The sequence below is a fragment of the Malus domestica genome, chromosome 10, assembly GCF_042453785.1.
Source record: "Malus domestica chromosome 10, GDT2T_hap1".
NCBI lineage: Eukaryota > Viridiplantae > Streptophyta > Magnoliopsida > Rosales > Rosaceae > Malus > Malus domestica.
Window position 1 is genome coordinate 39,500,334 of NC_091670.1, and position 54,968 is coordinate 39,555,301.

A 54,968-nucleotide genomic window follows, 5' to 3' on the forward strand; every position below is an offset into this window, starting at 1 on the left:
TTGTTTTTTGGTCATTTTGAAGAATGTACCCATGTTTTGGTACAATAATTTTTTGGTTAATTTTGATGAATGTACCCATGTTTATATATGACACACACACAATAGTATATTTATATTTTAATATTTTTATTCCCACAAATTATGGTTTTTATTTAAAATCTCATTAATATAAACAACTATAAATTTAAAATTTTAATTTAAAAAATATTGTAACATACATATAAATAATTATCACATTAATTTCGGGGACTTCGATCAAAAATTGAAAACCAACAAAATTTCAGTCAAAGAATATTCATAGTTATGGACCGCATCCAAAGTCTCCCTTCGATTTATTTGTCATTCTGTAAAGACTTTAAAGAAGAGAGGATACCCTTAATTACGTAAGCTATATGTCTATTACAAACTATGTGTGATTAGCTCAACAATATTTCCTTCCCTTTATGTAGGAGAAAATCTTCGGTGCAGTTATCTAGCAATGACAACTCTCATATCGGATGCTCAACAATATTTCCTTGCCTTTATGTAAGAGAAAAACTTCGGTGCAGTTACCTAACAATGACAACTCCCACGTCGGATTAGACCAACAAGGGATCAAGTAGAACTAAAGTTCAGGAGGTTACTTATTTTTTACAAAAATGACTTACAGATAACATGGTTGGACAGTTCTATCCAAAATTTTCTCCTTAAGACCGTAAAATCACCATTTATGACAACTTCCTTTAGAAAGAAGACTAAAGCAAATATTAATCGTGAGAAACATTCTTATAAATCACGATCATCCAAACAATGGAAATAATGCAAAACTTTCTTTTCTTTTCTTTTCCTCTTTATTTCTCCGTCTCTGTCAAATTGTTATTGCTATTTCTAGTTTCTACTACAATTTATCTGTTCAACCCGTTGCTACAGAATATCCCGAAGCATTGGGACTTTGTGTTCAATGCATCTGTTCAGCCCATTACTTGTGTTGGTACAGGTTTTTATTTGATTTCTTTTTTAGAAGAAAAAAGGGAAAAACTACTCCTTCCACATCCAAAAGAGTTTAAGTACTGGTTTGGTACTGAGATGCTATTATAAAAGGTGGGTATCAAAAAAAAGTTGAGCTCAAAAAGGTGTTTGGTAAACACTTAAAAACAACTTATTTTCACAGTTTTAGGTGAAAAAAAGCTGAAAACGTGAAGCAGCAAAAATGAGTTTATTCTCACAGCACAGCAGAAGCAGTTTTTTTTTCAAAGCATAACAATACCAAACCAGCTCTAAACCCCATACCTAGCCATTGTTCAAAGCTACAAATTAAGTGTTTTTTTTTTAAATTCACTTGCATTTTTACTAATAAAATTAGTTTCAAAAACAATTTTATCGAAAGCGTTTTCAATCATTTTAAAAGTATTTCCAAACGAGCTCTAAACACTTGTTCATTTGATTTCTTTTTTAGACTGTTCTAGTAAAACCTTAGGAAATGTGAATGTATTGGCAGAATGTTCTGCCCACCATCCTTGTCGGAGGTCGAAATTTCCACCAGGGATGTTGACATTCATTGTGAAAACAGATATTTGTGAATATGGAAATAATTTTTGGACATTGTTTTCAGCACATTCCTGTTTTTTTTTTTTTTTATCATTTTTTTACTTTATATGATTTAAAGATTAAAAATGAATAAGAATACATGAAGAGAAAAATATTTGTGAAAATCATTCCTGCGTGAACAAACCCATATAACAAAGATTTTTTTCCCATTACTATAAGCTTTTAATCACCTAAGATTCGGGATTCAAATATTTCTAATCAGGACTTTATAAAAGTAAATATCACGTTCCACGTGTCACAAGATATAGAGGGTTCTATATCGAAGGGTCATACCTCTCGTCTTCTTTTCTTCCACCAATTTAGCTTATGTATAGGAGTCACAAGCAGGAGATCGATGAAAAGGTTTTCATCTCTCCCTATCTTAAATTACAAACTCATTGAATTATAGACATCTCTCTTATTTTCACCCCTTAGATAGTGCCAAAACCAGGAGAATAATTCTAACAACAATATATGTCGTAGATTATACAATGTTTATGTCCACCATGACAGGTTGGAACACTCAACCACCATCCGTGAACATATAAACAATATGAATCTCCGGTAGATTGGATTAGATAGTATGCAACCAATTGATAATAAATCAATTTGTAATTTATTTACACGAATTTTTTAGTCAAATAGATGAGCAATAACAATCAAACAAAAGAATCAACAGAAAGAGAAATTGATTGAAACAAACAAACAAAATATTGGGTCCCTTTGGGCACCAAAAGATCAATCAACACAAAAGCAAGATGAAATTCACTGCTCAGAAGACAAAGCCACCGCCCACATTTCAATTTATCATTCCTCAAAACACCTCTTCAAATCAACACTGTTTAATTACAGTTTATACTGTTTAATTGCGAATTACAATCTAATACATATAAAAAAATTTAAATTACAAAAACTATCTTATACACACGTCTAATTCTCATTTGCCTGTAAAAAGATATAACCGAGCCAAATATTTTCTTTAGAAATATACTACAACGTACTCGCACGTGTACTTGTTACAACGCAATTACAATAAAAAACCCTAAATTTCCAAATCGTGCTTGGTACCCAATTCTCATCATATACTAATAACAGCAACTTTTTTTGAACAAAAAGTCGTGGCATTAATTCCACTTTGAATTTAAAGAAAAAAAGAAACCAAATAGTTTTCATGTCATACTTTCCAATTCAATCCATCTCCAAACTGCTCAAAATAGTTGCCACTTGACCAATTGAAGGCCTGCTTTTTCTGGAATTACCAACACAAGCGGTAGCAACTTTAGCCAATCTAACAAGAGGCAAAATCTCAGAAGGGATCGCAAGACGGGGGTCCAAAAACTCACTAAACCTCTTTTCCTTGATCAATGGCAATGACCAATTCACAAGCCTCCCCTCGTCACACAACCTACCACTCAAAAGCTCCAACAAAACCACACCAAATCCGTACACGTCGCTTTCCTTGCAAGCGCCGCCTCCTCCTCCTAGCCCGCCATCCCAATACTCGTCGTCCACGTGTCCCAACAGGCCTCTCTTCTCTTGGGGAGCCAAAAACGATAGCCCATAATCACACAACCTAGCACAAAAGTTGACATCTATCAAAATATTTGAAGCCTTGACACACCCATGTATTATGTTTGGAGCCACCCCTTCATGCAAATACTCAAGCCCTTTGGCTGCCCCTGCTGCAATCTTCAGCCTGTGGTTCCAGTCCAACGACGCGCCATCTGAATTTTGATGCAAATAGTAGTCTAAGCACACCATGCCTACAAACTCCATCACTATAATCCTCTCACCTGGGCCTTCTGAGTACCCAATAATCGGCACTATATTGGGGTGCTGAGCTAGAGATATTGACCTAAGTATTCTAGAAAACCCAAAACCTGCATTGCTCAAAACATGCCTAGAGTGAATTCTTTTCACCGCTGCTATTTGCCCCTTCTCGAATATGGCGGCATAGACGGTCCCGAAACGGCCTTCTCCGACAATTCTCCGATGATTGAAACCGTCTGTGGCAACATCTATGTTGGTCAAGGGATACACTTGAGCACTAGGCTTGGTTGGTGGTGGTGTTTCTTGGGTTTGGACTGGTTTTTTCTTGCAGAGGAGGATGAGAGTGAGGACAGCACCAAGAATAACAGTGGATGTGCAAAGTAAGGATATGATAATAAGATAGGCAACATGTTTACTGTGGTTCATCATGTTTTGATCTGGTCTGATCAGATTGATTGGAAAACAAGGGAAGAGAAGAAGATGGATATAATATATATATATATATATGTGTGTGTGTGTGTGTACGTATATATAAATATTGGTTTCAAATATGGTGAGCTTACAAACTAACAAAGAGTTAGACTAGATGAAATTTGAAAGAGAAAGTAAGAAAAAGTTAGACTAGGGTGGATTGGTAAGAAACTTGGAAGTCTCTGGGTCATAGTTTAGTTATATGTTGGTTCATAGTTGGCCTCCTCCTCATCATCATTTTGAAAGTGATCTTTAATTTCCAAGTCCATGTCAGAGAAAACTTTTGGAAAACGCAAGGACTATGGCTTGGTTTGGTACCGAGGTAATTCTGAAAAAAGTTGGTATCAAAAAAAGTTGGGAGTTTTTTGGTGTTTGGTAAACATTCAGCTTCAGCTTTTTTTTCACAATTTTGGGTGAAAAAAAAGAAGTCAAAAACACAAAGCTGCAAAACCCAGCTTTGAAAAACCAGATTTTTCACATTTGTTTTACATAAAAGTTTACCAAACACTATAATACTGTTTTTTTTTTCATAAGCACTTTTACAAAAAAGTTTACCAAACACTTTGCTGCTTTATTTCACAGCTGCTTATTCTCACAGCACAGTAGAAGCAGTTTTTTTTCAAATCATAGCAATACCAAACCAGCCCTTAATCTTAGAAAATTTTGTGCTTTGATCATGCTTAGGTATGATTTGGGTTCCTTAATTTCTCCTAAAATAGAAAAAGCAATAAAAAATAGTATTAAGATTAAAATGTGACTTCAAGGAGCTTAATATCTCTAAAATATCCTAAGTTAATGTGAATATAGTAATTTTTTCAGTCAGAAATACGAATAGGAGAACTTAAATAGTTTGTAATTAAACTCAGTATTGTCTCTAAGCTCTTGCTTATTTCTTTCTAACCACATTTTTTCATGTTTTAATCTAACAGTTCGTAAACTCCTTCCTTAAATAGGACAACTTAAAACCAGTAAACGTCTTTTCTAAGTTAATTCAAGACTAATAATTATATGTCTAGTTAGGCAGCAGCAATATAAACAAGTCAAAACAAACGACTACAAACAAAACACAATTCTCAACTATTTGTTTATTTTTATCAATAATTTTAAAGATTATTTTTCTTGATTGATAATAAGTCAATTATAAAGATACGTTGCACCAATAAATATCGAACTCTCTACAAATACGTATAGTCTTTGCATGTTAATTGCCATTTTATTTTGGTTATGTTGAGTTATAAACTTTCCTGGTATGAGAAGGAGCATTGAACTATGTTCTTACCAATTTCAGATTCTCATTTCGATAAGGCCCAATAGATTACAATTTATCTGTTAAATGGGCTCCATAAGGCCCATGTTTTGTATTGGATTTCTTTTTAACAATTTTCTGACGCTCGGGTGAAATAGCCATTGAGGGCCAGTGGTAGGAATTAGGATATAACCTTATTTAAATGTATGGGAGGAGAGAAATTTGTAGGAAAAAGTGTTGGACAAGCTTAAGATCCAAACTGTTAATGTTATGAATCACTCTCTAAAAATCATCTTTGCAAAAATTCATTAAAATATGAGATCATTTGGTCATCAAACTAGGATTTGGATCCTCTTTTTAATCCCTTCCCCTGGATCTTCGAGATCCTCTAATCCGGAGCATTCAAAACACAATGAACAGTTAAAATCAAGTCGGAAAAAAAAATATCTGTCATAGTGTATTGAAAGCTTAGGATTAGAGGATTCCGAGGATCCCAATCCATCAAACTATACAAAAACAAATTGACGAATTTGTTAAATACATTATAAATCGTCTATCTATTATTATAATTGATTGATTAAACGACTTTTGTTTTAATTAAATTTTTATAAAAATAATTTTTACATACTAATTTATAATATAAACAATTGTGATAAACGGGAAAGCCAGCTGCAGCGTGAAGTAACTAATTATAACCAAAGAGGTAAATGCACCGACCTAAATCTGCAGTCACAGCATTGAATCCATTGGAAAGGATGTAGACTGTATGGACCATGGTGGAGAATGGATTTGGATTTTAATCACGGGATGGAACAACTCGGAATTAACTGGTACCAAATTTGTTCACACATTTGGGTGGGTCATTAATTTAGCCTTTTATAGCTCACTGTAGCAGCAGCGTACGGTCCCTGACCTTTCCTCTTCGGCTTCCATTTGCATGATTCCCCTCTCACCCAGAGCTTGTTTCGATTCAGCAACTTTTCCAAAGTTTTAACTAAATTTCCTCTGCTGGACAATCAATCCCACCAACCAGACAACCACCCTCTCTCTCTCTCTCTCTCTCTCTCTCTCTCTCTCCCTCTCTCATGTTGTCCTTGTTGAGAGTTGTCCCCACATCGGTGAGTGTAAGGTTTGCTATGTGTTTATATGGTATTGAGCTACTCCACATCTTGCCAATTGGTTTTATGGTAAAACCTCAATTTCATTATAATATCAGAGCGAGTTGTCCTCGTGTGAAGTCAGACGGCCACACACGCTCCACGTCACCCAGTCGTTGTCCACGTGTAGGCTTGAAAATCCGCCACACGTGCGGGGGCGTGTTAAGAGTTGTCCCACATCGGTGAGGGACAAGGTTTGCTATGTGCTTATATGGTATTGGGCTACTCCCCATCTTGCCAATTGATTTTATGGTAGAATCTCAATTTCATTAGTCTTGGCTGGTCATTTTCGATACGAGGCAGCTCAAACAAGGGTCACTTTTCACTCAGTTTTTTATGGTGGAATTTCAATTTCATTAGTCCTGGCTGGTCATTTTCCTTAGGAGGCAGCTCAAACAAGGGTCACTTTTCACTCAGGAAAGGACCCAGTGAGGGCCAAACCTTACCTGTCTTATTTATGGAAGATGAGCTTACTTACACATGGGATTGTCACTCTTCTTTTAAACGTGTTATCTAATTAGGTATTGTTTTGATATTTGAAGTTAATCACGCACTATCATGTGTAACTAAACCCCGCATTGTATAAATATTCAGGCTAATCACGCATTGTCTTTACGTTTGTTATGCGCTGTACTTTACAATGCATAAATGCCGCTCATGTGACGTTCCAAGTGCAGAGTGAAGTTCTCTCAATAGGGTTCTTCTAAGGGGGTAAAGACCACTGTACAAATCTCACAACAACATTAAAACCTGGAACAGGTATAATTGCAGAATATTGTCTTAGCAATTCCCATTTCATATAAATCACCTGACTGATTTCACACAAAGAATCACAATCACTAAACAGTGTTTACATCACTTTCACTGGGGAAGGAGGGCAAGTTACTGCTTAAGCTTACTTTTACAGTATGGAATAATTTAACCCCCTCGTAACTTTTACTCCTCTAATCTACTTCCTCTTCAACTTCTTCCCCTCCCCTGCTCTCTGAGACCAAAACCCTAGAGGAGGGTGGGATATTTGGGAAGTTGGATTTTAGAAAGCTTCAAAAACTGGAAATATAAAGCTTACATAAAAAACTTCCCCCACACTCATTGCTTTGTTTGCAAGAAAACTATATGAACTTCATATGTCTCAAGCTACGCTTCCATGATCCGAGGCATCTTCGTAGTAATAGGGTGACAATTTCCCCTCCTTTTTAGCAGCCTGGGGATGTTTCTCTGTGCCAACTTCTTGCAACAATTTCACTACTCGTCTCATGGACGGACGATTAATTGGGAGAGGGCTGGTGCAGAGGAGGCCAATGTTGAGGACCTTGCCGACTTCTTCCTTGTAACAAGATTCAAGTTTTGGGTCAACCACACTGTCTACTCCTTTCTGATCCAATGCGGTGCAGACCCACTTCACCAAGTCCTTTTCTCCGAACTCTGGGTCGACTGGGAGTCTCCCGGTCACCAGCTCCAGAATAACCACGCCGAAACTGTATATATCGCTCTTCTCATTCACTCTGAGAGTGTATGCATATTCTGCAACAAGATTACATTTACATTATTAGAATGGCGGGGTAAAAATTTAACTAATGTAAGTAGACAACGTGAAATGTCAGTTTCAAAATCTAAAATCTCAACAAGAAGATCAACATACAATACGAATTCAACTAAACTTAATCGGAAATTTGTTCAGTAAGAAAATTTTCTGACTAACCTGGAGCAATGTAACCACAAGAACCTGTAATGCCCGACATGGATTGAGGCCCTTTACCAGTCACATCAACCACCTTGGCTACTCCAAAATCCGCCACTCGCGCTCCAAAATCGCCGTCCAACAATATGTTGTTGGATTTCACATCTCTATGAACAATCGCAGGAACGCAATCATGGTGCAGATAAGAAAGACCCTCTGCTGCATCCAGAGCTATCTTAAACCTTGTAGGCCAATCCAGCAACCCTCCTTTGATGCTATGCAACATATCACCGAGACTGCCATTTTGCATATACTCATAAACCAAGAGCTTGCAGTCCCTAGTAGTGCAACAACACCAAAGCTTCACAATGTTCTTGTGCCTAATCCTCCCCAAAGTCTCCACCTCCGCCTCAAAGCCGTCGTCTTGGACCCAACCTTTCTCAACATCGCCAGCTTCGCACTCCTGCACTTTCCCTCCCCAAAGCTTCTTCACTGCAACAACCTCTCCACTGCTCAGCATAACCTTGTACACCTTCCCGGACGCCCCGCTACCAATCACATTATCTTCATCAAGGCAATCCAAGATCTCATACTCACTAAAACCCAGTTTGTGAAACGACATCAGCGTCCATTTGGATTTGTCTATCGTTCGGTTCGCCTTCTTGAAGTTCTTGTACTTCAAGTAAAACCAGACCACCCCCACAACAAATACTAAACCAGATAGAATGAAGATGCACCTAAGCAACCATAGGTACCCCTGACTTTTAACCTCAGCTTTGCCATCACATAAGCCATCCAAATCTCCACAAAGACCAGGATTTCCCAGAAAGCTACTCCTATAAATTTCCTTAGCAAATAAGGGTGGAAGCTCACCTGAGAGCCGATTGTTGGACAAATTAAACACATTGAGCTTCATATTCTGCAACCCAAATGGGATTTTCCCGGAAAATCGATTCCCGGAAAGATCAAGGTAATTAAGCACGGATAAGTTCCCAATCCCATCTGGGATTTTCCCGGAAAGTTGGTTACTTGCTAGATTGAGCTCGTTGAGTTTCGTCCAAGACTGGATCCCAATTGGAAGCTCACCCGAGATTTCGTTACTGTGGAGGTCCAGAGTCCCGAGCTGCCCGAGTCTCACAATGCTCTCCGGCAACGGCCCATTGAACTTATTTTCGCCACCGGAAAACTCCATAAGATTCTCCACCCACCCAATCTCCTCCGGTATCTGACCCGAAAACTTGTTCTTCGCTACGATTAATAGCGAGAGGTTCGTGGCTCCGGCAATGGTCTTCGATATCGCCCCAGAAAGCTCATTCTCAACGAGCTCCATCAAGTACACGCGCGGCAGCCCCCAGAAGCCCGCCGGAACTTCCCCACTTAACCGGTTGTGACCCAATCGAACCCGGGTCAAGCTCTGGCACTCACCCAACCTCACCGGGATCCCACCGGAAAACTCATTGTGTATCATCAAGAGCTCTTCCATTTGTCGCTTCTCGCAAAGACTCGCCGGAATGGTGCCAGTGAACTGGTTGCTAGACACGTCGAGCCACTTGAGAGGGGAGTTCTTCCCGAGATTTTGGGGAAGCTCGCCGGAGAGCTTGTTTCGGAAGAGCCTGAGCTCGTACAAGTTAGGCGAGTTCGCAATGCTCGCCGGCACGCTCCCCTCGAAGTTGTTCTCGTAAAGGTTGAGGCTTTCGAGCGGCAACCGGCAGAGCTCGTCAGGAATTGGCCCGCTCAGCTGGTTCATGGACGCGTCGAGGAGTCTCAGCCGGGTCAATTTAGACATTCCGGGCGGCAGCTTGCCGGTTAATGAGTTGTTGTAGAGCTCAATCTGAACGACGCTGGTCAGCTCGCTGAGCGACGGCGGAATCCGGCCGGTTAAGCCGTTGATGGCGAGGTCCAAATCCTTGAGGTTTTTGAGACGACCCAGCGAGTCGGGAATCTCGCCAACTATGTTGCACTCGGTGAGCCAGAGCACCTCGAGGTTCGTCAGATTGCCGAGCTCCGCCGGGATCCGACCCGGGAGAAACGGGTTGTAGGAAAGGTTGAGCATTTTCAGGGTGGAAATGTTGCCGAGAAACGGGGGTATGGTGCCTTCAATGAGATTGTAGACGAGAGAGAGGACCTCGAGTTTCTGGAAGCGGCCGAAGGAGTCGGGAATTGGTCCGGAGAAGTTGTTTCCGGTGAGGTCGAGGTATTTGAGGTTGGGGAGGTCAGGGAGGGTGGCGGGGAGGGCGCCGGTGAGAAGGTTCTGGGAGAGGTCAAGGTGCTCGAGATTTTGACAAGTGGAGAGTGAGGGAGGGAGGGTGGAGTTGATGGAGTTGTTGTAGAGGGAGAGGTGGGTGAGGTTGGGGAGGCGGCAGAGGACGGTGGGGAAAGGGCCGGCGAGGTTGGCGCTGGGGAGGTCGAGGGAGCGGACGACGGGGGAGGAGGAGGAGGCGTCGTCGCATTTGACCCCAAGCCAATTGCAGGGGGTGGAGTCGGCGTCGTTCCAGGAGTCGAGGGCGGAGTCAGGATCGTCGAGGGAGAGCTTGAAGTGTTGGAGGTAGAGGCCTTCTTGGTTGAGGGAGAGGGTGGTGGGGAGCGGTGGGAGGAGGAGGAGGAGGGGGAGGAGGAAGAGAAGCATTGTTGTTATTTTTTTGGTCAAATGTTGTGTTTGTCTTGTGATTTTGCTTCCTAGAAAGAAGGGGGAGTGAGGTGTGTTTGGGGTGTTGATATTTGGGGGTATTATATATGTGAGGATTTTAGGGAGGGAGTGGGAGGGAAATAGTAAATGAGTGTGTTGGGAACTTAGTAGAACAAATTATGAGGGAAAGGGTACATGATTTGAATGAATGCAATTTTACTTTCTTTGTCTCTTGAGACATTCAACAAAAATGTTTGTGTGTAGTAAAAGATAAATAAACCAACGTTGTTTGGAGACAAATATACTCGATATCGTTTGTATGAAGAAAAAAAAAGTCAAATATTTATGGGATGCTTATATTTGGACCATTATTGCTAGAAATGTTTATCTGTTTGATTATACTGGAAACAGTTGTACTAGAAGTTTCTCTCTTTAACTAATTTTATTTTTCTATTAAAAAAACATTTACAACATAATTAGTAAATTTGTGTATAATAAGCTATAGATGTTAGTAAATCGTGAAAAATATGCTACAAATGTTAGTAAATTCGCGTATAATATGCATCTAATACACTTACATGTGTATATATATATATATATATATTTTTTTTTAAATTTATTTTTCATACACGTCTTAAACTCTAACATATGATATACATATTATACACATCCATACGTAATTTTCAAGTTTAATATACATTTTTTGGACATATTTGTTTTTAAAATACACATCAAATTCACATATCATAAATGTATTTTGACATATTAAAGAAATTAAGTAAATTTAAAATGTAAAAATAAAATGGCCGAAATTTTCAAAGTATCGTATTTGATAAGTTACCGAATAATAAAAGTACGTATTTTACCATCTTTTATAGACAAAAAAAATTCAAATAGATAAATAACTCGTTTGGATATGCTTTTAAAATGACTTAAAAGCGTTTTTGGTGAAAATATTTTTAGAAACATGTGAGTTTGGCCAGTAAGCCGTTGCGACGGGGACTGAGATGGGCGGTGCAAAACAGCAAAATCAGGAGGAGGAACTGGCGTTAGACGGAGGCCTGCGATTAATCGTGTTTAATTACCAGAATACGACAGTTACGAGTTGGATCAGTTCTGACTGCGTCTGCGCCTGGAAGCTCGAATGCAAGATTAGCATGACCAAATGTGTGAGTCACGCTTGGGGTTTGTTGGGGCGAGAGGGGGGGGGGGGGGGTGGATAGCAAGTGAGATTGTTGTCAGACGGATACGATTGGTGGCAGCGACAGTGGGTGGAGGCTGAGCTAACTTTGCAGTTTTAGATAAAAGCAAAGGAAAAAAGGCAACGGTCAACTGCCATTTGGCAGTCTCATTATTTTATCATATGTGAACATAATTTCTTTATTTGTTTACCCAGAGGATGCATTTGGCTAATCAATAACAGCAAATGTAATTGTACATTATCCAATTGTGGAGTCAATACGGATCAACGGCTGCTCATGACCTCAATAGCTTCATGACTTTACACTACTAGAATTTGCCTCATAGGCCACCAATTTTTTCCCACCCTTTGCAATTGGTGGCCATATATGTAAAGTTGCTACTCTTACAATTTTTTGGTGGCTTTACCATGGGATGCCACTGATGTTGGTCGCCTTCAAGATTCAACCACCAATCATTGGTGGCTGTTAAATATTTTTATTTCTTAAATTGTATTTCCTTCTACTTTTTAATTTCATATGTATTTTTTAATTTATTTTGTGTGGCAGGGCAGGTTAATATTTCTGTTTATAAAGCTGGGATATATCTTTGCTTATCAGGACCTACGGATGCACATCTAATACAAAAGGGAGATAGAGCCAAAACCCGTAGAAGGACAGAGCCTTCGACCCTACTCGCATGTATCGGCCATTATTGCATCAGTGATGAAGTCGACCGGTTCTGCGAACCAGTCCCAGTCGGGCAATGCGGACAGGGCGTAGCGGACAAGAAGCTTAGTGGCCTCGTTTAGTTGGCGACTCGAGGGGTCAACGGAAGTCCGCTCCCACGCGGCTGGGTATTTGCTTCGCATACCTTGCCCTGTCAATTTCTCAGCAAATTAAGCTCCTCAGTTCATTATTTATTATCAGCTGGGTTTCTTGCAATCAATTTGGGGTTACAACCAACTGGATTGATTTTGGGGAGTCTAAACAGGTAATTTTGTGTTCCACAAATTCAATATTCAGCATTTTTTAGACTAAACATTTCAATTTGTTTATTATGTCTGCGATTCGGTTGGAGTTTTTTGTTAGTTCAGTTTGAAGTGCTTCTTCTATCTGTTCAAGTTGGAACAATCTGGAAACCATACAGGGTTTAAGCCTATTATTGTTATCTATCTGTTGCTAGTCCTACTTGTGAGTTATGTTGTGCATTGCAGTAGTTTAGGACCACTTTACGATGTAATCTAGCGGATGATAGTTATTACCGGGGGTGGGGGAATAAATTCATAACTGAGGTGAATGCTAAATATTGTCATCGAGCAAGTTGAATGGCAGTGTTGTTATAAGCCATTTAGTGTACGATTTAGGCAACAGATGTCTTGTGGTTCTGTAATTTGGAAGATGGGTACACAACGAGAGTTTCGCAAGTGTGGTGACTGCTAAATATTGGGATTGAGTGAGTTGATCCGTTAATTGACACAACTAATGGTGGTGCTTTCTTGTAAGCCATTTGGTGTCAACGGCAACATTTATCTTGTGGTTCTGTATTTTGAAGATGGGCTATGGACAAGTGTTTTCCTCTACATGATCTTGTGTGATGTTATCAATTTCCACATAATTAGGATCTTCTTTGGTCTGGTTATAGAAAGGGTGAAACCTTTTGTTTTGCTCCTTCTAGTTTCTATATTTACCAATCCGCTTTGACTTGCGTCATATTATTGTAGTGAATATTGGGTTTTCTGAGTTCTGTACTTTCTGCTATGATACCATTTTACTCGTTTGTTTTTCTTCTTAAGCAAAAAGTAGCTCTAATGATACAAGCTTACCGTACATATTACACGTCTTGACAACTGCTATACTTCTTAAGCAAAAAGTAGCTCTAATGATACAAGCTTACCGTACATATTACACGTCTTGACAACTGCTATACTTGAATTTTGTAAGGCGAATGAGTTGGTTTAGTAGCTAGGATGTCGACTCGGGTCCATCTGCCTGGTTTAGAAAGTGTTCAGCACGAAGTTACTGTTTGTTTCAGTGTTGACAAGTTTTATTGTTTTCTGTTTTTAGAGTAATTGAGTCTGTTATTTTGGGCTTGGCTTTTTTTCCTTTTGAATTGGGACTTTTTTATCGAACAGGATGTTGGTCTCAATTTCATTTTTCCTGTGGCTGTTCAATTTATCCTGGGAAGAAAAAAATTTACTATAAATTTTTACAATGTCTTGGATTGTGAAAGTGATGATATACCTTCATTATTTGCAGGGACAAAGTTCTTTGTTGTCTCTGAGCCTGGGACACAGCACATGGAAGGTCTCTTGAAACATATCTATGAGCTGTACACGGATTACGTCTTGAAGAATCCCTTCAACTCCACTTCAAGGTTCCTGCATCTCTTCCTGTCCCTAACTTCTTCCGCACCTAATTTTATAAGCTTCAGGGAAATATTTGCAATCTAGTGCTTAAGCCTATCTATCTGTTTATTTATTTTAACTTGTGTTTCAGTTGTTTTTAGAATGAATACAATTCAAATGCTTGCCTGATTATTTGGTAAAAGTGTTTTTCTGTGAATAATCATTTCTTAACTGTGCTTTTCTGTGAATAATCATTTGGTAAATATATCTTCCTTCAATTCGTGCCTTTTTATCAAATGGTGCAAATCAAGATATGTGAGGTTTTGAACAATGGACTTTTAACCATTCTAATGGAACACTTAAACCTCTATACATAGATACAAATTTGGAATGAAACACGATTCACATTCCTACAAATACTATACAAATGTTGTATACAAAACATACTAAATACCTCTACATTTTAAACTAATGACTGCCTGACCGACATTACTCAGTATATGAACTTTTTCCTTAACTTCTTTTGGTGACTTTTATGACCTTCTTACTATCCCCTGCACCCTAAAATCCTGTGCAAGACTCATATATACAATGTCACTCATAAATGCGATTGGAGTTGTTTTCCCACTTACAAAAATTGATTTCTAAAATAATATACTCTCCCTTGCAGTTGCTTATGTAAATTTTGTCCATATAGTATTCACATACTATATTTACTTAATTTGTTTACGTTACATATTTTACTTGCCTTTTTCATCTTTAGGCACCTTGTTGTTCCAATTCTAGAAACTATTGATTATACTCAGTGATGATGGACAAAAGTTGGGCCTCTTTCAATCCGTTTACAGAGGATTACAGAACAGGGCTAGCAAAATTTATCTCAAACTCATTGGAAGTTGCTTCTCATGAGGGGAACATCAAATGTCCGTGTGCTAAATGCTTGAATAGGTTCTGGTTGAGTAATAAAGAAGTCGAAGCGCATCTAATTGTTGAAGGTATGGACCGTTCATACTTGCAAGGCTCGTGGGTATGGCATGGAGAGACATTTGGTGACCCTCTTCCAAGTAGCGAAGCTGCACAACAACTTGCTGCTATTAATACTCCTCATTCTGAACTACGCCCCTTGCTTGAAGATATTTTCTCTGGTCCCAGTGTGATGGGTGGCATGCCTATTAATAATCACAGCGAGCAGGAAGCTTCAATACCTGCATATGCACGTAAGTTTGAAGCCATGGTGCAAGATGCAAATACGGAATTATATCCGGGATGTGGTATGAAGAAAATGGATTTCCTAATACGAGTATTTCAAAACAAGTGCTTATATGGGTGCAGCGAAAGTGCAGTACAAGCTAATCTTCAGCTTCTCAAACATATACTCCCAAATGGTCATTCTTTACCGAAGAAGGTGATGAGTACAAAGGGATTGCTGAAAAAATTCATGTTGCCTCACCAAAAGATCCATGCATGTGAAAATGACTGCATTTTGTATTGGAAACATAACAGTGGTTTAGATGTTTGTCCTACATGTGGTGTGTCTAGATATACAACCGAGGTAGATGACACAGCGCCAAGCAGTAAAAAGAGAATACCTCGGAAGGTGCTAACATATTTTCCTATTACACCCCGCTTGCAACGGCTTTACATGTCTCGACACACCAGTAAAGATATGTGTTGGCATGGTCTTTCTCGGCCCGAGGATGGCTACTTAAGACATCCAGCTGATTCCTTTGCATGGAAGCAATTAGATTTGAAATTTCCAACATTTGGTGAGGAAATGCGCAATGTACGTCTTGGGTTGGCAAGTGATGGATTCAACCCCTTTGGAAAATGCAGCACCGACTATAGCACATGGCCAGTATTGTTGACCATATACAATTTACCACCTTGGTTGTGTATGAAATCACCTTTCATATTGATGGCTTTGTTAATACCGGGCAAAGAATCTCCGGGAAATGATATTGATGTATACCTTCAACCATTAATAGACGAGCTGAAGGTATTGTGGACCTCCGGGGTTCCCACTTATGATACGTTTAGGCAAGAGACCTTCACCTTACGAGCAGCTGTTTTGTGGACTATTAGCGACTTCCCCGCCTATGGGAACTTGTCTGGTTGGAGCACACATGGGAAATTAGCATGTCCTCATTGCAACTACAACACCGAGTCGACATATCTCAAAAAGGGTAGGAAATATTGTTATAGGGGTCACCGTCGTTTCTTGCCCATGTCACATGTTTTTCGTCGACAAAGGAAAGCCTTTAATCTTTCTGACGAAAGAGAGCAAGCACCTTCCCCTATGACCGGACGTGAATGCCTTCGGCGGTTGTCCACTTTACGGTTCAAATATGGTAAGACGCCACGGAAACTGGTTGGAGACAAAAGACCACCACCTACACCAACGGTTGGGCCATGGAAGAAACATAGTATTTTCTTCCAATTGCCGTATTGGGAACATCTTGTCCTTCGACACTGCCTTGATGTCATGCACATTGAAAAAAATGTAACTGAAAGTTTGGTTGCAATGCTGCTGGGTATTGTTGGGAAAAGCAAGGATAACATGAATGCAAGGTTGGACTTGGAATTGATGGGCATGAAACCGGAGTTGCAGATCAAATTTGTCAATGGAAAGCCAAAGATGCCTCCCGGTGCATATACTATGAAAACATTAGAGAAGGAATTGTTTTGCAAGGTCTTAGCCTCAATAAAAGTGCCTGACAATTACTCGTCCAATATTTCACGTCTTGTGCATGTAAGGGAAAAGATCATAAGGGGACTTAAAAGTCATGATTGGCACGTTTTAATGCAGCATTTCCTTCCAATTGCCATACGCAAAAGCCTCCCATCTGGGACTGCACAGATAGTATTAGAACTAAGTGCATTCTTCAGACATTTGTGTACTAAAAAAGGGTCAGTGGAAGGCTTTCGCAAACTTACACCCAAAATAGTGATGATCCTATGCCAATTGGAAAGGATATTACCCCCTGCGTTCTTTGTCGTCAGTCTTCACCTCACAATACATCTTGCCGAGGAAGCTGCACTTACAGGTCCGGTGCACTACAGATGGATGTACCCAATTGAGAGGTATTCCTTAACTTTTAGTATGTTTCTATGGATATTACATCTGTGCATCATACTATTTAGAACATCAATTTTGATGTTGTACTATTTAAATTAGGTTCCTGCTTACGTTGAAGAAGTATGTTCGAAATAAAAATCGACCAGAGGGAAGCATGACCCAAGGATATCTGGCTGAGGAGTGCTTGTCTTTTTGTGCGATGTACTTGGAAGGCGTGGAGACACGTTTGAACCGTCCAAGCCGAAATGCAGATATATTACGGCCTGACCATGAGGGCGACTTTGACATATTTTGTGCCACCGGCCATTCACTTGGTATACGGGAAGATTATCATCTTGACAACCACGATTGGGAGATTGCACGATCGTATGTTTTAGCCAATTGTGATAAGTCAATGGCATATAGGAGGTGATTAAACTTAAATGTTATAAACTGCAGTTCAATGGCACCAACTTCTGAAACTCTACTGTTGGTTCTACAGAGTGACATTGACTTTATTTTCACCTACAGAAGTTACGTGGAAAATGCTCAAAAAACTCGAGGAAGACGTGTAACCATGCTAGAAGCAGAGAAAGAAGCTATTAAATCCTTCCCAGATTGGTTCGAAAACCATGTTAGTACGGAATAAGTTAATTCTGTGTGTACTGGTTTCCTATTTAGCTTCCAATTCTTAACTATGCATATGAACCTGGGTGTAAATTGTGTAGGTTAATCAATTGCAACAATCAGGTGATCCAAGTGCAACTGACGACTTGGTGGCGCTTGCTAATGGACCTAGTAAGTGGTGTCGGAGATATAAGACTTTTGTATGTAATGGGTTCAGGTTCAAAGTAAGAGGCACACAATCCAATGGGAACTACCAAAACTATGGTGTTTTCCTACAGTCTGATGTTCCAAGTTATGCTGGCCCACGTGACCGGAACCCTGTTACCAGTTTGGTAGACTACTATGGGGTTCTGACTGATGTATTTGAAATCAAGTACCATATGGAACGCACGGTGGTTTTATTCAAGTGCAACTGGTTTAATGGCACTTCCAGAAATACTGGTGAGGGAGTAAAAACAGACAGATATGGCTTTAGATTGGTTAACTTCAATAAGATGTCGTCTACGAGTGACCCCTTCATTCTCGCATCACAAGCACTACAAGTGTTCTATGTACAAGACCCAACAGATATAGAATGGCATGTTGCAATCAAAACGAGACCACGCGATTTCTTTGATATGTCCTCAACACATGATGATGATCCGTGCGATGGACAGGATGTGGAACATGCAACAGGTGATAATGATGAGGTTCGAGTTAGAATCGATGTAGATGCCCAAGACTTTGAAGAATGCCTGTAAAAGCATCTAACTTTTGATGAAGGTAATAGTTATAGGAAGTATTGATTCGATGTAGAAGCTCATCCATGTTCTCTCAAATTATATAGTTGAACTGTCTTTCGATCTGACCCTTGTTATGGTATGTTGTTACTTATTGTTTCAGGTCATTCAAAAAACGATGAGGTCTGTTTTGATCAACGATTTGTATTCTGAGATTCATCGACTCAAGCAAGGTTGTTAACTGATTCCAGCGTTGATGTGCTCTCTATCTCTCTCTCTCCATATAATTTTTTTGTTTGACAGGTTATTTAATTATTCCTTATTGTTACTTTGCTGCAGGCTAAAATGTATGACATGTTTCTTATGTTCATTCAGAGGTATATGCTGCCACAGAGAAGAATGGAATATATATACCACGACATCGTTATGTTAGTGAAGAAGCAGAGAAGAAGGTCTTATTCTTGTCATTCAACTGAATTATGGACTGGTTTTCCTACGTTCACAACTGACTGGTTACTAACTTCATTAACTCTTTATGTACTGTAGGCAATGTTTGAAAAGATAGAGCGGATGAAACTTGATTATGATTCAAAACACAAGGTATCTCCATCAACATTTCATTCCTTTCTTTTTTAATAATATTGACTACAGGGTGAGAACTAATATGAACGTTAACATTGGCCTGAGAGTAGAAATTGCTGGAGCTTTAGGAACTTTACAGTTGTGAGCAACTTTTGGCTGTACAATTGAATGCTTAACTTGTGAAAACTGAGGTAATACATTTGTAATATCGACTTACAGAGTTTCCTTTATTCTTTCTGCTCTCGTTCTGGGATAATTAAACACTTTATACTTCAGAAAAAGCTTGAGGAAACTGGACATGCACTGTATGGTCTTGAGGACAAGCATTTGAAGCAAATGCGTCCATCAAAGAGCAGGAATTTGTGATAGTTAATCTCCTCAAATCGGGTGAGCAAAGTTGTTTGCTAAAACAACTTGTCGTGTCACCATCTGCATTTTCAGACCATAGATAGATTCTCTCCATTTCATCTTACTTTGAAGTTATACAGTCGACATTCATGATTATTGTACAATAGTTCATGTTAAATGTTTGGCATATATTAACTTTCATGCTGGAAGGTACATTTAAATGACTCTTGCTTACTATTATTGCATTGTTAACTTTGAAAGAAATCACTCGATGGGCGTGCAATTGAGCTAAGAGCAGAGCTAGATAATGCTGCATCAGATGTGTCCAGTTTATTTGCAAAAATTGGTTTGTATTATTATTTTTTTTGTTCTTCTTTGATCTCCCTCAAAACTGTAGGTTATTTATTTTCTGACCATGGATGGTGTTGTACAGCGCAAGGACAAAATTTAAGATGGAAACCGGATACTAGTCCAGAAATTTCAGTCCCAATTAACTCAGCAGCTTGAAGTCTTGCATAAGACTCTGGCAGGGAAGCATAACACAACAGGAGCAACAATTAAAAGATATGGAAGAGGACATGCAGTCCTTTGTATCAACAAAGGCGGAGGTAAGGCCTAGACAAGAAGATGATTGTATTTGCATGCATTCCTGAGATTGAATTGTCAGTCTATACACAACTTCATTTTTTGGCTTAATTTTGAAGGATACTAAAGAACAACGACGAAGATTAGGAAAGCTTAAAAACATGTATGGTTCTGGTAATAAAGCTTTAGATGGTATAGCTGGGGATCTTGAAGGAAATTCACAATCAATGTTTTCTCATCTAAACTCTGAAGTGTCAAACCATTCTTCTGCTCTGGAAGATGTAAGCATAAGTTCAATATATATTTTGTCTTCAGATTTCTTTGTTTTTCTGTCATGATATTTAATTAGCGCAACTGTTGCTGAATACATATAAATCAAACTGGTACACATTAGTAAATGTGCAAAATACACAGCGTAGTCATACATGATATTGATTCCATAAACCATCCATACAAAAACTTAGATAACATAGCAGTCTATATAGTTACCAAATGCCTAGGTTCAAAATATAAACATCCCTATCTTCTGCGGTGGTACAAACTGAGCAGGAATGTTTACATAGAGCAAAAGCCTAGAGAATTGTTTTTAAACGTTGACAACTTGAACTGCAATGGACATACGTGCATACTAATACTAGAATATAACATCCATTCCCAGCTAGGTTCAACTCTTCTTACCATAAGCGTCATCGGATGGTGATTTTGCATTCTGAATATCTTTGGGGATGGCTTCCTGTTTTGTTTGACCTATAGCACGATTCATCCAATCACAACGTTCTTGACCTCCCACATATTCGCACGCAGCACACTCCTTAACAGCCTTGTACCTTTTTTGAGGATGACGAGTCCTTGCAGTACTGGTACAATCAGAATCAGAATCGAAGTGTACAGCATTGCAAATCTCAATAGGATTAAAGCGGTATGAATCACCGGGGAAAAAAGATGAAATTATTTTCACTGTGTCACCACTGATGGAAGGTTGCTTTCCACTGGTCATTAATTTCTCAGTATCAGCACTGATGCAAGGTTGTTTGCCACGGCTACCATGCTTCACGTAGCCGATTTCGTTGAACCAGGGTGGAACCACGTTCACACCAAAACCTGGAAGATCAGATGGAAAGTGCTCATCTTTTAAGATCACAATTTTCGCTGCCTCATCATAACGAGGACAATAAATATTGATCAAGGGATTGGGTGATGGATGAGGGTAAACGGGCATGTTAGAGCCATGCGAAAAGTCTTTCCATTCACCCCAGGCAGTAGTTGTCTTTGCAGGGGATTCGAACTGCTGGTTGGCACCTGAGTCGAATGTGGGGTTTTGCTCGAACTCGAATTCGACGTGAAAGTTAGCCTGTAGGTAACGCCAAAAATCAGGATCTTCATGATTGGCAGTGAGCACAGGGAGAAGGTTTTCTTGGGTAGGAACCGGGGTTGCAGTGTTATTGGTTGGGGCAGGCATCATGGGACCAAGCACTTCATAATCCACTGCAGGAAGAAGGGGTTCAGTCGTGTTACAAAATAACTGTCTGCGAACATTTGGGAATAAATGGGACATTGGTGATTTGGTGTAAATTTGAGATGAAGTTGAAACTGCTGTAAGTTCAACAACCTCTTCAACGTTGATATTTATAAATGAGATTAGAATGGAAGCCAAGGCACTTGTAAGTTCACACCCACTGAGTTGAAAAAATAATTAATTAGGGTGTCAACAATTAAGTCCCGGGATTCTCCTTACAAAAGCAGGGATATTTGACCGCACATGGCATATGCCAATCTCATCAACCATGAATTCCAAATCTGCCACCTCACAGACTGATAAATTATTTAATGGGTTCCTATATTTTTTTATTCGTTAATAGCAACAGCTGGCCATTATGTGTGGCTAGGGGCGAACTCCATCAGTGTATATCAATTAAATAATGGTTTTACTATTGTTAGTAGGCGGGAGGAGTTGCCGCTCGACTTAAATGTGTCTGCAAATATTTGAAGTTTGTATTTCAAATACGGAACGTGTCTGGCTTCATAGATATCACTTGACTTGTTTAATTGCATCAAGCTATCAACGCAAAGACGAAAATATCAGGAGGGCATAGAGGTTACATTGAAGCCATTTCAGGAGGTATGTACTATTGTTCTCTGCTTACCAGATAATTAATTGAGGTGTTAAATGTAAATGCTTTTGTGTACTGCTGTTCATTGGACGCACTTGTGTTCTGTTTACATGAAATGTAATTTTGAAGGTACTGTGGGTCAGCATCAATAACTCAGTTGCATCAATGTTGATTGACGAAGGCATCGAAATTGAACCACCAGCATTCAACCTGATGGAACACAACCATATACATCATTTCCCGATTCCAAATAATGTCGAAGGTAGCGTGGATGAACGTCCACGTATGACTTGTAGAGCACAGGCACCTAGGGGCATAAATAGGCCACATTGGGCACCCAATGGTACGAAGGAGGTGATGCAATTTAATGAGAAAGGGCAGCCGGTAGAGCCTCCTCACACTGTTGCTAGATTTTCTAGGTTTTTAGGAATGCTATCTCAGGAAGCATCATATTTTCCGATTAACGTAGTTGATTGGAGGCATTTCTACAGGGGTTCAAACATGGATCGTGCTTGGCAGAGGATTAAGGTAAATCAACATAAGGATATTGGTTATATGGTTGGTTGGTTTTGCTGTATGGATAGATAGTTATGTCACTGTCAATTAGATTTAAACCTGGAAAAAATAAAACCCACAAAATGCCATCACATAGCCTTTTGTTTGCTTACTCAACACACACGTTGAAGCCATAAGTATGCCATCAATACATTACATTAACTGCTGTTATACATGCATAAGTATGTCATCAATACACAAGTTTAACTGCTGTTAGCCATAAGTATGCCATCAATACAGAGTATGCCTTCATTCCAAAACTAATTGACCTTAACTACTGTTATCCATACACCGGTTAATACTCGTCATTGGTTATGTCAAATATTCTGCAGGTGGTCAGTTACAAAGTAGAACTAGAATAAATTATGCTTGAATGTGATATATTTGAAATAAGACGCACCAATTACGTCGTAATAGGCACCATTTACGATTACAATAGGGTCCACTGCACATAATGCAGCACTAAAAGGCAGCATCCTTGTAGATTGGTGATGTGTAATGAGCCTGCTTTTAACTGTTTCATGTAAGGCTAAAATGTACGATTATAAAAAAAAATTGAAACCTACTGCAGGGGTATTACAAAGTAAATGTTTTGTTTCATATTTCATATATTACGTAATGGAGCATAATTAACAACAACATATATATATATATCTAAATGGGCAGGGGACTCTTGATTGGACAGATGAGATCACATTAGAATTGGAGCCAAAAATTCGGCGGGTTTGTGAGATGAAGATGAATGATAGATGGAAGGATTACAAGGCAAACCTCAAGAAGGCATACTATACTCCATGCCTGCACTCACCATCAGCGGAGAGGTTCCATTGTCAAGATGGCCGGGTCAACCAAGGGCAATGGAAATTGTTAGTACAACTATGGGACACCGGACATGCTCAGGTACCACACACAGTGATCAAATGTTCTTGCTTGTTTATACACCATATATGGTTGATTTAGTTGGGAAATTATGTGAATGATAAATGTATGGATTGTATGTATTGGAAATTAGGATGAATTATGTTTTCACATAGCCCCACTAATGCATGATACAATTGACATATGTAGAAGCGTGCTACGACATCTAGAAAGAACAGGAAGGCACTACAAATATATCACACGACTGGAACCAAGTCGTTTGCGCAAATCAGACACGAACATGTAAGGATTTTCCTTCAGTTTTGTGTTATGCTAACTTAAGTACAGTTTAGTGCACATGGAATGAAGGTGCTGGATGAAAACAATCTCATGAAATATCTGGTCTATTGGTTATTTGACATTTTATGTTAACAGGAACAAGTGAATGGAAGCAAACCGGACTGCATTACATTCTTTACACTAACACATACTCGGAAAAATGGGGAACCAGTGGATGCTCGGTCAGCTGCAATAATTGTAAGTATGCCATCAATTAGCAGCTGATACAATGTTGATATTCGATGTAGGTGATATATATGTTTCCGGTTTGTAAGTATGCCATCAAAAATTGTTAGTATGCCATGGTGTCCTATAGGAGGCGATATATATAAAAGGTTTGTGGAATGTGAACAATCAGGTGGTTTGTAATATTTTATACGCAAACTCAGTGAGACAAAGAACATAATGCAGCAACCGGCTGCATTAGTGAATACACTGAAGTAATGAAAGAGATAAGGGTGCATATGAGTTTATTGGTATAATGTTTGTTTGAACAACAGAACAATCACTAATAGAACTAGTATTGTTGAGAAACATGGTTGGAATATATTTGATTTAGAAGGCTATGAAATCGATATAGAGTTCATATGTATATGTGATTAATCTTCCCAACAACTTGCAGGATGAATTCAATACAAAGTTGAAACTGTACGCAGATAGGAATGAGATCATAACTGAACAGGTTTGCCATAATGTGTACGCTGATGTATTGGGGCCTGAGAAATACAACCGTGTAAGAGGATTTGGGACAGGGGTTGTGTGGTCTGACGTGCCGGGCATTAGAACTGAGAAAAGAGGGATTTGTAGAGAAGTTGAAGCAATTACAGTAGCATATGAGGAACAAATAAAAGCTGCTAATATTGAAATTGAGAGACTTAAGATGGAGGCAAGTGAGAAAGAGGAAAGGCAAAGGATTGAGCAGGCAAATGTGGTTGCACAATTGAGGAAAGAGCAAACTGATTCAATGGTGGTACATAACAGACGGATGGAGTTGGAAGTGGAGAACATGAAGCGTGAACTGAGGGCTGCAATAATGTCCGCGCCGATGAGGGCTGCTGATGCAGGCATTGTGGAACCAAACCGAGTTGATGTGAGTGAAGCTTGTGTGACTAGAACTGAACAAGGGACTAGTTTAGAGATCCAGGCAAGTGGAGAAGTTGAAGATGACGGCTTTGTTGTGCTGCACAATAACGGCACAACGGATGAGATGGTCTATCGTCCATGCATGGTGAATGTCACTAGGTTCAGTAAGTGATAAGCTAATTGTGATCATTCCTGTGATTTTTGCTTGATGTAAATAGTACAAATGCCGTAGGGAAGGCATAGATCCAATGGGGTGGATTTTGTTAGTTCAGTTGCTGTTGGTGGATGTGCATATGTACTGTTGGTTTTATAAAATGTAATCTCCTCACCCTTGGGTAGTTGGATGTGTGGGACAACAAACTTGAATGTAATATGCTTCCTTGAAAAGGGACAAACCTTGTTATTATTCCGTATGGGATATAAAGTGTGGTTGGTTGTCAATGTGATGCCTTTTGCAAATTTAATATAGTTGTGAAGTTTATATTAAGAAGATGAGTTTTAATGTAGTACAAAGCAATGATTTAACAGCCATGTAATACAATTCGAACATAAAGGTCATTTGGAATGCTATAGATTCACACCATTGTTGGTGCCTATACTTTAAAAGCCACTCATCCTAATAGAGACACATAGGATTGGTGGGTGTATGAGTATGAAAGCCACCAATGTTAGTCTCAAATCTAGCCACCAATAAGAGAGACAATGACATATTTTGCATTTTACAATTAATTATAAAATATAAAAATGGTGTACTATTCACATACCCACCAATGCAATATTGGTGGCCATTGTTACAATGGAGTCCTCTACATAGGCCACACTTCTAGTTTAGTGGGTGATTGGTGGCCATAAAGGTTTGCCACCAATGTGAGTGGCAACACTTGACAATAGCCACCAAATGAAAGGGTGGCTTATAGCCATAATTCTAGTAGTGTTAACTTATATTTAAATATGACCTTTATATACAACTGTGTCAAACTGTAGAATGAGTCAAAAACACTGAGTTACAAACTGCTACTTCTTCTGTGTGGTTTTTGCTTACTTCTTCTTCACGACCACAGTAGCTTCATAACCCCAACAATATTTATCTGGTGACGAAGGTTGCATGATTAAGTCAACTCTGAGATGAATAAAAATCCATGGAGTCTCATCCTTTTGTGTAAAGATAGCTTGTTGAGTTGTAGTTTTGGACCTAGGCAGGAGACCTCAGTTAAACAAACTAATAATCTAATCGTATAAATGGTGTGGTCTAGGTGCCTCTTACGCAAGTTTTTCTCATACAATTGCCGGGTAATTAGTAAAAAGACAGCAAGTAAATACTCCTAAATTATCAAAAGAATAAGCTTATAAGTTTACACTACTATATTTTTATCGCTAGCTAGGAAGACATATTAAGCTATATTGCATAAGGTTAGTGACATGCAGACAATATTGTACGTTAACTTTGCAGAAACTGTAGTTCAATGGAGAAGGGGGACGAAGGGGAGCTAAAAGAAAATGAGACGAATGAAATTCCCACTGGATTTGCAAAACTGCAAGTGTAAAACAGATGTTTCTGTTTTCCGACCAAAGACAGTCCAAATCGCACTACTAGAAATTTTGACTTTACCGACAAAATTAGTTCGTGGGCAAAAGTCAAAATTTGTCGGCAAAGATCCTTTCCCGAGGAAAAAATTTGTCGGCCATTTTGTCGCCCAAAGCATGTCGCGTTAGAGTTTTTCCGACGAATTTTGATACTTCGTCGGCTAAGGTTGAACTTTTCTCGACAAACTATTTTTTGTCGGCATTTCTATTGTTCCCGACAAATATTTTTGTCAAGACAAGGCTTTTAAGCCGACAAAAAATATTGTCCAACCAACAAAATGTGTTTGTCGCCGTGATTATTTCGTCGGCACTGTCTTCCCTCTCCCGAAAAAAATGGTTTCGTCGGGAGACATTTAATTTATAACAAAAATAATAAATGCTTTAATGCTCATATATATATATATATATATATATTATATGCATATCAAAACACAATACTCAATTGTTATGAAATAATACTTTATTGATTGATAAATTCTGAATGTACATCTAGACGTTGAATGTGAAAATATACAAGTGGAAAAGAATGTCCAAGTAATCTAGAAACATAGGAACAATAAGATTTACATCGAAAAAGGACAACCCTTCATTCAACCGAGCCATCTGCACAAGTAGAAGTAGAAAGTATTACTATATAAAAACTAAATAAAGCAACATAGCATGCAATTGCAGCAATTTATAAACCAAGTAACCTAAACTTAATTTTGCAATGACTGATACCAAAATCCAGCCATCCATAGAAATAAAAGGAGCATGGAGTATGTGAACCAGCTTTGACTCATAGCTGCTAGACATGGCCAAACGTAGGAGGTTAGATCTGCCAAGAAAAACAAAGGAATTAGAAACATAAGGGAATTGCATGATTGCACCACTTGCGTTACAAAATGAAAATAGATTTTGCAAACAACATTTTGAATGATCCAACAACACCTGAAACTATAGCCATAAAAGAGTATTTCACTTGAATCACAAGATTCACAACCAATAATTTAAATCATGATGGAAACCCAACTACCGGTTAATGAGGCAAAAACAACTACATGTGAACAAGTGCAACATTTACCAAGTTCAGATGTTGTTCCAACAATCCAAAATTAAGTCCAGGCACCATAAAGTAACAATTCAAAATGAAAGTAAATCAGGAGAAGATAAACTCTCCTTGTAGTAATGCCTAAAAAAATTGCTCTACTGTTATAATTAGGTGGAAGCGTTAAAGATGATCTTCTCAAAATTGTTACTTGTACAGAATATAATACAACCTTTTAGTTAAAGGTGATCCTAATTTCAATTGGTTACATAGAGGAATTGATTGATGTGCTGCAAGGACTCATAATCGATTCTAACTAAATAAACATAACTGCATTTTGATTGCAGTTTGCCATAAACCAAAGTTATAAGTAATTAAAATTTAGAAAGTGTCAATCATCCTCAAACCCAGGCAACCTAGAAGAAACTACAAACCTAAATGAGATTCTCAACCAAATTCATTACCTAAAATTCAAAATTACAGTGGTAGAACAAATCTAAGAAAAGCACCATAAAGTTGAGATAAACAAAAAGCTAAGGGGAAAGAATAGGGTATATATACAGAGATTGAGAACATACCCAAAGTTTTAGAGAACGAAATGCAGAGAAGCACCCTGAATTGGAGATTTCAAAGCTAGAATGGCTAGCACTTAGATGGTGACGGAGAGAAGAGCACGGTTACGTGACCAGACGAATCGACCGCAATGGCGAGCATACGGGGCGACGGCGAGCAGATGAAGCGAGATCGACGAAGAGCAGAGCGTTACGATGTTAGAGAGAAGGGGAGAGTGCGGCTATCCACAATTAGTATTAGGGTTGAATGAAAATACAATGTTTTCTCTTTTTATTTTAACAAAAAAATACAACGGTTATAGATTTAAAGGGGGAACTTATCTAAAAAAGATGAAGAAGCGGGTGAATCAAAAGACCAAAAACGAGAAGGCGCCAGAATGATTCGTTCCGCTCCCTTCTTTTAATTGTTAGTGACGACCAAACTTACATGCTTTTCCGACTACCAGGTTATTCGTCGGTATAAATATTTTGTGCCGGTACAGGTTCAACGATTATGAGCCTACAAATTAAAATTTTTGTCGGGAGAGGACTCCTATGCCGACAAAATTTTGCTTTGTCGGCAAAATAATATTTTCTAGTAGTGTCGGGGCGGTGAACAATGAACATTGCCATATTGTTCCAATATTTTCCTTTTTTTGACAATTTCTTCTGTTCGTTACGAATCCCCACCAGATTTTCTTGGCATTCTACATTCACGTCTGTCATTTTATCGTGCCCAAAAATGGTTAGGTTTTTAGTCCACAAAACCCCATGCGCAGACACCAGCCATGGTAAAATGACTTGGATCCCCTCCGGACCCAAAAAATCTAAGCCTAAGGATCAAATGATCTGGACCGTTGAAATTTGATCCAACGGCTACAAACAGGGAACCATTTTAAAAGTTATAATAATTATAGTCTTTTAATCAAATTTTAACCGTCTAAATTATTTGATCCTTAGGTTTAGATTTTTAGGTCCGGAGAGGATCCGGGTTCATGGTAAAATGGTCATGCTCTTGTTTGGGCACTTGGTGTGACCTACACGCGGCCTTTGCTTATTTGCTGGCACGCTAGGACATGTTAACCCATGCACGCCTGAGTCTCTCCATCCTGACAAATTTGACAAGTGCCACACAGTTTGTCGAGCATAATGCACTTCCGTACAATTTTGTGTATCTGGCATGCTTGTAATATTCTTTCCTTATGTTTGACTAGTAGTGCTGTCTAGGGTTAGTTTTGTAGTGTTAGGATTAGTCGTTAACTTCAATCCGGGTGACTTGATCGTATGACCAGATATAGAAAGAAAAAAACCACCTGAAAAAAAAAATTAAAAGGTCGTACCCAATGCATAAGGCTTCCGTTTTACGCAAGATCTGAAAAAGGTGAATGTCGGCTAGTTTTAACCTCCATTTTATGGAAAAGCTGCTCCCATAAAAGAATTAAAAAAAAAAAACTGAAACCTAGCTCCCCCTCAACCCCCCACCCCCGCAAACAAACCCAGAAACCTTAAACCCCCATCCCCCCCCCCCGACCCACCTCCTTCTCCTCCATTCTCTTCACCTCCCAGCAAACCCCCACCCCACCCCCACCTTCCCCGAGTCCTTTCTCCTCTTCACCCCCACCCTTAGCAAATCTAACTCCATCCAGACCACCACCAACCAAGCACCAAAAAAATTCAAAATTTGAAGGACAAAATTAAATGCATACCTCGTTGTTGGAGCCGACCGACTTGCCGACGAGCAGGGCACGGATGGGGGAGGGAGAAGAGGGTGGGTGTTGCAGATGGTGGGGGTCGGGTTCTGGGCGAGGTGGGTCGCCCGGGTCGGGATCTGGGTTCTGGGCGAGGTCGGACGCAGGGAGTTGGGTCGTGCGCCGGGGGGGGGAGGAAGGTCGGACGTAGGGAGTTGGGTCGCGGGGTGGGGGGGAGGCCATGGGGGGTGCGGGCGGAAGGAAGGTCGGGGTTCTGGCTCAGGTGGGTCGTCGAGAGGAAGGGGGAAGACGAGCTGAGCTGGTGTGGGTGGGGATAAAGGGTTCTAGGTTTGTGGGGGGTGGTTGCGGGGAGATGGGATGGGTTTTTTTTTTTTTTTTTTTTTTTGAGAAAATTCAAGTTTTAAAAAAAATAATTAAAAATTTCACGTGGTACACATTTGGCAGCCACGTGTCACAAATGTTACAGACACGTCAGCACTTAACAGATTAATAGATGGAAAATGTAACGGATGTATTATTTTGAAATAAAATAGTACTTAAGGTATGAAAGTGAAACGTTTTGAAGATGTTGTAAAGAATTGAAATAGACCCAAACATGAGGTATGAAAATGTAATTTACCCAATTAATTATCATGTGATATTGTCGAAATACCAACTTTACATTCAAACACAAATTACATAATTATTTATTAGTATTAGTTCGCTTTTGTAGTTTGGTAACATTACATATAAAAAACTAACACATCAAATGCCCTTAGCCCTCTAAGACATTTTCAAATGATTGTTATTCGACAACGTAGAAGTTGTTGCGCCCTAAATCACCTCCATTTTTTTAAATCATTGCTTGTGCCCTAAATCAGCTTAATTGGTTTCAAAATCATTGCTTAATTTTCATGAAAAGAGAAGCAGATCTAGAGAAGAAAGCTTCATGCATGGAGAGGAATGCAGTAGATCGATGTCAGACATGTAGATATGGAGACTGCAATGTAATTATTTTGCTGGGCTGTCCCGATACGTACTCAGGTGTACTTGCACATGCATGGGATAAGTTGTTGGATTTACATTGACTAGTTTGTGTTTATGTCGTCGGTCAAATTTGAAATTCAAAGTGCAGATCTTGGGAAATTAAACTTCAAATTCAAAGTTTAACGTTTGGTGAAAATTAAAAGAAATTATGGAAAACTGAGTCTACAGGGTCATTTGTTTTAAGAGACTTGGCAGCGCATTTATAAACCACATGTTTTATTTGCAATTTTAATCTTCATTTTTTGCTTATAAATCACAAATTAATCAAACTCATACCAGTTTTGTTTGATGGTGATGGATTTCCTCGAAGGTGACTTGAAGCCACCAAGAAGCTTTGGGGACTTCGAGCAGACTTTTTTTTTAAGTTCATCGATATTTTTACACTAAGGGGATGATGAGTTCGGCTAGCCACACAATAGGCAGCCTAATTTGATATCAAATTCATCTTCTATAAGATTTGAACCACTTCGAGCAGACTTTGGAAGGAAAAAGAGACTGATTGAAACCCAAGGCACGTGATGAACATTTTCCAAGTTGCCTGCTGGGCTAGCACCCTATCTTATCTTTCCAAAATCCAAACTTGATACGTGGACAGCATAAAGATGCATAAATTGTAAATTATGTTAACTACATTGAAATATTTGAGAATCAAAGAGAAAATGGAGAAGAAAGAGTAACTGAGAAAGATGAACTAGAGAGAATTTAGAGAGAGAAATATGGGACTTGTATATTAATTTAAAAGAATGAAGATTATACACTATGTTTTTATATAAGAAAATCTAACAACTCTAACTAAATACTAACAAACTTGCTAATTGTATTGCTGACTTGTACCCTTAATGAATTAATGGGTAACCTTTTAATAATTTCATGAAATTTGTAATTGAGGTTCAAAAATTACATTAATGAGCAAAAAATTGTATAGATACTGCAAACAACGTTAATTTGATCATACACGTTATAACTGAGTCTAGTAGTGTGAATTTTTAACTAAACAGTGTATTAAAATGAATAATTGTATGAGGAGGTTGAACCTAAAGGTCCTGAACCTAGATCAACAAGGCACACTCTATTGATAATCAGTAGATAGCGAATAACATTTGATGTGAAAAGTTCTAGTGACTATAAGTACGTTACCGACACTAACAGTTCAAGCAGAAAATGCAAACCCTAAATTGACACATATATCTTGATGCAAATTGATTTGATAGTGGGAAACATAAACATAAAATTCTCCTTCCCCTTTTTTTCTTATGGTTTTTTCTGTTTTCGAGTAAATATGTACAGTAGAGTTAAGTTATGATGTCGGAAACAAGTATAATGACTGCTGTCTGATGGTAGTGGCATCGGCATCACTACATTTGAATCTCACCAATAAATTGAACCTCTAACTTATCAACTTTGGTTTAATTTTGCATTAACAAATGCCACCTAACGGATGTTGTAACATTAAGCGTGGACCACCTACTCTAATTTAATTGTGACCAAATCTGCATCCGCTTCAACTTCAATTCTCTTGCTCGATAAACGTCAGAGACTCGGAGTGATAGACACAATGCTTAACTTACTTGTCCCCGATGTAAACCTACAAGTTGAAGCACCAAGTGTAACATACAATTTGAGTTGTGTTAGGACAAGTGCGCATGTAGACGTCAACCGTTGATAAAAAGGGAATCACACAACCCAATCAACAGTGAATTTGTAAGGAAAAGACTGTAGGATCATGTCTCCCGGGGGTGGTTGTGGGGGGGGGGGTGGTTTTGTATGTCATCCGCGTGAAAAGAGGAGGCTCAAGTGCCCACATGAGCTCCCAGGTAGATCGTCGCATGATTTAGACAAGGCCAAATCATCTTGAAAGCTTTGCCAATTATTCAGCCTAGTAAAACCGAAGCTTTACGTTCTTTTTTACCGAATTATGATAACGTTTGCATGAGGCTGGCCTTACATGTCACTCTGCTGTTGGCAAAAGCTATATTTGCAGAATTATTGCTGTTAGTTTGTTTACAACATACGCATACGCTTATGATTCACATGGTGGAAACTAAAGGGTAACTTTTTATTTAAGTAGGATTAAAGTTTTGTTAGGAACTTTCTGAGGCACTTACTTCTTAAGTAGAGTTGCGGGTTTAAATTTTATTATAAAACAATATTACTACTTTAAACTACACTAGATAAAGAAGGAAAAGTTTGAAGGACACCGTTAGTTGAACAAAAATGCTCAACCTACCAGGATAATCCAGTCCGCCGTTTACTGGTAGAAATGTAGGCTCAAGATGACTATAAGTAAAATTCAAGTTCAAGTGGGATCAAAGTTTTGTTTGGAACTTTGAAACACTTCTTAACTAGAATTGCAGGCTTGAGGTGACTTTAGTGCTTGATCGACCTTCCTAATTACTCTCAGTATAGCCTGCTAACAAAAACTCCATCACCAATTCTCTGGCTATAAACGGTGGTCCACCTATAAAAAAAACCAAACAAAAAGTTATTGGCAGTCAATGATATTGATTTAATTAAACTTAGATTTTTGGTCTAAAAGAAAAAGATCATGAAGCCATGGTCCAACAAAATGATGATATATTTATCTTTATTGTAATAAAATTAAGGAAAATAATTCATACCCCGAAACCCAAAATTAGCAGCAGACTCATTCTGACCTGAAAAAAGGAAAGAAAAGGAGGAACCCTAGTGCTATAACCGTTTCTAACTCCAAAGCAGCAGATTCACCTTGCGCGAGTTTTTAGTGTATTCGAAACAGTCATATACTTTATTTTATATTTTTTAATTTACTATTATTAAGAGAAATGAGAGAGTTCAAAATTATAACATTAACTTATGGGGCGGGAGAGTTTTAATTCAGAATACATATAGATTTATTTATTTACTTATATAATAAAAAATTAGAATACAACAATTATATTAATGTCGTCCATCCTTATTTATAATACGTAAAATAATATGACATGTAGGGTCAAGATCAAGGGCTTTTACAAACTTTGAGAGGAAAAATATTGTGTTAATGATTAATTATAATATGGGTGATAATTAAAGATAGAAAAAGCTAGCAAAGGGGATTATGGTGGATCCAACACATTTGAGTGATCTGTTCCTAACCACAATCATAATTGTCCTCTTGTGCTTCAATCCTACCTTTCTTCCCATCCCACCATCTCCCACTTTATCTCCATCTAAAACTCTAATCCCTGTTGTGTAAAATACCCAAAAAGATATCTCTCAACTGTTTGTGGAAACTCTCTCCCATTTGGAGTGTTGCTTTGCTTTCTCTTCTTTTCTAACAGGCCTTCCTCACTTTCCTACTCTTCTGAATCATTAGTGGTGGTAGATTTGGAAAAGCACCCACAAGTTTATCTTTTAGCATATGGATATGTTTGGAGTTCGTTTTTTAAACAAGGTTGGATTAGAAAATTATTCATAGCATTATGTTCATCGTGTTTTTAATATAATTGTTTAACTAGAAGGCCAACTCAAAAGATGCATGGAATGGGTCGATTTGAAACTCCTTTGAGGCTAAAAATTATTATTCACGACATTCAATTGTTGGCTCGCAGCTTTAATTCTATTTCTCGTTGACTATTATTAGAGATGGGTGGTTTGGGAGTGAGATGCTTACAAAAAAAGTACTCATGAAAAAAAACTGTGAGGGTTTTAGATGTTTGGTAAACTAAAAAAAAATGGCTTATTTTGGAAGCTGTTGTGAGAATAAGCTGAAATCAAAGGAAAAAGTTGAAGCTGCTATTTGCAGCTTTGGAAAACTGGCTTTTTTTTCAAAGCACACGGAGCTACAATGCTCCTTTAATGAAAAGACCCACTATCAGACTGCTTTTTTTTTTTCAAAAGCACTTTTACAAAAAGGTTTACCAAACACTCTGCTGATTTATTTCACAGCCGCTTATTCTCACAGCAGCTTTTTTTTCAAAGCACAGCAATACCAAACCAGCCCTAAGGAGTGGTTTGGGAGTGAGGTGCTTAAAAAAAAAAAGCACCCATGAAAAAAAGCTGTGAGGGTTTTAGGTGTTTGGTAAACTGAAAAAAAAGAAGGCTGATTTTGGAAGCTGCTGTGAGAATAAGCTGAAATCAAAGGAAAATGCTGAAGCTACTATTTGCAGCTTTGGAAAACTGGCTTTTTTTCAAAGCACACGGAGCTACAGTCCTCCTTTAATGAAAATACTCACTATCAGACTGCTTTTTTTTTTCCGAAAGTACTTTTACAAAAAAGTTTACCAAACACTCTGCTGATTTATTTCACAGCCGCTTATTCTCACAGTAGCTTTTTTTTAAAGCACAGCAATACCAAATCAGCCCTAATTTTTGAGATGACGCAATTACTATTTTAGAGCATTCTGTTAATCAGTTATACATATGGGATCGAACAATCACAGTTAATACTACTAGAAATGTTCTTTTTCTTGTTTTAGTTGAAACTAGACCTCTTTCAAAAGAAAAGAAATAAGAACCAGTGACTCAGAAACAATTAATTAAGATAATTTAAAAAAAAAATTATGGAATATACATATTAGTATTCATGGACTATACCTTTCATTCCACTTTCAGTTCCTATCTTAATTAGAGCAGGACTTCTACTTTTTCCAAGGACAACAAAAAATCTTCGCCGTTATTTGGGAGTAAAAAAATAAAATTAAAAGATGCATAAACCGAAAGCATGCTCATTCGTTCTCTTATCCAATGGGTTAAACGAGAGAAAGGTCATGGCAAAGACAACTTTTTCACTTCTTTACAAGTTTTTTGGCAGAGATCATGCTCAATAGGAAACCAACATCAAGTGCATGCCCAGCTGTATATAAACCTAGCACCGACTACTAAATTCAAAAGGTTTTGGAAGCTTTTTAAAAAAAAAAAAAAACAGGTTAAACAAAACCAGGATTAGTTTGAGTAGGATTATGGTATGTGTTAAAATCCCATTGGAGTCCAAAAGGAGGAATAAAACCATATCCTCTACAATCATTGAGAAAAAGGCACACTATTGTTTTCATTTATTTATTTTGTCAAAAGATAAATTTTATTAAATTTTTAATAGTAACGTTTACATTTTCTTCATAACATTTAAAAGAAATTCAAGATCATACGCATCCCAAAGGAAATAACCACCATGTGAGGTGGCATATGAAGCAACAGCGTGGGCAGCGAGGTTTCTCCAAAAATACAAAAGGGGGGCTGATATGATATACAAGGATATGAAGGCTTGCCGTTTAAAAAGGGGAGGACCCGCACTCACTTCTCTGTATTTCAAAGTGAATGACTAAAAAACATAGAGTCGCTAGGGCCCTCCTATCTATGGTAAAACTTAATGATATTCTTTATTTGGAAATGTCCTAAATAACCATGTGCAAAACACATGATTTATTTTGAATGAAAAAATTAATGAAGTTAACGTGAGATAACAAATTAATGATTTCGGAAAGTTACTATAATTATTGCTTAAAACTTTAGTTCATATGACAAAAAAAAAATGTATATTTATGACATTTTAGAAAAATTCCAAGATAGAAGTCTTAAGAGGACCCCAACTTGCATGTCCACCACGGTAAGATGCCGGCTTATTTAATGATAATGTTGAACTAATCGTCTAATAAAATCCCTAAACAAATTAAGTGAAGAAAAAATAATGTATTGAATGGCAATTGTTGGACCATAATCTGACTGGGTGGGCAACACCTTTTGACTTTTGAAGTCGATTTTGGAGTACATACTTGGAAAATCTTTGACTAAAAACATGAAACCTCAAGTTAGAAAAAGCTGAAAATATTGCAGCAACTAGCAAGGTTTTCCTATACGAATGAAATTAGTAGAAAGTAGCACAACTTCTTATATTTTGTAAGGTTTCTTTTTTTATTGATATATGAGATTTTTTTATTTTCACATTCTCATACATCAAATACATGGATAACACGAATTGAATGACATATAGCATAGGCCTGGCAAACGGGTCGTGTCAGTCGTGTTCGTGTAACACCTGTTATCTTAACGGGTCGTGTCGTGTCACACCCGTTATCTTAACGGGTCCTTAACAGGTCGTGTCACTTTACCCAACGGGTAAAGTGACCCGACCCGTTATGACCCGTTATGACCCGTTAAGAAAAATATATATTTTTTCTTAAATTTGCACATACCACACATTACCACATAAATATTACTTCAAAACATTAAAATACATTTGTCGTTTAAGTACTACATCTACACTCGAAAATAAGAGCCTAATAAAAAAAATACATACACTACTAATCTATTACAAATTTTAAATGTGTAAGGATATGCAAAATGAAACAGTTTTTGTTTTCAAGGTTGTGAAATCTTTCTCAAAAGTTTAAACCTCAATTTACAAAATCCTCGATTTACATCGATCATCATGAAATTGCATTGGAACTTTGGCTTGATCTATTGCCTTCAAGAGTTATGTTGATGATGTTTTCAGTAAGGTTTTCCACGTCATAACTCTCTTCTGCATAAACTAAGCATAGAAAAACCAAACATTAAAAATCATTCAAATTATGAGAAGTTTACCAAAATAATTATGAAAAAAAATAAAACAATAGTACTATACCATACTTTTATTAAGTATAAACATAAGATTTTGTGGTATCCACTAGTGTAAATATTTTAAATTGAAGATCGAATTCAATCATTGTATTCATATAAGGTCAAGGAGTGTAGTTGTAAAAAATCATCAAAATCGGAGTTAAATTAACCGTTAAATCGTGATTTTTCGTTTATAACTGTCGAAAAGTTTTGTCCCGTTACTTGCTCTCTAAATGTTTGTTTTTTGCAATTTTTTGCGTATGCGATCTCGAAATATATACAAACATGTTTGACGGTTGGATCATTGAAACTAGTTTCGTAGAATGAGTATCTCATCAAAACAATAGATTCACTAATACTTAAGAGTTTATTCATACTTTTATTAAGTATAACATAAGATTTTGTGGTATCCACTAGTGTAAATATTTTAAATTGAAGATCGAATTCAATCATTGTATTCATATAGGGTCAAGGAGTGTAGTTGTAAAAAATCATCAAAATCGAAGTTAAAATGACCGTTAAATCGTGATTTTTCGTTTATAACCGTCGAAAACTTTTGTCCCGTTACTTGATCTCTGAATGTTTGTTTTTTTCACTTTTTGGCGTATGCGATCTCGAAGTATATATAAACATGTTTGACGGTTGGATCATTGAAACTAGTTTCGTAGAATGAGTATCTCATCAAAACAATAGATTCACTAATACTTAATTGTTTATTCATACTTTTATTAAGTATAATATAAGATTTTGTGGTATCCACTAGTGTAAATATTTTAAATTGAAAATCGAATTCAATCGTTGTATTCATATATGATCAAGGAGTGTGGTTGTAAAAAATCATCAAAATCAGAGTTAAAATGACCGTTAAATCGTGATTTTTCGTTTATAACCGTCGAAAAGTTTTGTCCCGTTAACTGATCTCTGAATGTTTGTTTTTTGTAATTTTTGACGTATGCGATCTCGAAATATATACAAACATGTTTGACGGTTGGATCTTTAAAACTAGTTTCGTAGAATGAGTGTCCCATCAAAACAATAGATTCACTAATACTTAATAGTTTATTCATACTTTTATTAAGTATAACATAAGATTTTGTGGTATCCACTAGTGTAAATATTTTAAATTGAAGATCGAATTCATTACTTGTATTCATATAGGGTCAAGGAGTGTAGTTGTCAAAAATCATCAAAATCGGAGTTAAAATAACCGTTAAATCGTGATTTTTCGTTTATAACCGTTGAAAACTTTTGTCCTGTTACTTGATCTCTGAATGTTTGTTTTTTGCAATTTTTGGCATATGCGATCTCGAAGTATATACAAACATGTTTGACGGTTGGATCATTGAAAATAGTTTTGTAGAATGAGTATGCCATCAAAACAATAGATTCAGTAATACTTAAGAGTTTTTTCATACTTTTATTAAGTATAACATAAGATTTTGTGGTATCCACTAGTGTAAATATTTTAAATTGAAGATCGAATTCAATCATTGTATTCATATAGGGTCAAGGAGTGGGGTTGTAAAAAATCATCAAAATCGGAGTTAAAATGACCGTTAAATCATGATTTTTCGTTTATAACCGTCGAAAAGTTTTGTCCCGTTACTTGATCTCTGAATGTTTGTTTTTTACAATTTTTGACGTATGCGATCTCGAAGTATATACAAACATGTTTGACGGTTGGATCTTTGAAACTAGTTTCGTAGAATGAGTATCCCATCAAAACAATAGATTCACTAATATTTAATAGTTTATTCATACTTTTATTAAGTATAACATAAGATTTTGTGGTATCCACTAGTGTAAATATTTTAAATTGAAGATCGAATTCATTACTTGTATTCATATAGGGTCAAGGAGTGTAGTTGTCAAAAATCATCAAAATCGGAGTTAAAATAACCGTTAAATCGTGATTTTTCGTTTATAACCGTCGAAAACGTTTGTCCCGTTACTTGATCTCTGAATGTTTTTTTTTTGCAATTTTTAGCGTATGCGATCTCGAAGTATATACAAACATGTTTGACGGTTGGATCATTGAAACTAGTTTTGTAGAATGAGTGTCCCATCAAAACAATAGATTCACTAATACTTAAGAGTTTATTCATACTTTTATTAAGTATAACATAAGATTTTGTGGTATCCACTAGTGTAAATATTTTAAATTGAAGATCGAATTCAATCATTGTATTCATATAGGGTCAAGGAGTGTGTTTGTAAAAAATCATCAAAATCGGAGTTAAAATGATCGTTAAATCGTGATGTTTTGTTTATAACCGTCGAAAAGTTTTGTCCCGTTACTTGATCTCTGAATGTTTGTTTTTTGCAATTTTTGATGTATGCGATCTCGAAGTATATACAAACATGTTTGACGGTTGGATCGTTGAAATTAGTTTCGTATAATTCGTATCCCATGAAGTTCAATGGTGTGTGTGTGTGTATATATGTATTTATTTATTAAGTAGATTTAAATCTATTTATTTTGTATGTATAATTATTATAGTTTTTAGGGGTATAAAATTTAATATATATATATATATATATAAAATTATTATAGTTAATATTTTGGGTATAATTATTATAGTTAATATAATATATATATATATATATATATAATTATTATAGTTTTTAGGGGTATAAAATTGTTAAATTAATATATATATATAATTATTATAGTATTTTTTTAGGGTTATAAATTATTAAATTAATATTCTGCTTATCGTGTATCGTGTTACCCACGTGTATACCCGAACAAACCCGTTATCTTAACAGGTGCTTATCGGGTTACCCGATAACGACCCGTTTCGTTATCGTGTCGACTCGAACACCTGTTAATTTCGTGTCGTGTCGTGTCGGGTTATCGGGTCGTGTCAGGAATTGCCAGGCCTAATATAGCACGTGTGGATGTTGTGCTTCATACGTGGGTCAACATATTATGGTATCATAAAGAAAGTTGAGGTTTCATCACAAACCAATCGGCAATATAAGAAGTAACTCAATTTCTTATAAGTCCTTGTATAAGATTTCACCTTTCACCTATGTGAGACTTTTTTACCTTCATATTCTCACACACATCTCCCATAACAATACTAGGGTTAATCATATGTGATAGTGTGGCCGGTTCAAAGTGATTGATGCATGTAGATCTCACATGTATTTATTTATGTAAAGACAAATTCCGCCCGCGTCTGGCTTCCTAGTATAATTTGGAGTAATAGCTTACGTTCATATATAGTTTCCTTGATTTCTTCCTTAGTATGCATTGTCTAGAAAGCGATCTTTCTTGGAGGTTGATTATGAAAGTTGATCAATGATCACTTATGGAGCGTAATTACAGCAATTGTTTGAAATTTAAGTACGAAAGCAGATTTAATTGAAGGTTTGATTTCATACTCTTCTGACTTTAAACTGGCCACACTATAACTAAATAAGTGGTCATTTACTACAGTGGTGGAAAAGAATTGAATCATTGCATGACGGCGCGGGTTCAAACCCCGTCGATGTCTAATCTAACATCTAAGCTAACAAATTCTATCATTTGACAAAGAAAAATGATTATATCGTATCAATGTCACTTCTTTAATTATAGAAATCAAGCTTGGTGTCAATAACAAATATACGCGTATAATAAAGAAATAAGTTAAAATTTGAGTGTATAGACGAAAACATATTGTTCTAACTAAATTTTTCTTGGTAACAAAAATTAGGGGGAAGGAAGACTGCCCATCTCAGGGCCAGCAGTCGGGGCATATCACAAATCCTTTAAGGACTTAAAATGGGGTTTTAGCCCCTTTAGCTCACTAAGAGGAATTACAAGCAGCAAGACTCGAATCTAAACCTTGATCTAGCAAAGAGAACGACCCTGACCAACTCAATAAACTCTAGTTAGCATTGTTCTAACTGATTTAGTCAAGCAAAATATACATCATATAGTTCCATCAGAAAGACTTTTAATCTCGTGCCCACACCAAGGTGATGTGAAAATTAATTTGAACCCTAGAGTAGTCAGTAGTGGTAGGGTAGTAGTGGGGGTGAGAATTGAGAGATTATTGACAGATAAAGACCGATATAGTGACTTAATGTAGTGATCAAGTAAATGGAGTCACGGGTCTTATTACTTTGTTGTTACTCTTCCTCAAACTCGAAGGCTGGTTTTTATTACAGCCATTGGCGAGGCAAATGGAGGACGACCCCGCCAGTGGAGAGATTCTTGCAGTCGAAAAATCAAAGAAAAAGGGGGGGGGGGAGAGAGAGAGAGAGAATTGACGTGGGAAGAGTGATTGATGCATGACTACCCTCTGGCCTTTGCAATATAGAATCATGCAAGACAGAAGCTGACATGCATATTATATAAAAACTGGAAGAGAATGAAATTTCAAGGCACGGCCATTCCAGTAAGCTAAAAGCTTAATTACTACTTAATCTGCTAAGTTAATCTACTAAATTTAATACTTAAATCTAATAAGAAATGGATTATATCGACTAACCTAGTAGGAACAGATGTCGCATATGTTGCACGCATTCTTATCTTGTCTTTGCATAATCTATTACTTTGAATCGTATTCTATTCTACTCTGATTTATCAATTTTATACGTTGAATAATTTATTTACCAACTGCAATATTTTTTTCTTTTCTTTCTCTTCGTAGACACTATATAAAATTTGATTTCTCACAAATATAGGAAAGGAGCCAAGTTGTCGATTGTTACTTAAGAATATAAAAATTTTGGGTTTCTTTTAAGATGCATGGACACAATAGTATTTTTTCGTATTTTCGTGTCGTATTGTATTCCTTTATGGTCTACAACAATTTTTTTTGTTAATTTGATGTATTCCTGTATCCTTGTTCGTTGTAGGTTTTCTTTTTCCACTGCATATTCATAAAAGCATTCTCATGGAAACATAGCATCATTGAAATTAGGGAAAAAGCAGAAACAAAATCAATTGGTACTGAAAACTGCAAGAAGGTGAAACAAACAACCCAACAAAAGTTTGAAGCTATGAATTAGTAAAAAGGAAGGGAAAGGTACGTAAAATCTTTCCTTGCCATGATCATATATCTCTGCATGCTTGTTTGTGCCATTGGCTATGGCGAGCCATCATTTGTTAAGTAAAAGTTGAGAATTCATCGTCGCACACCCAGAAACATCATTCAGAACACGCACCTGGTATCTCTTTCTCTCCAAATGATCATTTGCTTCTGCATTTGTAGGGTATGTTTATAAATAAATGGGGTCACCTTTAAAATGTACTAGAAAAAACCTTTTTAATTATATATTTGACAGGATATGTTACATTTTCTTCCATGCATTGTTGAATGTCCTAAAGAAACAAAATTATAAGTATCTGGGTCCAGTTTTGATGGGGTAATTATTTCACAATCTGGAAATCATTGGAGGAGTAGGAAGTAGGGGTTGCTGGTCATCATGGAATTCGATAAAATAAAAAATAAAAAAATAAAGGGAAGAGCTAGATGCTAGTATTGGTTTGGTAATTACAGTTAGAAATTGTTATTTATAGGATTAAAGCAGCTGCATAGTTGTAGCTGGTAAACAGTTTTGGACCAGAATCTGCAATCTAATAACTCAAAGATTCTTCAAAGAAAAAAAAAAAGTGTGATTTCTCGATTCAAATTCAGGTGCAAGATACATACATATTGTTCTAACTGATTAACTGACTTAACTCAGATATGCAATTTAAATATATATTTTAAGTGGGATTCTTTTTACCTTTAAGATATTCGAGTTGAAATGCAAATTTTTTAATACCATAATATTTATATTTTGAGAGGTATTTGGTATCGAATTGGTAATCCATGTGAGTTTGAATTTGAGACCTTCTACAAATAAGGAAGAATAAACATAACTAAACTGTATAACTAGTGACGGCTAAAATGTGCATTTATAATTGAGTTTGTAACGGATGCCATCGCAAAAAGCAGTTGAGATCCTCTTCAGATTACTATGTCTAGAGTTGCCGGACACAAAAATATAGACTGCTCAATTTAAATTATGCAGTCTTCATTAGCCAATCTCACTTGCCCACCTCACAGAGAATGAAGTATTTGAACAGCCTAAATCTCACTTTTCCTCTCTTAAATGGCCTAGATTTCCGAGTCCGACTACTCATAACACAGAAATCCGAAAAGAATCTCAATTCCTCAAAAAGCAGGCTATGAAGCTACAAGCCACAAGCTAGGACTAATCACTTGGGAAAAAAAGTGATGAAGAAAGCTAAAAGGGTAATGCGCGGGGCCATGACCTTTCTTGTCTATAACGGCTACTTTCAGCCGAAGCAACCCTCGCATTTGGCGATGCATGCCAAATTGCCATGCATGGTTCAATGATGGTTTATCCAAACAACTTGATGGCCCGGCTAGAATAATACCCGTACAAAAAAAATTTCATGTTCGACGTAAGACTAGGTAAACACTCAACAAAGGCAATGTAATGGGTATCTTGAGCTCAGTGTGAGCACCCCAGTGGCTATTTTATGAGATGCCTTGGGCCTTTTAGTAATGGGCAGGTTTTTAGGTCCTAGTCCTAGTCATGGAGGACAACTCTCCCAACCATTTCCATAACAAGTCCTCACTGAAGAGTAGTGATTTTCGCACTCTTGTTTTCTCTTCTCGTTTTTATCTTTTGAATACCCTTCTAGAGTCTAGAAATAAAGGGAGTACAGAGAGAAAAATGGAAAGTGCGAAAATCACCTCGTATCGAACCTCTAGAAAGTCCAAAATGAAAATGTGGGGCTTTTTTGGTGGCAAGATTTAGCTCCAAGACAATTTTCACGCCCGTTTATCAAGTAATATAACGTGCAAGGTAGTATTGAGTATAATATGACCCAATGTATGACCAAACCTCCCTATCTCATCCAAACCAGAGTCCAGACATTCATGTTTCCAAGCAAAACCCACAAAAGCAAAAGCCTAAAATAACAAATAATTGTGAGTCCCCACTTCTAAAATTAGCAATAATAATAATATAATTGTAAACAATACCTCTTGTGAAGCTTGCCTCAAACCAATGCGCATTGCGTTTCAGCAACCAAAAAAGGCTCCCAAATTTCTTTGTACTTGATCCCCCCTTTGTGGAGATACTCTCGTTACCAAATCACCATGTGGTCAGCGTTTATTGGACGGGGTGATTCACTTTCTATTGGACATGCTTTCGTTGTTGTAAGCCTTCGTATCTGAATGCATGTGATCTTGGTTAAAAGAGAATTTTCTCCCCCTTATGACTACTCTAAAGAGCATGGTCTATAACGAGTCATCAGAGATTCATGGACAGTTAGCGAAAAACAAAAGCAAGAAACCAAAACTCTCCCTTCCGATTTCTGCTAGCTGCTTTATCTAAAATTCAGTTCCAGTTTTAGGTTTCTCTTCCTTGCAAGGCATGGCTAACTACTCTTTCCCTCCCTTTACCTCCACTCAAGTTTCATTTCTATTCCTATTTATATAACATTGTTCCTCACAAAGCAAAATGCTATAACTGAGAGGAGAGACGAAAAACATTAAGGGAAAAGAAGCTTATCAAACGTTTCTGGTCGATGGAGATCAAGATAAAAGCTGAGGCATCCCGACACCTGCATGATGAGGATCAGAAACTTCCCCTCTTGCAAGATGCACCAAAATCAGTGACAGAAGAGCAAAGAACGCTGATACAGAAAGCAATTCGCCAGACATTTCAGAGCATGGCTCATTTGGCCAATCTTTTGCCTACGGGAACAGTTCTTGCATTTCAGCTTCTGGCACCCATATTTACAAACCAGGGCAACTGTGACTCAGTCAGCCGGTCCATGACTGCTGGCCTTGTGGCCCTCTGTGGGGCTTCATGTTTTCTACTGAGTTTCACTGACAGCTTAAGGGACAATAAAGGAAATGTCTGTTATGGGTTTGCTACATTCAAAGGCTTATGGATCATTGATGGGTCAGCCAACATATCAACTGAAGTCGCTGCAAATTTCCATCTGCAGTTTATAGATTTCCTCCATGCATTCATGTCAATACTTGTATTCACAGCTGTTGCACTTTTTGATCAGAATGTAGTGAATTGCTTCTATCCAATGCCGTCAGATGAGGCTCAGGAGGTACTCACAGCATTGCCAGTTGGCATTGGCGTCATTTGCAGTATGTTGTTTGTTGTGTTTCCAACCAAGCGCCACGGAATGGGCTTCCCCCTCTCTGCAAATTAGCAACTCCTCTTTTGCTTGATCAGTTCATATTTGCCTGCATGCTACTTAAAACTGTAAAACCCCGCACATACAACCTTAATTATTCTTTCTTCCATCCCGGCTTCCTCCAAGTTCTGTAAATGCCGGTCATATGACGATTCTCTTTGTTTGTAAATTCCAGTTCAAAAGTCCATGGCACATTGAAAGAGAACTTTTAAACATCTCAACTCTTAATCAAATAATTACGAATATCGTTTGAGGTACCGAGTAAGAAAATAATGATTTCTCTTATCTTATGCGCCAAAGATTGTAGTACATCTCCTGTATTGCATGAGTCAGGTATGTAAATAACTGGAACACTGTCTATAAATTAAATCCATAAATTCCACAAACTCGAAAAAGACAACAGTGATATGAATCTATTAAATCCATAACGAACAAGGGTGGCACCTTGTTGGCCAAAAGACAAAAACGAAGGATGTAATGCGGATGGCATGAGCCTATGTGTTATAATGCCAGACAATGAAAAGAGTAGTTCACTTCAAGATTGTCGGTCAACAACAACATCATCCCCAGAAAGTGCTTTACAAATCATGTGTCAGGCAACTTGTCATTTTTTTGAGCCGGAAATGTATAGTTTCTTAAAAAGAAAAGCAATTCGCAGGACAAGTTTTCATAATAAGAATGAAGAAAATGAAACGTGTGCAAGAGCACTTACTAGCTCACAACTTTCAGATTAGTGTCTCAGGCTCAACCACTTCAGTCATCAGCTCAGCCTGCAACAACTCAGCAGGTTCACGCACCTTCTTGCGATTCCAAAAACCATCCACCATGGCACTCCATATTCCCTCATCGGGGACACATCCATCAAGCACCATCTCTTCAACAATTCGATAAGCTTTGTGCAGGTCTCCTTTCTGAGATATACATTTCACTAAAATATAAAAAGTCTTCATATCAATTGAGATACCCCTCGTACGCATGCAAAGATACAGTTGAAAAGCTCGGTTTTGATCACCGCTACTACACAAGCCCTGAACCACTGCATTATGAATCCTAACAAGAAGGCCCCAGGTTAATCTGTTAGGGGTGACTCCGCCAAGGACCATCTCATCAAGAAAGTTTGCAGCTTCCTTGAACTTGAATACATTGCAAAATCCACTTATTACTTTCCCATAAAGCCCTGCATCTGGTTTCAAGCCTTGGAGTTTCATCCTGTCAAGAATCTCTGTAGCTTCTTGAAGCTTTCCTTCTTCACAGAGTCCATGAAGCAAAGTACTATATGTGATTATGTTCGGCTTATGGTGCTTGCTAACCATTAAGTCTAATAGTGCCATTGCTTGTCCAGAACGCCCACCCTTGCAAAACCCATCCATCAAAGAGCTATAAGTAAACACGTTTGGAGTAATACCTTTGCTTGACATGTCTTCAAACAATCCCATAGCTTCATCCAAGTTCTTAGATTGACACAAACCATGTATCAAGGAAGTATAAGTAACAACAGAGGGCAAACAACCTTTTGTTCCCATCTCCTTGAATAGCTCCTTTGCTTCCCCAATCTTTCCCATCCTACACAATCCATTGATCAAAGTACCATACGTATACGAATCTGGGGTGCACCCCTTATTGGGCATCTCGCGGAATATTCGAAGAGCTGAATCCATAGAATTACTGTTCTTACAAAGGGCTTTGATCAAAATATTAAGCGAAATAACAGTAGCTGGAATGCCAGTTTCTCTCATATACTTATAGAACTTGAAAGCAATCTTTAACTGGTTTTCTTCAACAAGAATGCCAAGTATGGTAATGTAAGATTTTTGGGTTGGTTTACACTGAAAGTCCTCCATCTTGTGGAAGACCCTCACGGCATCCAGCGGCCTGTGAACGCGGCCGTACCCTCTGCAAACAGAGAGGAATATATCTTCAGTAACACTACACTTCTCCTCCTTCATCCTATCGAGTAACGCCTCCGCGGACCTGAACTGGTTCGCGGAGACTAACCGAGAGACCATGAGACCAAATGTGGTGTGATCATGCCGGAAACCATTGGTGTATTCGGCTGTTGCCGAATCGAAAACGAGAACAGCTTTCTGCAAGTCCTTTTCAGCTTTTATCAGCTGCCCAACTTGGGAAGTCGTGATTTGTTTTGACCATTTGAACAAAGTTTTACTTCCCATTATTCCCACCAACTCTCTCTCAGTAATGGCAATAATTCCCACTCCAAATTAAGCTTCAATTTGCACAAGAAACGGTTCCACGCAAATCTCTGGATCAAAACAAAACTACCCACGAACAATATGAATCAATTAGCACCAAAATTCAAGCTATTACATTTGGTCTAAACTCTCTGAGGCATTTCATCAAACAGATTCGGGTCGCCATACATCACACAAGAATTTCGCGGGAAAAAGTATGAATTTAACTCAAATACAAGGAGTAGCTACCTCTTCGGCTGATTGCTTGTAGAGAAATTGTTTTTCTCCTTCTGATTCGGTGTATTTTTGCCGTCCCGTTGCGGTCTATGAGTGGTGATACTTAGCGGAGGGGCTTTTGACGGCGGCGGCGCGAAGACTGGATGCCAATTTACGAATTTGGATCGAGACATGAAATATTTGAATCAGGCCCAATTGTTTAAAGGTCATGTCGGATATGGATCGGGTCGATCTACGATTCTGTTGGGTCATGTCTGTTATAGGCCCAACAAATGGTGAGGTGACTTTTGTCACCGTCGTATGGGTTTTCAAACGAGTAAATAGTAGCAATGATCTTTCAACTTTAACACAATTTTAGCAATGATCATTACAACTAAAAATCTGTGATCATTAGTCTCTTAACTCATCAAAATATGCAGCTATAGTCATTTTCGTCAATTTCATTAGAATTTCCGTCAAAATGACTCACATGTTATACACGTAAGGTTGAACCAATGGGCAAATATAAAATCCAAATGTGAAAAATTATAGAAAAAGTCCTTCAACTTTAATTCAATTGGATAAGTAGTTCCTTGACCTTAACCGAATTGTAGAAATGTTCTTTCCTACATAACTTATTTTGACGGAATTCTTACGAAATTGACAAAAGGAGCAATAACTACACGTTTTGATGAGTTAAAGGACAAATGGTAAGAGATTTTTAATTGATTAACTATTGCTACAATTTTCTCTTTTCAAATCAAACGCTTTGATAAAACTTCACTGTTACTCAATTTTCTTCAACTTTGATCTCATATATTAAAATAATTGACTATTATCGAGCGTAAATTGTCGCTTTGAACTTACATTAGAGTTACAACGTCGGGTTTGTCAACCTGCATACTTAGAGCCCAAAAATCGAAGCTATAAAGAATCAATGTGTACCTTAAAGTGAATAAATTGTGAGCCTTTTGGTCGATCAGATATTTTTTTGGTAAGTGGACTAGTTGTTGCACAAAAATCATCAAAAGCTTTTATAAGCTTTTTGTTCCAACAATTTGGTGCCCGTGACAAACAGGTGAGAGGAGCAAAAGGATTCACAGCTCACAGAGGAAAGGGAATTACGTAAACGCAAACGATAAGGCGATCGAAGACACACCCATCCCCGTCGCTCCTACGCCTTACGCTGGGGATAAGCAGGGCCCCCTCGCCTCTCTCAGTTCACATCCCCATATGTCACTCTCGTTCTCTATCCACCCCCACCATAGTGCCCCATATTCCTCCTCCCATCCTATCACCATTCAACAACTCAGACCTCTTCAAAATTATTTAAGACCGCTTGTAAAATAACTAAAAGCGTAATTAACAATCAAATCAATTTTGATTGTGATTCTTAAAAGAAGTTAAAAACGGTTTTGGATTATACAAGTACTTTCTTAAAAAACAATGACTATACCTCTTTAGAAAACGCTTCTAGCATATTAAAATTTTGTGGAAAAGCGCATCTCATTTGAATATATTTTTGATATATTTTTAGGATTACAATTCTAATGTACATGTAAATGCAAATGAGTACTTGAATTGGAAATGCAGTTGGTCGTAAAAGAGGTTATATGCACATTTGGATTGAATGTGTTTGTAACAAAAACACCTTGAACATAGTGCAGTCACCTAATTAAGCTCTTATAAGCATAGGTGCTACATGGAATGTGATCCATTTTGAATCTCTATGTCCGAAACTTGCGAATCGAGAAATTTAGTATGTTGAAGAGAGAGAAAGAGATTCGAACTGTTAATTTTTTTGAGTTTTTGTGAAGTGGGCTAATGAAATAAACTAATGAAGACCCATAAGATCGGAATTTAGTGGTCCAAATCCAAATCTCTCTGGACGCAGTGCTACCTAAAGTAATTTCAAACCAACCCTCACTTAATCACACCGGCGGATGTACTTGACTAACGTGCTCCGCCTCGTACAAGATCCTAACCAAGCGAAGAGAAACCAAAAGTTCTGCTTCCAAAACGATTCGTTTCGTTCTCTATCCGTGCTCTCCTCAGAACAACTAATAAGAGCTCCCTGTATCTTCCCAATTCACATTCCCCACTCCCTCTCAGCCAATCAGTTATCCTCCTGCTTTCCCTACCAATCATGGAGTCGCGAGTGTTGTCACGCGCCACCGCATTCGCACCGCTACCCTGCCAGCGCAAGCCATCCCACAGAGAAAACGGCGCCGTCTCGTTCGTCTCGGCCCGGCCGATAGGGGCCGTGAGCGAGGGCGGGAACCTCATATGGGGGAGGCAGCTCCGCCCGGCGCTGCTGCTCGAGGCGTCCCCGATAAAGAGGGAGATTCTCAAACCGTGCCTCGCCGCGGCCTCGTCGCCGGCTCAAGGAGATTCCGCCGGGTGAGGTCCGTCTCCTCCGTTCTGACTCGTCTGACTCGCCCGCGTCAGCCTCCGTACTAATGAGTTTTTTTGGTGTGTGTTTTTTGCCGGTTCCTTCTGACTCGGTGGTGTTACAGTGACGCGAAGGTGGCGCCGATCGGGTTCTTCGACAAGTACCCGTTTATCCTCACCGGCTTCTTCTTCTTCATGTGGTACGGACTCGCGCGCTTCACCTACAATTTAACGGCTTATTAGAAATTATTGAAACAGTTTATATTTAATTTGAATTAGAAAAAAATTGAAATAAGTCAAATTTTATACATTTATTTTTTAAATAAGCCTAATTTTTAGTTATTTGAGAGCCATATGAAAATACCTTTGATTTTATTTGTATATATATTTTGAGTAATCATTGTGTATGGAATTACGGATTTGTCCTTGGTTTGCAGGTATTTTTTGAACGTAATTTTCAACATCATGAACAAGAAGATCTACAATTACTTTCCGTATCCATAGTAAGTGTACCATTTTCGATTTTTTAATACAACTAGATGTTACAGTGCTATATTAATTTATATACTGCTGTGCGAGAAAGCTTAAGTGATTTAGAGCAAGTCAACTCCTCTTTTGAAGGCTGGTCTAAAGTCTAAAAAAATAGGTCGGCACCCTAAAAATCCACTTTATCCAAAATAGACCGGCCCAATGTTCATCCCAGTCTCTAGGCCGGCTCAAAATTGGCTGAGTGAGGAACCGGCCTATCTGACGTCATGTTGACGTCAGTCACGACTTTTTTTTTTTTTTTTTTGCGGTTGGCACGTGGGATACACTCATGCATGGGCGCGCGTTCCAGACTTAAAAAAAAATGTAATGTCAAAATCTCACCGTGAGCCATATGTCCACTTACTCAAAATATATTCCATACACAATGATTACTCAAAATAATTAAAAATAATTATTTTTAATTATTTTTTTCTATATTAATTAACTTAATAAAAAATAATTAAAAATGTTTTAAAATATAGAAAAAAAATTAACGATTTTTTTATATAAATACCTAACCATCTTCTACAGAAATTATACTTTTGGAAAATGAAAAATGATGTGACAAAATTGGTTAAAATTTTTATTCGAAATAAAAAATAATTTTTTTTATTATTTTATAAAAAAAAATAATAATATTTTAATACAAATTGATTAAACTTTGGGCCATCTCATTTTTTAGAAGTGAAGATGCACTTGGGCAATTACTGGTCAATCAAGTCAATTACTATTCATTTGCGTGGATTAAATGAACTTTGGGCCATCTCATTTTTTAGGGGTGGACTTGCTCTTATGCAACAAGATATTACTGTGCTACATTTCAAATCATACACTATCTAAATGTTTTCATGCAACGAGATTTTACTGTGTTGTATTTTAGATCATGCAATGTTATGCGAAAAAGCTAAATCGTTTCCTGCATCGAGATGTTACTGTGCTATATTTTAAATCATACGGTGTTATGTGAAGAAGCTAATTATATGATAGTGTACAATTAGCTTAAAATACGGTCATAATAACATATCCCATGCCTGTTCTAGTTATTTTAAGTTCCGGCTTCTTCTGAAGAAATGAGTTTTTGTTGTGTGTGGGTGCAGTTTTGTGTCGGTCGTGCACTTGGGCGTCGGAGTAGTGTACTGTTTGATCAGCTGGGCAGTGGGACTTCCCAAACGCGCTGTAAGTGAACCACTTCAATAAATAAAGGGGGGATTTGAATTCGAGAGTTAGGACGGGCAAACTGACCTAACTCACGTTTGCAAATCTGTGTCTGGTTCACTTGAAATGTGACTTGTGTTTTCTCTCCATGTAGCCCATTGATGCAAACCTCTTGAAGCTGCTCATCCCAGTGGCAGTGTGCCATGCACTTGGCCACGTCACCAGCAACGTCTCGTTTGCAGCCGTTGCTGTCTCCTTCACACATACAATCAAAGGTGAGAGCACAAATTTATGATCCAACAGATTTCGAAGAAGAACAAATGACTATAAAGTTAACGGTGCATTAACGTTGGATTTATTTGTTTCAGCTCTTGAGCCATTCTTCAATGCTTCTGCTTCGCAATTTGTCCTCGGACAATCAATCCCCTTGTCTCTATGGCTGTCCCTGGCTCCTGTTGTTATTGGTATGCTCTTCTGTTTATGTTCATTCAGTTGTAATCGTATTATCCGAGATTTAACCAAATGTGTTGATATCAATGTGCGACTCATTATTTCAATGAATCATTTCTCCGAACATATATAAATTTAGTATCCCGTAAGTTGGTATTTCCATGGTTTTAAAATGCAGGTGTGTCGATGGCATCGCTGACTGAGTTGTCTTTCAACTGGCTTGGCTTCATTAGTGCTATGATTTCAAATATCTCCTTCACTTACAGGAGTATCTATTCAAAGAAAGCCATGGTCAGTTTTCCTTCTCTAAAACTTTACGTTTTGAATTCTCCAAGTTAACTTTTCCTCTTTATATAACTTCTTTTGTTATTTCTGCAGACTGATATGGATAGTACAAATCTCTATGCTTATATTTCAATCATTGCACTCATCGTCTGCATTCCACCCGCTCTCATCGTGAGTATACTTCTCTTGAGACTCCTGGAAGTTTGATTCTGCAACTGAAATAATAATTTTGATGAATTCCGTCTCTCGTCTCTCATCAACAGTTAGAGGGACCTCAACTGATCAAGTATGGCTTCAATGATGCAATTGCTAAAGTAGGACTCGTCAAGTTCGTCACCGATCTCTTCTGGGTTGGATTGTTTTACCATCTCTATAACCAGGTACATGTGTAGTAGCATAATCTTCTCACTTGAATTCAATTGTTATGAAATCATACGAACGGTTTATGTTTTTCCAAATTCTCAGTTGGCCACCAACACCCTGGAGAGAGTGGCGCCTCTTACGCACGCAGTTGGAAACGTGCTGAAGCGTGTGTTTGTGATTGGCTTCTCGATCGTGATCTTTGGTAATGATTTTATGTCTGACAATCTTCAACTTCGTTTTTAGATCAATGAAAACTTGACTCTTTTATGTTCTGCTGCTCGCAGGTAACAAGATTTCAACACAAACCGGTATTGGAACTGCCATTGCAATTGCAGGAGTGGCAATCTACTCTTACCTCAAGGCCAAGATAGAAGAAGAGAAACGAGTGAGTCAGATATAGCTAAGTATATAGTACATGCAATCTACTCTTGCATCCAATGTCTGCAATCGTGCATGTTTGGAGTTGCCTTTAAACTAGTATTAGAACCCGCTTGGGACTGCTTATGTAGGAAGCACTTCTGCTCACATTTTTCTCAGTTAGCTAATGCATTTTTCATTTTCTTTCCTGAAAATCCAGCAAGGAAAAGCGGCATGAGACGGAATGAAGAACGGACATGGAGGGAACCATGCATTGTAAATTTCGTAAATTCCCTTCAGAAGAAATTGCAAATTGAGTATCTGTTATCTATGTCATAGTTTGTTTCTTTTCCTCCTCCGCCGCCCCCCCCCCCCCTGCCCTTTTTTTTCCCCATTGATTGAGAGTACAAGACATTCTAATTTGTAATGGTCTCATGAGATTCTAGATAATGTTTTAATTACTTCTCTATCATGTTTTTTGTTTACGCGACTTCATCCTCTCATTAAAGTCATGCAATTCACCTTATTTCTACACAATGAATTAAAAGACGGGCGTGGCCGAGGAGTCCAATGGAAGCCCAATCTAGGTGCGAGGCGTGAGGTTCACCTCATGGAACCTAAAATTCACTTTTCTTTGAGGAATGAAGAATAATCTAAGATTTAGCCACTCAAGCAAGGGTGAGGATAAGGACCTCCAAGTTCTATTGGGGTCCTTAAAAAGATGGTTCAAGATATTCAAGAGGAGAGAACCACCAAATTTTGGGAATGGATTGTACCCTCTACTAAATGCTTTTAGTTGGCCATTTTCTTATTGGTGATCAGAAACTTGCCATGCATGTTTGGTTGGGAGCCTTCAATATCCTCTGATTTGAATGGTCACGATTAAATCACGTTAACATCTTATGAATCTTATGTTGACTTCTTTATAGAGATAGAAAGAAAAAGATAAAAGTGAGAGAAAGAGAGGGGGAGAGAATCTTACTTTCTTTGGTTGATTGGATCAAATTGGATATGAATTTCCACCTTTATGCGGTGTGGTTATGAAACAAACAATCATAGATACTTGTCTAGAAAAGTAGCGATTACATAACCAAACCTTAAACATGGGTTTCAATTCTTCGAATCAACAAGCCCATCGACACCCCTCTTGCTTCTCCTCCCCATTCTTTCTATTCTTATTTGGATTTTCGTAACAATGGATGGCTTGTGAGGGTCGTGGATCGTAAATTTACAATCAATATGAAATACAAAGTCCGGTTTAGTTTAAAACCACCAAATGAGGCCTTATTGACAAAAAAAAAAAAAAAAAAAAAAATCAACATGTCACAAAATGATACATTTCCATCCTCAAATGTCATGTGATCTACGGTATTGGTTCTTGATCTGATGAATGCGTTCGGTTTTATCTTTTTTTACCTTCTTTGTATCGAAAGTTAATCTAAACTGTACTATAATGACTGATGTGGCAAATTACCGACTCAATTACCTTAGGGAAAAAAATATG

At 37.8% G+C, this 54,968-nt stretch overlaps 6 protein-coding genes and 1 long non-coding RNA gene across 11 annotated transcripts; 3 read left to right on the forward strand and 4 right to left on the reverse strand.

Moving 5' to 3' along the window:
• Positions 1-2,524: 2,524 nt before the first annotated feature.
• On the reverse strand, positions 2,525-3,848 carry LOC103446369 (serine/threonine-protein kinase-like protein ACR4). Its single transcript, XM_008385460.4, has one exon. It carries the CDS (start codon positions 3,763-3,765, stop codon positions 2,755-2,757), a length of 1,011 nt encoding a protein of 336 aa, XP_008383682.1. The 5' UTR covers positions 3,766-3,848; the 3' UTR covers positions 2,525-2,754.
• A 3,127-nt stretch (positions 3,849-6,975) lies between these two features.
• LOC103446370 (receptor-like protein kinase HSL1) lies at positions 6,976-10,789 on the reverse strand. Its single transcript, XM_008385461.4, has 2 exons — positions 7,913-10,789; positions 6,976-7,734 (listed from the first exon to the last, which is right to left on the reverse strand). The coding sequence occupies exons 1-2, from the start codon at positions 10,515-10,517 to the stop codon at positions 7,343-7,345; spliced, it is 2,997 nt and encodes a 998-aa protein (XP_008383683.2). The 5' UTR covers positions 10,518-10,789; the 3' UTR covers positions 6,976-7,342.
• A 12,507-nt stretch (positions 10,790-23,296) lies between these two features.
• Positions 23,297-25,249, forward strand: LOC139188348 (uncharacterized). Its single transcript, XM_070805638.1, has 4 exons — positions 23,297-23,525; positions 23,694-23,786; positions 23,919-24,020; positions 24,445-25,249. Exons 1-4 carry the CDS (start codon positions 23,358-23,360, stop codon positions 25,075-25,077), a joined length of 996 nt encoding a protein of 331 aa, XP_070661739.1. The 5' UTR covers positions 23,297-23,357; the 3' UTR covers positions 25,078-25,249.
• A 1,682-nt stretch (positions 25,250-26,931) lies between these two features.
• On the reverse strand, positions 26,932-28,441 carry LOC139188887 (uncharacterized). The gene is made up of 3 exons (XR_011572276.1): positions 28,095-28,441; positions 27,210-27,306; positions 26,932-27,092 (listed from the first exon to the last, which is right to left on the reverse strand). It is a non-coding gene; the product is annotated as an uncharacterized lncRNA (long non-coding RNA).
• A 15,694-nt stretch (positions 28,442-44,135) lies between these two features.
• On the forward strand, positions 44,136-45,787 carry LOC103446381 (protein DMP4). Its single transcript, XM_070806845.1, has one exon. The coding sequence runs from the start codon at positions 44,901-44,903 to the stop codon at positions 45,543-45,545; it is 645 nt and encodes a 214-aa protein (XP_070662946.1). The 5' UTR covers positions 44,136-44,900; the 3' UTR covers positions 45,546-45,787.
• On the reverse strand, positions 44,545-48,185 carry LOC103446380 (pentatricopeptide repeat-containing protein At5g46100). 4 transcript variants are annotated; one of them, XM_070806844.1, is made up of 3 exons: positions 47,969-48,129; positions 46,243-47,806; positions 44,545-45,845 (listed from the first exon to the last, which is right to left on the reverse strand). In XM_070806844.1, exon 2 carries the CDS (start codon positions 47,699-47,701, stop codon positions 46,256-46,258), a length of 1,446 nt encoding a protein of 481 aa, XP_070662945.1. In that variant the 5' UTR covers positions 47,702-47,806; positions 47,969-48,129; the 3' UTR covers positions 44,545-45,845; positions 46,243-46,255. The 4 variants fall into 4 exon arrangements, with proteins under 4 accessions (XP_070662945.1, XP_008383696.1, XP_070662944.1 ...); XM_008385474.4 differs by having other exon boundaries at positions 46,243-48,111; XM_070806843.1 differs by having other exon boundaries at positions 45,800-45,842; positions 46,239-48,098.
• A 1,260-nt stretch (positions 48,186-49,445) lies between these two features.
• On the forward strand, positions 49,446-53,936 carry LOC103446379 (triose phosphate/phosphate translocator, chloroplastic). 2 transcript variants are annotated; one of them, XM_008385471.4, is made up of 12 exons: positions 49,446-50,335; positions 50,452-50,526; positions 50,764-50,829; positions 51,952-52,030; positions 52,164-52,284; positions 52,378-52,473; positions 52,638-52,750; positions 52,838-52,915; positions 53,008-53,124; positions 53,210-53,309; positions 53,392-53,492; positions 53,685-53,936. In XM_008385471.4, exons 1-12 carry the CDS (start codon positions 50,082-50,084, stop codon positions 53,700-53,702), a joined length of 1,218 nt encoding a protein of 405 aa, XP_008383693.1. In that variant the 5' UTR covers positions 49,446-50,081; the 3' UTR covers positions 53,703-53,936. The 2 variants fall into 2 exon arrangements, with proteins under 2 accessions (XP_008383693.1, XP_008383694.1); XM_008385472.4 differs by having other exon boundaries at positions 49,536-50,340.
• Positions 53,937-54,968: the final 1,032 nt, after the last annotated feature.

What these genes read in the sequence shown, in the direction of transcription:
- LOC103446379 (XM_008385471.4), top strand. Translation starts at nt 50,082, where the DNA reads ATGGAGTCGCGAGTGTTGTCACGCGCCACCGCATTCGCACCGCTACCC. An exon ending in GGCTTCTTCTTCTTCATGTG is followed by an intron (nt 50,527 to 50,763) that starts GTACGGACTCGC and finishes CTTGGTTTGCAG; the next exon opens with GTATTTTTTGAACGTAATTT. An exon ending in CTTCTCGATCGTGATCTTTG is followed by an intron (nt 53,310 to 53,391) that starts GTAATGATTTTA and finishes TGCTGCTCGCAG; the next exon opens with GTAACAAGATTTCAACACAA.
- LOC103446370 (XM_008385461.4), bottom strand. Translation starts at nt 10,517, where the DNA reads ATGCTTCTCTTCCTCCTCCCCCTCCTCCTCCTCCTCCCACCGCTCCCC. An exon ending in TTGTGGTTACATTGCTCCAG is followed by an intron (nt 7,735 to 7,912) that starts GTTAGTCAGAAA and finishes ATCTTGTTGCAG; the next exon opens with AATATGCATACACTCTCAGA.
- LOC139188348 (XM_070805638.1), top strand. Translation starts at nt 23,358, where the DNA reads ATGAAGATGAATGATAGATGGAAGGATTACAAGGCAAACCTCAAGAAG. An exon ending in CGCAAATCAGACACGAACAT is followed by an intron (nt 23,787 to 23,918) that starts GTAAGGATTTTC and finishes TTATGTTAACAG; the next exon opens with GAACAAGTGAATGGAAGCAA. An exon ending in CTCGGTCAGCTGCAATAATT is followed by an intron (nt 24,021 to 24,444) that starts GTAAGTATGCCA and finishes AACAACTTGCAG; the next exon opens with GATGAATTCAATACAAAGTT.
- LOC103446381 (XM_070806845.1), top strand. Translation starts at nt 44,901, where the DNA reads ATGGAGATCAAGATAAAAGCTGAGGCATCCCGACACCTGCATGATGAG.
- LOC103446369 (XM_008385460.4), bottom strand. Translation starts at nt 3,765, where the DNA reads ATGATGAACCACAGTAAACATGTTGCCTATCTTATTATCATATCCTTA.
- LOC103446380 (XM_070806844.1), bottom strand. Translation starts at nt 47,701, where the DNA reads ATGGGAAGTAAAACTTTGTTCAAATGGTCAAAACAAATCACGACTTCC.